Genomic DNA, 72,089 nt, shown 5'->3' with positions numbered 1-72,089 from the left:
TCCAGATAGAGATCGTGTTAAAATTTCAGCCCAATCGGAGTTACGGATCTTCAGGAATATAAGAAACGGTGAAAGGGTAGAATCTGAGAACGTAGAAACAGAGAGAGAGAGAGAGACAGATCCAATCTCGGAGGGGCTCTCGCCCCTCCCATGCCATGGAGGCCAAGGACCAGAGGGGAAACTCTTCTCCCATCTAGGGAGGAGGTCAAGGAATAAGAAGAAGAAGAAGGGGGGCCCTCTCCCCCTCGCTTCCGGTGGCACTGGAGTGCCACCGGGGGCCATCGTCATCACCGCAATCTTCACCAACAACTTCACCGCCATCATCACCAACTCTTCCCCCCTCTATGCAGCGGTGTAACCTCTCTCTTACCTGCTGTAATATCTACTTAAACATGGTGCTCAATGCTATATATTATTTCCCAATGATGTATGGCTATCCTATGATGTTTGAGTAGATCCGTTTTGTCCTATGGGTTATTTGATGATCGTGATTGGTTTGAGTTGCATGTTTTATTATTGGTGCTGTCCTATGGTGCTCTCCATGTCACGCAAGCGTGAGGGATTCCCGTTGTACGGTGTTGCAATACGTTTATGATTTTCTTATAGTGGGTTTGCGTGAGTGACTGAAACACAAACCCGAGTAAGGGGGTTGTTGCGTATGGGATAAAGAGGACTTGATACTTTAATGCTATGGTTGGGTTTTACCTTAAGGATCTTTAGTAGTTGCGGATGCTTGCTAGTGTTCCAATCATAAGTGCATATGATCCAAGTAGAGAAAGTATGTTAGCTTATGCCTCTCCCTCATATAAAATTGCAATAATGATTACCGGTCTAGTTATCGATTGCCTAGGGACAAATAACTTTCTCGTAACAAAAAGCTCTTTACTAAAACTAACTTAGTTGCGTCTTTATCTAAACAGCCCCCACTTTTCATTTACTTGCTCTTTATTACCTTGCAAACCTATCCAACAACCCCTACAAAGTACTTCTAGTTTCATACTTGTTCTAGGTAAAGCGAACGTCAAGCGTGCGTAGAGTTGTATCGGTGGTCGATAGAACTTGAGGGAATATTTGTTCCGCCTTTAGCTCCTCGTTGGGTTCGACACTCTTACTTATCGAAAACTATTGCGATCCCCTATACTTGTGGGTTATCACCTTGCTCTTCCCCCTTGTTGAGTCGACCCCCTCCTCGAAATCTTCCTCCGTTTCTGTCCATGTCCCTTTCTCCCCACTGCGGCGCACTAGGAAACCGTAAAATCGACTCCCCCTCTTCTCTGCTCTTTATATAGAGGTCTGGGCAGGAGTTTAGCAGGGTGAAGGAGTTTGAAAGCGTACTTTCTCTCCCTGTTTTCTCAATATCTGGGTCATGATGCCCTACAGTTGGGCTCAAATCCATGGCCCAGTTCTCCAGACTGTCACCAGTGTCAATTTTTTTCCACTATCTGCTTTTTTGTGAGTTTACTATCATCATCAGTATTGATCTCACAATTGGAAACTACCAGAATATCTACATCTAACCCAATCTTAGACCAAAAATTTGGTATATCAGGTTTTCCCCTCATTTTTTCTATAACCAATCTGCCATCCATAATACATCAATTATTCCCATCTAGATTATCTATCATTTAAGTAATTTCCCCCCATTTCCCTGAATCTCTTTCTTTGTATTTTTGATTATCCACATTTTTCCTGTCATCCTTTTTCCCAACTTCATTATTCGAAGCTTTTCTTATGCCTTTGATATGACTCATAGTCATTTCATTTTGGCATGAATTCAAAAGATATTTCTGAGCTATGTTGGTTTTACCTCGGGATTCTAATGAGTCGTTGTCTTCCTCATCAGACTCCTCCCCAGCCAGTAGCCAAAAGCGACTGCCGGCAGGGGAGAATCCTAGCCCTCCGACGCGAATCTAGTCATGCCCTGAAGACACGGCGATCTGCGGAGGAAGCGTGGGGATCTGCGCGGGGTGTGGATCTTCTCCTTCTTCTCCCTCCCCTGCTTCTCCATCCCCATCTGGCTCGAGCTCGCTCCCAGATCTCCTTGTGCTGCATCTGATTCCTCTTCATTGTCCTCGATCTGGACTGGCACCTAGCATGTTCCTGGGGTGGGGATGGCCATCACCGCACTACTGGGGAAAAGGCGAGCAACAGCACGGGTTCTAGGTATATCGGTAGCATGGGGACCGGCGCTACTAATAAGGCGCTACAGCTAACCCGTAGCAGTAGCGCGTGCACATCCGCGCTACTACTATACAAGTTTAGCAGCAGCGCGCTTCGTGGAAGCTCGTTACTGCTAATAGCTCTAGCGCGCTTTGCCTGGACGCACTACTGCTACTGTGGCGCTGCTGCTAATTTTCTCCACTCGCTACTTCTAATTTTAGTAGTTTTTTTCCATCATATTTGTTTTGTATTTGAATAGGTGTCGGTGTCAAAACCGGCGGATCTCGGGTAGGGGGTCCCAAACTGTGCGTCTAGGCCGGATGGTAACAGGAGGCAAGGGACACGAAGTTTTACCCAGGTTCGGGCCCTCTTGATGGAGGTAAAACCCTACGTCCTGTTTGATTAATATTGATGATATGGGTAGTACAAGAGTAGATCTACCGCGAGATCAGAGAGGCTAAACCCTAGAAGCTAGCCTATGGTATGATTGTTGATGTGTATGTTGTCCAACGGACTAAAACCCTCCGATTTATATAGACACCGGAGAGGGTTAGGGTTACATAGAGTTGGTTACAATGGTAGGAGATCTGAATCCGTATCACCAAGCTTGCCTTCCACGCCAAGGAAAGTCCCTTCCGGACACGGAACGGAGTCTTCAATCTTGTATCTTCATAGTCCAGGAGTCCGGCTGAAGGTATAGTCTGGCCATCCGGACACCCCCTAATCCAGGACTCCCTCAGTAGCCCCTGAACCAGGCTTCAATGACGACGAGTCCGGCGCGCAGATTATCTTCGGCATTGCAAGGCGGGTTCCTCCTCCACGTACTTTATAGAAAATTTTAAACACAAAGATAGTGTCCGGCTCTGCAAAATAAGTTTTCCACATATTGCCATAGAGGGAATAATATTTACACAAATCTAATCTGCTGACGTATTCCGTAGCGTGACACGCCACGGCTAAGCCTTTATCCGAGTCGTTTCATTATCCCACCTCTGCGCGTTATGCGAGGCGGTTTCCTTGGCACGTCTTGTCAAAGCAGAGATCGTGTCCCCTTATTCCGGGATTCTCATCAATACGGGCGTGGGTAACCCAACCGCTTCTAGGACTCCTAGATCATAGGCAAGTCCAAACGGACACGGAGAGGACGCTCGATATCCACCCTCTTTATAAAGGGACGAGGCCTTTTATTTTTCCCTCCCGTGCTCAATCGAATCCTTCCCCCACCTCAAGCTCAAACACCCAAAGTTCAGGTCAGGTGCTCCGAACCTTCAGTCATGTCCGGATCTAGCCTTCAAGGATGATGGGTGCCTTCTTCCGTCACGGAAGAAGATGTCAAAAAGTTGAGGGAGGCCAAATATCTGACCGCCGAGATTCTGCATCGGCTGCCTCCCCGGGGGCAGGCCGTCCCCTCCCCCGAACCCAACGAGAGCATCGTGTTCGTCTTCCATTTCCTCCGAGGTCTAGGCCTTGTACTGGATCCTTTTGTTAGGGGCTTGATGTTTTACTACGGGCTAGATTTCCATGATCTAGCTCCGGACTCCTTTCTTCATATGACGACGTTTATTGTTGTGTGCGAGGCCTTCCTCCGGGTTACCCTATGGCTCAATACTTTTGAAGTAAAGCCGAAGATGATCGAGGGGCAACATGCGGCGTGTGGAGGTGCCTCAATACGCAAGATGACGGGAGCTGCGTGGCCCAAAGGTTCCATTCCAGAGGTGTCTGAATTGTGGCAACAAGAGTGGTTCTACATCACGGCTCCTAGAAGTGCCAAGTGGGCGGCCGCCCCCGTTTTCCGCCTGGGACCTCCTCCACAACTGATGTCATGGATTAGCAGAGGATTGAGCTGGGGTCCGGCCAAGGACGTGCCTATACTGCAAAGCCGCATTCAAGATCTCTTTAATGGAGATTTCAGTTTGGTCGCGGTAACACAAGTTATGCTGGTTCGTCAAGTCCAGCCTTGCAAACGCCGGCCTCTTCGCTTGTGGGAGTTCAATCCCGAGGGACCACGCGCCATTCAAAATTTCCTCGGCCTGACGCATGAGGAGATGTACAAGTCGTTCTTCGGACCTCAAGTGGAGTGTCCAGAAATCATCGAGGATGCGGGCCTGAGTAGCAACCGCACCGCCGAGCAGGTAAGGCATCTTCCGACCGAGCGTACTACCTCTCCTTTGATGCTAAGTTATTTCTGAGAGTTTGCTTTTTGACCAGGACTGGCTAACGAAGGCGAAGTTGATTCGGTGCTCGGCCCCCCTCCCTGAGGGTTTGGAAAATCCGATATTGGAAAAGATGCTCCAGACCGCACCTTGCCCGGAGCCCTTGCAAGAAAATGCGAGCGGTTGCGGGCCCCCAACGCTGGCCGCTCTAGCCGAGGGAGCGAGCGTCTCCATGAAGGAAGATGATCAGAAGAGGAAAAGGATTGCGTCTGGGGATTCGGAAGCCGAAGCTTCCAAACGGGAGAAGAAGTCTCCCACAGATGGTCCTACCCCGGGGGGTGCGGTTGCCGCACAAAGTCCATGGGGGGATCAATTCTACCACGAGTCGTAAGTGACCCAAAATAACTTGATAGTACAGATATGTCGTCTTTTCTTCTGAGAAGGTAACCACTGCATGTATCTTTGCAGTTTGGGCCTTAGCCCCTCTCAAATGAGCTCGTCTTTGGGGGATCTTCTTCCAGAGATGATGGAGAGCGAAACGCCTCCTCCGGACTCCTCCGCTCCGGAAGCGGGCGACCCTGAAGTGTCATCGTGGAGGGCCTCTCCGAGTTCGGCGAGGCCAGAAGATAATCCCGTCGACCCCCGAAGTTCCCAGTGTCCGGCTCCCGAAGAGAGCAGACAAACGAGTCCGGCACCGTCTAGTGTGCGGTCGGATGTTCTGAGGGAGTTGGTGGGGCGAGCGGCCATCTCAGATGAACACCGTGTGCTGATGAATACGGTGACGGAGAGAATCTCGTCCGCCGAAAGTGGATTGCATAAAGCTTTTATGAGTCTACTGACAGGTTTTGAGGTACGTAAAATAATGTATGATAGTCCTGCACATGCTAAGTGTGCCCTGTGTAGATAATAGCCCCTGAGACTCTGGTTGTCGTTGAGAACGACAACGATCAGAGGATCATAATCCTAGGTAGTAACCATAGTGCTTTTATGAGCAGGTGATGGAGGCTCCGGTGGCTAGCCGGACTAGCGAGTTTTCCCATTTAAAATGGCAGTTGGATGCGGGAGATGCCGACATCGAGCTTGTTAACAAAAGGCTTGACGAGGCGCAGGGTAGGTGTTATTATCTGGTAAACGCCGCATAGTAAGAGCAGCATGAAGCCAGTATATTTAACATGTTATTACTGCAGATGGAGCTGCCACTGTTGAAGCCTTGCGGGCGGAACTTGCCAGATCCAAGGAACAAGCGAGATTGGGTAATGCGGCTGCTTTGAAGGCGGCCGAAGAGTTGCGAGCCGAGAAGGCCGCGCATGGCGAGAGCCGGGATAAGATGGCCAATATGGCCGTAGAATTGAAAGCCACCGTCGACCGTTGCCGGGCTCTTGAAAAGGAAAACCAGGCGAAGGCATCGGACCTTGAGAAGGCTGCTGCAACGGGAAAAGACCTCCGCTCTGCTATGAGGGCAAAGGAGGAGCTGCGGGAAGCCGGGGATATTGTAGCCGGGAAATCCTTTATGCTGCAGAGGAAGTTCGGAGATCCACGGTATGCCCCTCTGGATCGGCTGTGGAGTTCGGGGGATGTGTATATGGATTTGGCGGCGAGCGCTCCCGATGCGGCCAAATACTTCCAGAGTCAGACGGACTGTGAAGTAGACCAACTGTTTTAGAAACAATTCCTTTCCCCCGAGCGTCCGCTTTCATTGACGGACCAATTAGCCGAATGGGCCGAACTAAATAGGTTGTCCGGACTCTCCATGAGCTCTGTTGTGGATCAGCTATGGCCAAAACCGAGCAGCTATTTCGGCTTGGTGCAGCAGTTCCTTGACGTGGTGCCGCGCATAAATGCGATGAAGAGGTCGGCGTGCATAGAAGGCGCACGAATGGCCTTTGCCCGTGCTAAAGCATACTGGGCAGAGATGGATGCTACCACGGTTGCAGCGCAGGATTCGGCCATAGGTCGAAGGGCTGCTGAGCACTACTTTGAGGAAGTTCTTGAGGGTGCTCGTTTGATAGAGACCCAGTGCTCAAAAAATATTATGTTTGAGTGACATGTAATCTCATTGTAAGCGAAATGCTTTTATAAATTTTCATAAGGCTACTTTTATACTTTTTCCTGAAAGTAATGTGATGCCTCACGGGCGGCCGTTTATGTATACATGTGTATAACCTGAAAGATTACAGTCGTCGGCTTCAACCCCCATGCATATAATGCGGAGGTGTTCGCAGAAACACGCGTTCACACTTAACCCAACGTCTTGGTCCTATTAAGGAGGTGATAGCGGAGCGAGCGAGGCAACCGGACTATGATGCTTTAACACTTTCACTTAGCCATAGGAGTTTGACAGTGGGGCTACTAGATAGCCCCTGGTGGCTCCGCACTCTCCCGATCCCGGGGTGCGTATATGCCTGGCCGGAAAGCGGCCCTTCGTTAAGGCGGAGGAATTCTAACATTCCCATGGGTCATCGAGTGGTTGACCAGTCTCGCGCTAGATCATGACAGTCAGTTTTCGGCTTTCTCTACTGAGGTGCTCGTCCGGATGAACCAGGGCACAATCCCAGTAGTTCTCCTGGTGCTACCTTAGCCGGTAAAGCGGAACGTAAGGCATCAAAACACAGGAGCCGGGCAAACCCAACATTTGACCAAAGACAATGATTCGGAGCTGATGCATATAGGGCCAAACTCGCGACACCGAACACTCCCTAAGGTATTCGGTCTTTGTGGTATAAACCGGGCCTAAATAATGGCCTTCGTAAGAAGCCCCTTATGTCCAGGTACGTGCATTGGTATGGCGTGGCCACATGCCAAGACGTCAGCATCCTTCTCAACGGTGGATATGTATCAACAAGAGACAGTAAAAAAGGTTTACGCAGGGTCTTAATCTAAAAAGAATCCTTGGAGCGGGTCCCTGCTGCACGTCTGCGTCTGTGTCTCCGTTGTGCCGTATCCTGGACGGGTGTGGCACGATAATCGTCTGCAAAAGAGAGGAATTTAGGTGAAAAAGGTTGTCGTGCAAAAAGATAATTAAAAAACTATGCATAATTCAAGATGAGGAGGAATGGCCACATGTCTGCGCACGTTGAGACCCTTGTAATAGGGGTGTGACCATTTATTCGGTATAGGTAGCGGCGCCGGACTGGATTAGTTGTGTCTGAGGTCTTGACGACCTATAGGGCGCTTTGGCTAGTCCGGGCGCCTTTAGTGTGTGGCTGCCAAGGCAGCCTCACTCTCTTCGGCGCGCAGAGATCGCTTGATATCTCCGTGCACTGAGATGATGCCGCGTGGAACGGGCATCTTGAGTGTGAGGGAGGATTAGTGTGGTATTGCATTAAAGAGAGCGAAAGCTTTGCGCCCGAGGAGTGCTTGATAGCCACTTTGAAACAGAGCGATGTGGAAGGTTAAATGCTCGCTACGGAAGTTATCGGGGGAGCCGAATATAACTTGTAGTAGGAGGGAGCCCGTACAACGAGCCCCTGGGCCTGGCGTTACTCCTTTGAAGGTAGTATTGCTATGGCGAATTTGTGTTGGGTCTAACCCCATCCCGCGGATTGTATCCTGGTATATGAGGTTTAGGCTGCTGCCGCCGTCCATCAAGACTCGTGTGAAGTGATATCCGCCAATTACTGGGTCTAATACCAAGGAAACCCATCCTGCGTGTCGGATACTTGCTGAGTAATCGCGATGGTCGAAAATGATCGGTTGAGACGACCATTGGCAGGACTTCGCGGTGACAGGCACTTGGGTATATTTTCCTGGGGGTGCCGCATTGTTTTTTCCCTTGATCATGTGTAGTATGTTTACTATTTTGACTTCGGGGGGAATTTCTTTTGTTCCCCAGTGTCTTGCTTAGGAGGCTCGTCCTCGTCTTCAGTTGGTGTATCCTCCCCCTTGTGTATAGCGTTGAGCTTGCCGGACTGCTTGAAGACCCAACATACTCTGTGGGTATGATTAGCGGGCTTGCTAGGGGTACTATGTATCTAACATACCTGGTCCAGAATTCTGTTGAGGCTGGACAGTTCATCCCTGGTGCCTTTAATAGGCGGCTTTTGGCCTGGCCGGGAGCTTTTGAATCCGGCATTTACTGCCGTGCCCTTCGTGATGTCTCCTTTATTCCGGCGTTTGCTATTGCTGTTGCACCGTGATTTCCCGTTTCCATCTCTAATTTCAGATGTACTGGGGTCGCTGGTGCTGCATCTGGCTAGCCAGCTGTCCTCACCCGCGCAAAAGCGGGTCATGAGGTTTGTCAATGCGGTCATCATTCTCGGCTTATTTTGGCCAAGGTGTCTGGCGAGCCATTCGTCACGGACGCTATGCTTAAAAGCTGCCAAGGCTTCGGCGTTTGGACAGTCGACAATCTGGTTCTTTTTAGTGAGAAACCCGTTCCAAAGCTTTTGGGCTGACTCTCCGGGCTGTTGGGTTATATGACTCAAATCGTCCGCATCCGGAGGTCGGACATAAGTTCCTTGAAAATTTGCCCGAAAGGCGTCTTCGAGCTCTTCCCAACTTCCAATGGAGCTTTCGGGGAGGCCTTTGAGCCAGTGACGAGCTGGCCCTTTGAGCTTGAGGGGTAAGTATTTGATGGCGTGGAGATCATCTCCTCGAGCCATATGGATATGAAGGATATAGTCCTCAATCCAAACCCCATGGTCTGTTGTCCCATCGTATGCCTCTATGTTTACGGGCTTGAATCCCTCTGGAAATTCATGGTCCAGCACCTCATTGGTGAAACATAGGGGGTGTGCGGTACCCCTGTAACTGGGCGTACCGTGTTGTTCTGATGTTTGTTGTGTTGCATTGTATGCTGGGGCGCGCTTGCGTGGTCCATAGATGGATCTTGTTGCACCGTCCTTTGGGTGCGAGCCCTCGCGTGGATCGCGTGTTGTATTGTGAGCGGCATTGTATGCCGTTCTGTGTTGATAGAGGGGTCATCTATCCGACCAAGTGGTTGCTTTGATATTTGGTTGTGTGGGGCTGGAGGCCTCCTCATCGAATTCGGGTAGCAGCTTCCGCTTTGGGTAGCTCTTTGAGGGTTGATCGTCGCCGTACACTGCTGCTGTATTAAGTATTTTACTCCATCTGAATTGGAGTTTGTTTTGTGCGGCCTTGAGCGTTCGCTTTTGCTTTTTAAGGCTCTTTGCAGTGGCAACGAGCCTTTCGCGGGCATTCTAATGCTCCGGGTGCCTGTCCGGCGTTATGTCGTCCGGACCATTATCCCTGATAGGATTTGTTTGTTCGGTTTGAATATCCGGATTGCCGTTGTCCGGCAGCGGTTCGCCCTGCTCCAGTGCTGGGTCTGTGTGATCACTATTTCTATCGAGGCTGGATTTGGGGCGGCGCTTGCGTCGCCGTTTTGACTGCTTTTCGAGGGAACAGGCCTTCGGTGCGTCCTTCCGCTCCTCGTCATCATCTTTTGGTGCGTCCACTGTGTATACGTCATATGACAAGGTGGCGTTCCAGGGCCCAACAGGCGCTGGTTCTTCATTGTCTCCTTCATCGGCATCCATACCGTCGATGTCTTCAGAGTCAAAGTCGAGCATGTCTGTTAAATCGTTGACAGTGGCTACAAAGTGGGTGGTGGTTGGGCTTTGAATTTCTTCATTGTACGTACTCCAACCTTGCTGACCGTAGTCCGGCCAGGGCTCTCCTGATAAAGAGACACTTCAGTGACTTCAGGATATCGCCGAAAGGCGAGTGCTGAAAGATGTCTGCGGCAGTGAACTCCATGATCGGCGCCCAATTGGATTCGATCGGTAGGGGCGTGGAGGGTTCGGAGTCCAGAGAAGAATCTGGCTCCATGGAGTCACGAGTCTCGCAGAGTACGGGGCTGGTGTTCGGCTCAACCGCCGTTGGGATCACAGCCCCCGAGGTGGCGTCCAACCGCCCATCCTTGATCGGCGCGGTTGGCTCCGAACTAAGGGTCGGAGCCGATGTGGGTGCAGCCTCCAGGATAGTGCGGCGCGCTCGGCGGTGGTTCGAGTCCGTCGAAGATCAAGTCCCCGCGGATGTCAGCCGTGTAGTTTAAATTTCCGAATCTGACCTGACGGCCAGGGGCGTAGCTTTCGATCTGCTCTAGATGGCCAAGTGAATTGGCCCGCAGTGCGAAGCCGCCAAAGACGAAGATCTGTCCGGGGAGGAAGGTCTCGCCCTGGACTGCCCATTGATGATCGTAGGAGCCATCGGGCTTGACGGCGACGGCACAGATGAACTCTCAATGAAAGCACCGATGTCGGTGTCAAAACCGGCGGATCTCGGGTAGCGGGTCCCGAACTGTGCATCTAGGCCGGATGGTAACAGGAGGCAAGGGACATGAAGTTTTACCCAGGTTCAGGCCCTCTCGATGGAGGTAAAACCCTACGTCCTGCTTGATTAATATTGATGATATGGGTAGTACAAGAGTAGATCTACTACGAGATCAGAGAGGCTAAACCCTAGAAGCTAGCCTATGGTATGATTGTTTATGTGTATGTTGTCCTACGGACCAAAACCCTCCGGTTTATATAGACACCGGAGAGGGTTAGGGTTACATAGAGTCGGTTACAATGGTAGGAGATCTGAACATCCGTCTCGCCAAGCTTGCCTTCAACGCAAGGAAAGTCCCTTCCGGACACGGGACGAAGTCTTCAATCTTGTATCTTCATAGTCCAGGAGTCCGGCTGAAGGTATAGTCCGGCCATCCGGACACCCCCTAATCCAGGACTCCCTCAATAGGCTTTATACAATAATCTTTAGCATATGATACACATACAAATGTAATCATAGCATATACATACAAATAGTCTCATCAAATCATGTCATCATCATAATAATCATCCAACACAAAGTGGTCTCTCGTCATCATCTCGAAAATAGCGATACAAATCTCGATTACTTGCAACTACATCGTCATGCATCTAAACAATGATATATGCGAGAAGAGCTATCACTTTGCGTGAACCTAAACTAACTACTGGCTGTCGCTCGGAAACCGGAAACCGGTACACCTGGGCCTGGCATTCCGGCCACTCGTCGTATACTCCTGGCATAGCACTTCTTCGCCACCGATGATCTATACACCTGCATCATCACATGAGTCGATGATATGCAACATATATAGTTGAGCAACAGAAAGAGACAGACTTGGCAAAAATAGAAGCAACATATCATAAGCATAAATAACAAAGTTCATCATACCCAAAATGCCCTAACTAGAGTGATCTTTGCTAGTCGAGGAGGACGGTTTAATTACATCACAAATCAAGTTTCGTCATACAAATAGTATGGACTAAACGGACACATTGTCATATATCGACAATCACTCCATGTCGTGCCATCCATGCAAGTCAGGGAGATAGTCCCCGAGCTTAGTGAAAGGCTTCAGGTCGAGACGCTGAGCGGCTACGCGTGTTCGGACTCTTCCCGCGACATCTGTCCTTCTTCGTAGAACATCCCTATTTTTTTGACGACCTCCTTCATGATGATTTGGGCAAGTTCGTGCTGGATGTGATAGAACTCAGCTCGAAGTCGATGATCCTCGATATCTCATAAGTTCTTTGCCCATTGCAGAATATGTTCATCGCCGGATGTAGGTGACATGCGAAGGTTCTGGTGATCCCGTCTGTACTCCAGCATCTGGTGTAGGACATAGAATCCATCATTAAGAGAATCACTCGGTTGCTCGATGCAGCAGAAGTTGGTCTTATGGCTGAAGGCGGGCCTGTCGTCATTTTTCTTCTTGTCCTTGACCTCTCCACCCCGTGCGCTGTAGTAAAACATAGCACTGTCGAGAACAGACTTGATGTGGGTGTAATCCTTTTTGTTAATGTTCTTCGACGAGTCCAAGTAAAGAGCGTGGGAGTATCGGGGGTAGAGGATGATGAGGACGGCGCGCCCGCCGCTGCGCAAAATAAGTACACCTCAAATTAATTAGCCTCCACCGTGCAAATGAATGATTGAAATCAAAGGAAGGATATCCGCACGGATGACTTACATGGGATGATAAGGCACGAGAATCGTCTCCTTGTCCTTATTGGCGAGCATGAAATTGACGATGGATTCCCTCGCGTATTCAAAGTGCTTTGCACAGACTCCCAAGAAGGCCTCGTGCATGAAGTACGGGTCAGCGACATAGATATAATGTATCTGCTCAACCCCTATGAGGTAGTTCATGTGCAAAGCATAAAGACGAACAAACGCAAAATCCAGCTTCTTCAAGTGAAACATGTCGAAGATGTAATCGAATCGAAGGAAGAACTTCTCCGCGGGGAATGTATCGACGTACGACAATCCCCCGGCACGTTAACCACGTAGAGTGGGTATCCTGGATTTTTTTAAGGCGAGGAGGCCTTTCTCTATCCGCAACACATCATCATGAAGTCTCCTTAAATCGCCGAATCTGGTCCGCAGGGCTACTTCAGGTAGGATTGGTTGACCAGGGATATGCCATTTTGCCGCACCGGGGATATCTATACAGTCTTAACCCGAGGCTGCTGAGACGGCTGGATCACAGAAGCAGCTTTTTTGCCTTTCCTCGGTCTCTTCCTAGACTTCTTTACTACCGGAAGGTTGTCCATAATACGTTCAGACTCCGAAGGCGGCAATTCAGGCACCGACTCATGAGGCTCAAACACTAAGTAGGCGCCAGTATTGACATACTGTTGAGTATAATCGTCATCATCATCCTCATCTATGGCGACGTCACCAGCGACTAATGGAGTAGGCAAGGTGTTGATGTTCATACCTAACTGCGTGCTCGTGGATGTGCTCCCAGCCGCCTCCAGACGAAGCAGACTCTTTGGCCACAACAGGACCCACCCATTGCAACAATCACCAAGCCGCCGCGGGGTCTCGTCGTCATCCCCCACTAGTACCGGAGGAGCCAAATTCTCGTGGCCCAGTTTGACACTGGCCACGGAAACCTTGAAGACTTCTAGGGGGATCTTCCGGCTATGGAACAATGGTTCCTTCGGCTCCATTATCGTCGCCTTCCCCACGTCCACCTTCTGGTCGCCGATGGTGTACAATATGGTGCATGGGGTTTCGTCGGCCTTTAAAGAAAAGTCTGCGACGTGAGACATCCGAAAGGCAACGAAAACGGGAGATTATACATTTATTGAAGGGGACCGGTGTGACAGATACCATGAGGGCGTCGAGCTTAGCCAAAGATGAAGCACCGCCGAGCATGTCTAGTGTCGGAGCCAGTGCTGGAGCAGGTGCAGAAGCCGGTGCGGGAGCAGGCGCAGGAGCAGGTGCAGGAGCCAGTGCCGGAGCAGGTGCGGGAGCAGGTGCGGGAGCAGGTGCAAGTGCTGGTGCAACGATAGTCGAGCTGCTCCTGAGGAAGTCAGCAAGGGGAAAGTCCGCTGCATTTTTTTTCTGGATTTTGCCTGCTCCAATTGAAAATGGCCGGAACCAAGGTAGTAGACATATCTACAAGCACCTGTTTTGCGGCAGCTACCGCTGTTGCGACTGCCTCATATGATTTCTTTTCAACTGCAATCTCAACCTTCTTGTCGATGTTTTCTTCAGCTAACCTCCGTCTTTCCTTTCTCTCCTCCGTGGTCTCACGGTAGTACTTCTTCCACATGGCACCGTCTCCGACACCGTGCACGCATCCATACGACGGTTGAGTCTCCACCGGGAGTCCTCTCAATATGTTCAACGCCCGGTTGAATGGAGTGTCCCACTTGGGCCTCGCCAACGCCTTAGACGGCGAGTCGCTTTCGGCCGCAATCCTGTGCTGCTCTCTCTGCAAAAGGCACAAGGATCGTTTACAAATATGACTAACGTGCAGTCGAATTGATCAGAAACTAAAATTATCAGCAGTCTCATGAACTCCGTCGTGACCGTGTTCTTCTCGAAAACCTTGTTCACTCGGTCCCAACGGTGCCGGGCCTTGAGGACGTCACGCTCCTGCGGGACGGTGAACTCCGCCAAGGAGTCTGGGATGCGCAGACTCGCGGCTTTTGCGTCCTGCTTGGCCCATATGGACCTCTTCCCACCGTAACCACGGATTCCGAGGTGGTGGCACCAATGTTCTTCTGTTGAAGCCCCTTCATGTACTCTGACTTTTTTTGGCATCTTCGGCCTCGCAAGCCGCCTTGAATATTTCAAAGTGCTCTGCCGTGATTGTCAGATTATCCTTTACAATCTCGGAGTAGGGTTCCTTTTCGTTGAAGATCCGATATTTCACCCTTGCTTTCCAAGCGGCCAACGCGTCGCTAAACTTGCTCATGGCGTGTTTGTTTATCTTCTTCATTGCCGGGTCCTTATCTGGATCTTTATAATCCTTTTCATTCCGGCCTGGGAACAAGAATATCTGGTGCAACTTCTTTAGGAGGGCATGCCTCATATTATCTAACTTGTTTAGTTTCTCATCGTTGATGGTGGCGGTTGTCCATATGATGCAGCCAATTTGATTGTCGTAGCACGCGCACGCTTCCTCTGGCGCGTTTGGCTCAAAATTGCCGTCGTCCACCTCCGTGACCACCACTCTAGTAGTCTTGAGCTTGTTAGGAAGCCGTCACCTCTTTGCTTTCGGTTCTATACCGGCTCCGCTACCCGAGGCAGCGCCGGTCTCAGTCTCAGCGCCGGTCTCGATGCCGGTCTGAGTCTCAGCGCCGGTCTCAGTCTTGTCGGCAAGGATCAAAAATTCGTCTGCCGCCCGGTAGACATCATCGCAATCACCAGAACCCTGTCCTTCATCGTTGCTAGCCATGTTTCCTACGATTAAATCTAGACCTAATAAAATGAATAATGACATAAAAAGGCCTATTGTTTTGCATGAACGTTTACTCCTTCCCGGTGCGGCAAATCCCGGGCACTCGATATGTCCTAGTTTGTAGAACAAGTCATGCCGAAATTCACGGAAAATTTCGGCATGACCTTTGCTAAAAAGTGGACAAATCGAGAACCTGAATTTTGCTGGAATGGAAATGAATCAACATTCCGGCAAAACATAGGCCACTTGGCTTCATTCCCTGGAAACAACAAAATGCCACTTGGGCACAATCGAACCACTTCAATGTTGATTATAATGAGAAAACATAATTGAGGATTTTTCATATATCATGACCACTTCAAATTTGCATCTCCTAGTGTTTGACACTTCAAGAAAACCTACACAAATATCATGCTCTCTGAAACTCAATTCAAAAACCAAATATAGATGGATGAACCCTAGAACTCAAATTATGAACGTAGAACTCAAATTATGTCCTAAATTTTTGTCCTAATAAAAATTCACTAAAAATTAAGAACCTACTAGACTTGCAACACTAATAGAAATTTATATTTTTATATTGATTTTTTCTCTAAACTAAATCCTACCACCCTAGTTAACATCTAGTTAAACCTTACTTTCCTATCATTTGTAATTAAACACTACAACCCTAACCCTACTGCCCTAGTTAAGCATATACAATTTTTGAAGGAAATATGCCCTAGAGGCAATAATAAAAGTTATTATTTATTTCCTTATATCATGATAAATGTTTATTATTCATGCTAGAATTGTATTAATCGGAAACATAATACATGTGTGAATACATAGACAAACAAAGTGTCACTAGTATGCCTCTACTAGACTAGCTCGTTGATCAAAGATGGTTATGTTTCCTAACCATAGACATGAGTTGTCATTTGATTAACGGGATCACATCATTAGGAGAATGATGTGATTGACTTGACCCATTCCGTTAGCTTAGCACTTGATCGTTTAGTTTGTTGCTATTGCTTTCTTCATAACTTATACATGTTCCTATGACTGTGAGATTATGCAACTCCCGTTTACCAGAGGAACACTTTGTGTGCTACCAAACGTCACAATGTAACTGGGTGATTATAAAGGTGCTCTACAGGTGTCTCCGAAGGTATTTGTTGGGTTGGCATATTTCGAGATTAGGATTTGTCACTCCGATTGTCGGAGAGGTATCTCTGGGCCCTCCCGGTAATGCACATCACTCAAGCCTTGCAAGCATTGCAACTAATAAGTTAGTTGCGGGATGATGTATTACGGAACGAGTAAAGGGACTTGCCAGTAACGAGATTGAACTAGGTATTAAGATACCGACGATCGAATCTCGGGCAAGTAACATACCGATGACAAAGGGAACAATGTATGTTGTTATGCGGGCTGACCGATAAAGATCTTCGTAGAATATGTAGGAGCCAATATGAGCATCTAGGTTCTGCTATTGGTTATTGATTGGAGACGTGTCTCGGTCATGTCTACATAGTTCTCGAACCCGTAGGGTCCGCACGCTTAAAGTTCAGTGATGATCGTAATTAGGGTTTTTGTGTTTTGATGTACCGAAGGTTGTTTGGTGTCCCGGATATGATCACGGACATGACGAGGAGTCTCGAAATGGTCGAGACATAAAGATTGATATATTGGAAGCCTATATTTGGATATCGGAAACGTTCCGGGTGAAATCGGGATTTTACCGGAGTACCGGGGGGTTACCGGAACCCCCCGGGGGGTTAATGGGCCTAAATGGGCCCTAAGGGAGAAGAGGAGGGCCGTCCAGGGTAGGCTGTGCGCCCCTCCCCCCTAGTCCGAATAGGACAAGGAAGGGGGGGGGGGCGGTGCCCCCCTTTCCTCTTTTCCCCGTCCCCTTTCCTTCTCCAACAAGGCAAGAAAGGGGAGCACCGGGAGTAGGACTCCTCCAGGCGCACCCCTAGGGCCGGCCGCACCTCCCCCTCTCCCTCCTTTATATACGGGGGCAAGGGGGCACCCCATGACACACAAGTTGATCTTCGTGATCGTTCCTTAGCCGTGTGCGGTGCCCCCTTCCACCATATTCCACCTCGGTCATATCGTAGTGGTGCTTAGGCAAAGCCCTGCGTCGGTAGAACATCATCACCGTCATCACGCCGTCGTGCTGACGAAACTCTCCCTCAACACTCGGCTGGATCGGAGCTCGAGGGACGTCACCGAGTTGAAAGTGTGCAGAACTCGGAGGTGTCGTACGTTCGATACTTGGATCGGTCGAATCGGGAAGACGTACGACTACTTCCTCTACGTTGTGTCAACACTTCCGTTGCCGGTCTACGAGGGTTCGTAGACAACACTCTCCCCTCTCGTTGCTATGCATCACCATGATCTTGCGTGTGCGTAGGAATTTTTTTGAAATTACTACGTTACTCATCAGTGGCATCTGAGCCTAGTTTTATGCGTTGATGTTATGCACGAGTAGAACACAAGAGAGTTGTGGGCGATATAAGTCATACTGCTTACCAGCATGTCATACTTTGGTTCGGGGGTATTGTTGGATGAAGTGGCCCGGACCGACATTACGCGTACGCTTACGCGAGACTGGTTCTGCCGACGTGCTTTGCACACAGGTGGCTGGCGGGTGTCAGTTTCTCCATCTTTAGTTGAACCAAGTGTGGCTATGCCCGGTCCTTGCGAAGGTTAAAACAACACCAACTTGACAAACTATCATTGTGGTTTTGATGCGTAGGTAAGAACAGTTCTTGCTAAGCCCATAGCAGCCACGTAAAACTTGCAACAACAAAGTAGAGGACGTCTAACTTGTTTTTGCAGGGCATGTTGTGATGTGATATGGTCAAGACATGATGCTAAATTTTATTGTATGAGATGATCATGTTTTGTAACCGAGTTATCGGCAACTGGCAGGAGCCATATGGTTGTCGCTTTATTGTATGCAATGCAATCGCGTTGTAATGCTTTACTTTATCACTAAGCGGTAGCAATAGTCATGGAAGCATAAGATTGGCGAGACGAAAACGATGCTACGATGAAGATCAAGGTGTCGCGCCGGTGACGATGGTGATCATGACGGTACTTCGGAGATGGAGTTCACAAGTACAAGATGATGATGGCCATATCATATCACTTATATTGATTGCATGTGATGTTTACCTTTTATGCATCTTATCTTGCTTTGATTTACGGTATCATTATAAGATGATCCCTCACTAAATTATCAAAGTATAAGTGTTCTCCCTGAGTATGCACCGTTGTGAAAGTTCTTCGTGCTGAGACACCACGTGATGATCGGGTGTGATAGGCTCTACGTTCAAATACAACGGGTGCAAAACAGTTGCACACGTGGAATACTCAGGTTAAACTTGACGAGCCTAGCATATAACAGATATGGCCTCGGAACACGGAGACCGAAAGGTCGAGCGTGAATCATATAGTAGATATGATCAACATAGTGATGTTCACCATTGATACTACTCCATCTCACGTGATGATCGGACATGGTTTAGCTGATTTGGATCACGTGATCACTTAGAGGATTAGAGGGATATCTTTCTAAGTGGGAGTTCTTAAGTAATATGATTAATTGAACTTAAATTTATCATGAACTTAGTACCTGATAGTATCTTGCTTGTCTATGTTTGATTGCAGATAGATGGCTCGTGCTGTTATTCCGTTCAATTTTAATGCGTTTCTTGAGAAAGCAAGGTTGAAAGATGATGGTAGCAATTACACGGACTGGGTCCGTAACTTGAGGATTATCCTCATTGCTGCACAGAAGAATTACGTCCTGGAAGCACCGCTAAGTGCCAAGCCTGCCGCAGGAGCAACACCAGATGTTATGAACGTCTGGCAGAGCAAAGCTGATGACTACTCGATAGTTTAGTGTGCCATGCTTTACGACTTAGAACCGGGTCTTCAATGACGTTTTGAACGTCATGGAGCATATGAGATGTTCCAGGAGTTGAAGTTGATATTTCAAGCAAATGCCCGGATTGAGAGATATGAAGTCTGCAATAAGTTCTATAGCTGCAAGATGGAGGAGAATAGTTCTGTCAGTGAACATATACTCAAAATGTCTGGGTATCATAATCACTTGACTCAACTGGGGGTTAATCTTCCTGTTGATAGTGTCATTGACAGAGTTCTTCAATCACTTCCACCAAGCTACAAAAGCTTCGTGTTGAACTATAATATGCAAGGGATGAATAAGACTATTCCCGAGCTCTTCGCGATGCTAAAAGCTACGGAGGTAGAAATCAAGAAGGAGCATCAAGTGTTGATGGTCAATAAGACCACGAGTTTCAAGAAAAAGGGCAAAGGGAAGAAGAAGGGGAACTTCAAGAAGAACAGCAAACAAGTTGCTGCTCAGGAGAAGAAACCCAAGTCTGGACCTAAGCCTGAGACTAAGTGCTTCTACTGCAAGCAGACTGGTCACCGGAAGCGGAACTACCCCAAGTATTTGGCGGATAAGAAGGATGGCAAAGTGAACAAAGGTATATGTGATATACATGTTATTGATGTGTACCTTACTAATGCTCGCAGTAGCACCTAGGTATTTAATACTGGTTTTGTTGCTAACATTTGCAACTCGAAACAGGGGCTACGGATTAAGCGAAGATTGGCTAAGGACGAGGTGACGATGCGCGTGGGAAATGGTTCCAAAGTCGATGTGATCGCGGTCGGCGCGCTACCTCTACATCTACCTTCGGGATTAGTATTAGACCTAAATAATTGTTATTTGGTGCCAGCGTTGAGCATGAACATTATATCTGGATCTTGTTTGATGCGAGACGGTTATTCATTTAAATCAGAGAATAATGGTTGTTCTATTTATATGAGTAATATCTTTTATGGTCATGCACCCTTGAAGAGTGGTCTATTTTTGATGAATCTCGATAGTAGTGATACACATATTCATAATGTTGAAATCAAAAGATGCATAGTTGATAATGATAGTGCAACTTATTTGTGGCACTGCCGTTTAGGTCATATCGGTGTAAAGCGCATGAAGAAACTCCATACTAATGGACTTTTGGAACCACTTGATTATGAATCACTTGGTACTTGCGAACCGTGCCTCATGGGTAAGATGACTAAAACGCCGTTCTCCGATACTATGGAGAGAGCAACGGATTTGTTGGAAATCATACATACAGATGTATGTGGTCCAATGAATGTTGAGGCTCGTGGCGGATATCATTATTTTCTCACCTTCACAGATGATTTAAGCAGATATGGGTATATCTACTTAATGAAGCATAAGTCTGAAACATTTGAAAAGTTCAAAGAATTTCAGAGTGAAGTTGAAAATCATCGTAACACAAAAATAAAGTTTCTACGATCTGATCGTGGAGGAGAATATTTGAGTTACGAGTTTGGTCTACATTTGAAACAATGCGGAATAGTTTCGCAACTCACGCCATCCGGAACACCACAGCGGAATGGCTTGTCCGAACGTCGTAATCGTACTTTACTAGATATGGTGCGATCTATGATGTCTCTTACAGATTTATCGCTATCATTTTGGGGTTATGCTTTAGAGACGGTTGCATTCACGTTAAATAAGGGAACCATCGAAATCAGTTGAGACGGTGCCTTATGAACTGTGGTTTGGCAAGAAACCAAAGTTGTCGTTTCTGAAAGTTTGGGGCTGCGATGCTTATGTGAAAAAGCTTCAACCTGATAAGCTCGAACCCAAATCGGAGAAATGTGTCTTCATAGGATACCCAAAGGAGACTGTTGGGTACACCTTCTATCACAGATCCGAAGGCAAGACTTTTGTTGCTAAATTCGGAGTTTTTCTAGAGAAGGAGTTTCTCTCGAAAGAAGTGAGTGGGAGGAAAGTAGAACTTGATGAGGTAATTGTACCTGCTCCCTTATTGGAAAGTGGTTCATCACAGAAAATGGTTTCTGCGACACCCACACCAATTAGTGAGGAAGCTAATGATAATGATCATGAAACTTCAGATCAAGTTACTACCGAACCTCGTAGATCAATCAGAGTAAGATCCGCACCAGAGTGGTACGGTAATCCTGTTCTGGAAGTCATGCTACTAGATCATGATGAACCTATGAACTATGAAGAAGTGATGGTGAGCCCAGATTCCGCAAAATGGCTAGAAGCCATGAAATCTGAGATGGGATCCATGTATGAGAACAAAGTGTGGACTTTGGTTGACTTGCCCGTTGATCAGCAAGCAATTGAGAATAATTGGATCTTCAAGAAAAAGAATGACGCTGACGGTAATGTTACTATCTACAAAGCTCGACTTGTTGCGAAAGGTTTTCGACAAGTTCAAGGGATTTACTACGATGAGACCTTCTCACCCGTACCGATGCTTAAGTCTGTCCGAATCATGTTAGCAATTGCCACATTTTATGATTATGAAATTTGGCAGATGGATGTCAAAACTGCATTCCTGAATGGATTTCTGGAAGAAGAGTTGTATATGATGCAACCAGAAGGTTTTGTCGATCCAAAGGGAGCTAACAAAGTGTGCAAGCTCCAGCAATCCATTTATGGACTGGTGCAAGCCTCTCGGAGTTGGAATAAGCGCTTTGATAGTGTGATCAAAGCATTTGGTTTTGTACAGACTTTTGGAAAAGCCTGTATTTACAAGAAAGTGAGTGGGAGCTCTGTAGCATTTCTGATATTATATGTGGATGACATATTATTGATTGGAAATGATATAGAACTTCTGGATAGCATAAAGGGATACTTGAATAAGAGTTTTCAATGAAAGACCTCGGTGAAGCTGCTTACATATTGGGCATTAAGATCTATAGAGATAGATCAAGACGTTTAATTGGACTTTCACAAAGCACATACCTTGACAAAATTTTGAAGAAGTTCAAAATGGATCAAGCAAAGAAAGGGTTCTTGCCTGTGTTACAAGGTGTGAAATTGAGTAAGACTCAATGTCCGACCACCGCAGAAGATAGAGAGAAAATGAAAGATGTTCCCTATGCTTCAGCCATAGGCTCTATCATGTATGCAATGCTGTGTACCAGACCTGATGTGTGCCTTGCTATAAGTCTAGTAGGGAGGTACCAAAGTAATCCAGGAGTGGATCACTGGACAGCGGTCAAGAACATCCTGAAGTACCTAAAAAGTACTAAGGATATGTTTCTCGTATATGGAGGTGACAAAGAGCTCATCGTAAATGGTTACGTTGATGCAAGCTTTGACACTGATCCGGACGATTCTAAATCGCAAACCGGATACATGTTTACAATGAACGGTGTACGTGGAGCTGTCAGTTGGTGCAGTTCTAAACAAAGCGCCGTGGCGGGATCTACATGTGAAGCGGAGTACATAGCTGCTTCGGAAGTAGCAAATGAAGGAGTCTGGATGGAGGAGTTCATATCCGACCTAGGTGTCATACCTAGTGCATCGGGTCCAATGAAAATCTTTTATGACAATACTGGTGCAATTGCCTTGGCAAAGGAATCCAGATTTCACAAGAGAACCAAGCACATCAAGAGACGCTTCAATTCCATTCGGGATTTAGTCCAAGTGGGAGACATAGAAATTTGCAAGATACATACAGATCTGAATGTTGCAGACCCGCTGACTAAGCCTCTTCCACGAGCAAAACATGATCAGCACCAAGGCTCCATGGGTGTTAGAATCATTACTGTGTAATCTAGATTATTGACTCTAGTGCAAGTGGGAGACTGAAGGAAATATGCCCTAGAGGCAATAATAAAAGTTATTATTTATTTCCTTATATCATGATAAATGTTTATTATTCATGCTAGAATTGTATTAACCGGAAACATAATACATGTGTGAATACATAGACAAACATAGTGTCACTAGTATGCCTCTACTAGACTAGCTCGTTGATCAAAGATGGTTATGTTTCCTAACCATAGACATGAGTTGTCATTTGATTAACGGGATCACATCATTAGGAGAATGATGTGATGGACTTGACCCATTCCGTTAGCTTAGCACTTGATCATTTAGTTTATTGCTATTGCTTTCTTCGTAACTTATACATGTTCCTATGACTATGAGATTATGCAACTCCCGTTTACCGGAGGAACACTTTGTGTGCTACCAAACGTCACAACGTAACTGGGTTATTATAAAGGTGCTCTACAGGTGTCTCCGAAGGTATTTGTTGGGTTGGCGTATTTCGAGATTAGGATTTGTCACCCCGATTGTCGGAGAGGTATCTCTGGGCCCTCTCGGTAATGCACATCACTCAAGCCTTGCAAGCATTGCAACTAATAAGTTAGTTGCGGGATGATTTATTATGGAATGAGTGAAGAGACTTGCCAGTAACGAGAATGAACTAGGTATTAAGATACCGACGATCGACTCTCGGGCAAGTAACATACCGATGACAAAGGGAACAACATATGTTGTTATGCGGTCTGACCGATAAAGATCTTCGTAGAATATCTAGGAGCCAATATGAGCATCCAGGTTCCGCTATTGGTTATTGACCGGAGACGTGTCTCGGTCATGTCTACATAGTTCTCGAACCCGTAGGGTCCGCACGCTTAAAGTTCGGTGACGATTATAATTAGGTTTTTTGTGTTTTGATGTACCGAAGGTTGTTCAGTGTCCCGGATGTGATCCCGGACATGACGAGGAGTCTCGAAATGGTCGAGACATAAAGATTGATATATTGGAAGCCTATATTTGGATATCGAAAACGTTCCGGGTGAAATCGGGATTTTACCGGAGTACCGGGGGGTTACTGGAACCCCCCCGGGGGTTAATGGGCCTACATGGTCCCTAAGGGAGAAGAGGAGGGCCGACCAGGGCAGGCCGCGTGCCCCCTCCCCCTGGTCCGAATAGGACAAGGAAGGGGGGCGGCGCCCCCCTTTCCTCTTTTCCCCTTCCCTTTCCTTCTCCAACAAGGCAAGAGGGGGGAGTCCTACTCCCGGTGGGAGTAGGACTCCTCCAAGCGCACCCCTAGGGCCGACCGCACCTCCCCCTCTCCCTCCTTTATATACGGGGGAAAGGGGGCACCCCATGACACACACGTTGATTTTCGTGGTCGTTCCTTAGCCGTGTGCGGTGCCCCCTTCCACCATATTCAACCTCGGTCATATCGTAGTGGTGCTTAGGCGAAGCCCTGCGTCGGTAGAACATCATCACCGTCATGACGCCGTCGTGCTGACGAAACTCTCCCTCAACACTCGGCTGGATCGGAGCCGAGGGACATCACCGAGTTGAACGTGTGCAGAACTCGGAGGTGTCGTACGTTCGGTACTTGGATCGGTCGGATCGGGAAGACGTACGACTACTTCCTCTACGTTGTGTTAACACTTCCGTTGCCGGTCTACGAGGGTACGTAGACAACACTCTCCCCTCTCGTTGCTATGCATCACCATGATCTTGCGTGTGTGTAGGAATTTTTTTTAAATTACTATGTTACCCATCATTTTTTCCTACGGCGAGGGAGGCAGGGGCGTCTCTGTCAAATTAACCTAACTAAATTCTTTTTCTAACTGAATTAAACTAACTAATTTATAGAGAGAGAGAGAGAGAGGAGGGGTGGGGGCTTACAGAGGATGGCTCCGGTGGTGGCGCGGGAGGCAGTGGTGGCGAGGGAGGCAGGGGCATCTCTGGTGACGGCGAGGGAGGATCCGGTGGCGTCGACTGTGTGGCTCCGGTGGCGTTGATGAGGCCGCGCAGCTCCGGTGGCGTTGGGGGGGGCTCCGGTGGCGTCGACGGCGCGCGGCTCTGGTGGCTCCGGGGGCGTCGACGTCGGCAGGAGACAGCGACGAAGTGGGACGACGACGAATCGGGCAGACGGCGGCGGGGTGGGTCGAGGGATTTGGGGGAGAAGTGGTGGCCGGGGGGAAACGGTTTTTTGGTTAAGTCAAACTTAGCGGTAGCGCTTTTCGCGAAATGTGCTATAGCTAAGTTAGCTATAGCGATTTTCACAAAACGCGCTACTGCTATATCTATGTAATTTCCTTCATCTTTCTTATTTCCTTTTCTGTTTCTACAGCAGATGTCTAGGAAACGCGTTGCAGCTACGTTAGCTATAGCGCCTCTTACGAACAAACGCTACTGCTACGCCTTTCTCCTTTTTTTTCGCTTTCTCATTTATTTTCTCTACATTTTATTTTTTTCATTTTTCTATTTCTTTCTTTTTCATTTACTTTTCCATTTGTTTTTCATTTTATTTTATTTCCGTTAGTAGTAGTGCTCTCCGCGCGAAACACGCTCCTACTTATGTCCTAGCGGTAGCGCGCTTCCCTCAAGACCGCTACTTCTATGCGTAGCCTATCGTTTTAGCAATGGGAATATTAGTGGTAGCATTTTTTTCATGCGCACGCGCTACTGCTACTATTGTATCTGTAGCGCGGTCTACGAACGCGCGCTACTGCTATTTAGCACCAGCGCCCATTTTTGACACGCGCTACTGCTAAATTTCTGTGTATAAGGTTTTCTCTAGTAGTGCCGCTCCCACCACGAACTCTTCTGGTCCGGTCGGGAAGCGGCGACGGGAACGGAACACCCACCACTTCTGCTTCTGCGCGAGGTCTTCTCCCTCCGTTTCCTCCATGGCCCAGATCAGAGCAGCCAGGGAGCTCACCGGCGCACCAGACGGGGTGGTCATCCTATTCGGAGTGAGCCGCTCGTCCTCCTCCACTGTCAGGTTTCTGAAGACGGATTTTGCCGCCCTCCGCATCTCCTTCCTGTCCGAGAACCAGGAGACGATCTCGTGCGCTCTCTCCATCTTCGCATCGTCTTCACTCGCGAGCTCCACCATGGCGCGCTCCATCTTCATCCTCGAATCGGCCATCTCCACCGGAATCTCTTCTCTCTCTCTCTCTCATGGTGTGGTTGTGGCGAGGTGTGGTGGTTGGGGATTTCTGGCTCCGAATGCAATCGACTCGCCTTCGAGGGTGGGGGATTTATTTCCCACCTTCCCCTTGCATTCATGGCGGTCGCTCGCCTCGAAATCCGCCCCGCCGCCACCAATTCCACAGGGCACCGCATCCTCAACCAGAGCAACGTGACAGGGCAGCCAAACTACTAATCGTCATGAAATCCTCTCGCGAGCACACAAACCCCGGCTGTCAACTACCCTATCCTCTCCATCGAGCAGCAGGATCCTCTGAATCTCACCTTGGACTAGGAGAGAGCCCTTCTGGTAGCAGAGTAACCCCGCCGCCAAGAGGTTCAGGATGTACAGGACCGGCCATCTTTCCTCGCTCTGCACGCCGGCGTCCTGGGGCTCGCCGTTCAGTGAGCTCGCACCCCCCCGGAGCTCGTTGTCCGCGTCGTCGCCTCTCTGGTTGCGTGTCATGTTCCTCTAGCTAGATTCTCCATATTCCCCTTGTTAACTGAACCTCCCTAATCCTACTTAGTTCAAACTAATGAATTAAAAATTCCGTGGATTAGTTCATATTGATAATTTAATAACTTATCACGGTCCGGTGTGTGTGATGGTGGCTGCAATCCTGCATGGCAATGGCAAAGACGATAGTTGTGACCCTTCTCGATCGTGCCTCGTGTGATTGGACACATGCGAATGTGATGTGAGCCACGTACGCTAGCTCCATTAGCATTACCTAGTCACTAATCTCTAGAGCAAGTGAGCTGCTCCACTTCTCCTCGTGAGTCGTGACCGCGTGTGGCACGGCCGGGCGCCCGAAGAACTTCCCGGTGCTGGGACGCAGCGGTGGTGATACCCTCTGGATGGAGTTAGAGCCGGCCAGCGAGGCCGCTCATCCCCGTCGCGTCGCAGAGCTGGTGCTGCTCCGGCGTCGTTGCTGAAACGGGAGGTACCGGACGCCACCGAGTGGCCCTCCACTCGGGCTTCCGGCAAGCATCGTCGCCGGCTTCTTGGCACAGTTCTGACGTGGCCGGCTTAGAATACTTCTGGTGCCGCGTCGTGACGGCGTGCGTGAGCGCTCCCGGCGCGCATCCTCACCGGCGTCTCGGCGCTGTGTGACGACGCCGTCGTCGAGAGGGCCGCATCAGAAAGTAGTTCTGGTGGGAACGGGGGGCTGGTGGTGCCCCGTCGTGGCGCGAACGGGAGGCAGAGGGCGCCGGTCGCGAGTGGCTGCGCCGTCCCGTGCGTGCTTCAGGCCAGCTATGCTACTCCGGCCGTCCGGCATCGTTGCTGAAGCGGGAGGGTGTCCCGTTGGCGTCCCCGCGGGTTTCAGGGGTGCATCGTCGCCGGCCTCTAGGCGGAGTGCGGGCGTGGCCGGTGTAGCTCTGGGTCCGCGTGGTGGTCTTGCGTGACCATCACGGTCCGCACGGTGTCGGACTGCACAAACTCATCTCATCAATCTAATTGCTCTCACCGGTTCCGATCATACGCCGTGCTTACTTCCTACGATTTTCCCTCCGAAAACAACTCTGCCCTGCGTCGAGGTAGATTAGATATAAGGTGACCCAGCGCTTGGATCTTTGTTAGTTCCTCCTCCACAACCTCTCATCAAGAATCCTTCTTCCGTTTCTCCACAACCACGATGGCGGCTCTCATGGCGCAGCGATCGCCGGGCCTCAACAAAATCCGCCGTGAGCTCCAGCGCCGCAGGAAGGCCGTCAACATGACCAAGGGCAGAGTTGAGAAGACATCCTCCTCGTCCTCGCCGCTGCGCCGATCCGACGACTGGAGCAAGCAGGTCCGACGCGTGCCCATCCCGCTCTCAATAGTCAAGGCTGCCACCAAGGGGATCTCCTACGTGCCGATGGGGGAGGTGAAGGAGAGGTGCACGGCCCCGCCGCGCCTTCATCCGCTCACCTTTCTGGCGCACAGCAGCAGCATGAAGGTTTCCGCCGTCGCGAGCGCCGGAGCTCCCAGGAAATCCACCGCCCCGTCACCACCACGCCCGATCGCGTTTATTCCTCCGGGTTCAGCTGACGCCGCCACCGTGAAGGTATCTGCGACGAATCCGCACGCGACGGCAAGAGCAGCGACCACCAGCACCAAGACGACAACCGGACAAGAGCGCATCAAGACGATCCCGGGCATGACCGTGAGGGTGCGCACGCGCGCAGGGACCCTGCGGCCGACGGGCAGGAGGCTCGTCCTCTGGCGCAGCGCCGTCGTCTTCTCCGACGCAGATGAAGCTGGCTTCATTGAAGTGATCTACCACGGACAGTTCCCTCGAACTGTGCGCGTTGCCGTGGACGACGTCAAGAACATGCCGACCGTCGCCGAGAGCTAGGCTAGAGTCGTCGGAAAATGTTGGAGTGAATCACGGCCGGCCATGTACCATGTAGATTTGATTAGTACATGCATGCATGGCTCCCTGTTGTAATCATGAGATCAATTGATCAAAAGCAATGGAAATCGCACCTGTTTGCTGTTGCCATTAATCGTGTCCGTGTGTGTTACCACTCAGTAATCTTCTTTCTTGCCGGATTGATTCGATCATGTTAGCTAGTGTACGTGCGTACGAAGGGCATCACAATATACGCAGTAGAGAAGCGGCCAACTAATTAACACGGTGGAGATAATTGTTAGCCTGAAAGATCTTGGAAAATATTTTGATGGCAGCTTGAAATAAGCCGCAAAGAATTCAGGACGTAACTTAGTTTTTGCTTAGTTCAAAATGACGTTGTTCTGGCGACGAAAGGCATAGTACTGGTCTTGATTTCTCTCCTTGGCCATTTGCATGGACACAAACTGCGACGAAAGGCATATTGTCTTTCTAGTTTCTACCATGCGTCCCGCTGCGTCCTACATGGAAAAGAATATCCAAGCAGCATGACATTAATATTGCCCATCAAGGAACATAGAGAAAGTTCAAGCACTCCATAAGATTTCTTGATCAAAATTAATTTACAGGGCATAGCTTTGACAGTGAATGAACATTATTCTTTTTGCAAAATTTGCTCAAGCCTCCGAACGAATTGATGGAAATGCACCAGATAATATGAGGGCTTAATCAAAATAAGCTGGCCAGAAATAGATATCTCAAGGACAAGAATATCTCTCAAAACTAAATAAATGATTTGAACAACACTTCGATTCTGTGCCTCGTCGATCATCTTAGCTCTCGCATCAAATCAATAGCATGCTAACAAAACAGGGACATGTAGAAGAAGTGAAAAGAGCTGAATCTTCATGACGTGCCTTCCACCTGAGTATAAGAACTGAAAAGGTACCACATTTCCGCATATCAGTGTTGCGCAATAGTTGAAAGGGGCAAAGGGCTTTCAGAGAAATAAACAACTTGTTTGTTCTCCAATCTCTTTCTAAAGCAACAAGATATAAGTAAAAACATGAAAACATGAAAGAAGATAAAGAAACAACACAAACAATGATGTCTATATCTCACAACGAGTTAAATACAATGGATGTACCTTAACTTGTCCATGACCGTGCCACGACGTACGTCCAGCCCGTGTGGCATGCAAGCGTGGAAGTGGCCCACCTGTCAGTGCTGAGAGCTGGGAAGGCGCTTGGTGGCACACGGGTGAGGAATTTCTTGTGGACCCCCCCTCTCATATTTCATTTACTCATGTAGGAAAGCCCCACAAATTAACAAAAAAGAAAGAAATTGTGTGATGCAAGATCGATCTTGAGACCTCGTGATCGTGGATTGCATTACACGCACTGGTTGTCAATCGGGACATACTTTGCTGAGTAGATATTGAAGAGGTCGAACTTTATATATTGCATTGCTATGCAAAAAGTAATTTCGGAGCACAGTGTCCTTTTTTTAAAGTTCAAAGAAACAGATTTTACAGCAATTTTTTTCTGTTTTTTTCTTTTTGTAAATGCACACACAGAAGTGTAATATATCCGTGGGGATTTTCATCAAAATATGTGTTTGTATGTGAGAGATAAAAAAAATACGTGGAAAATTCAGGTTTTTTTTTCTGTCCGGATTTTTGTATTTTTGTGCAGGGTATAATATAACATAATTTTGAACAAAATTTGAAAGTCACTTAGAGCACATGCATATGCTTATGTGTGAAAACAATCAACTCTTTTTGATACTTTAAAGTGCCCGTTTATAGCCTTCCAAAAAACATGCTCAGTGGCGACCGTGCTCCAAAAATCCTCTTTGGTTGGTATGTACCTCTTCAAGAGATTTTTATTATATATGTCACTTCTGTGGGCCTGCACAATTTTTCTTTTATTATTTCAAGTTCTTTATTTTATTTTACATATTATTTTTACCTTTCAAAAAATAAATGTAAGAAAAAATTACAACTGCCATAAACTTAAAGAAGGTGTTAGTGCATTTGAAAAATGTTTCACATGTAATAAAAAATTATAAACTGTTTTTGAAAAATGTCCGTCTTGCATTAAAAAATGGCAATGTGTATTTTAAGAAAAGTTCAACGTGTATTAAAAAATTATTTGTAACATTTTGAAGAATTATATTGAAAAGTTCAACACAATACTTGTTAATACATGTTGAATAGTTTACAAAATATAGTGTTGTCAATTTGTTAATAATTGGGTATTTTAGAAATACAATGAATATAAACACTAATTTCAAATATAGGTTAAACTATTTCAATCCCCATAATTTTTTTGGAAAAGTTCATGTCTACCCTCTTCAAAGTAGTACGCAATAAAGAAAACAGAAAAAATATTTGAAATAAAATAAAATAAAAACAATTAATATTATAGGATATCATAATACGACTACCCATCGTCATAGTGAAAACCAAAATCGTCATGAAAATGCGTTTGGAGCAATTTGCTTTGCGGCTATAAGGACATCTCCAACCTTAGTCAGCAAATGGACGCCCCAAATATTCACAGAAAAATTCAGACGTGTGTGCATACATCCAGCTGGGCGTTGACCATCGAGCCATATATTCCCAAGATTTCCTACTTGTCCATCCCTTGTTAAATGGAGAGAGTAGAGATAAGGAGGGAAGTGAAAAGGTGTGTTTATGTGGGATCTGAAGCTGAGTTTGTGGTGTATGTGGAATGCTCGAACGCCCCCATACCTCACCTTGATTTGGTTTGAGTTTGTGGGATTTCAGATAGTTCCGACTGCCTGGACAAATTTGATGAGCCACAATGGATGTCTTTTTTTGTTCGGCGGACATACAGAGGAAATCTGGTGAATCAACAAATAGACGTCAACAAATTTTCGCGGATACATCCGGTGTGTAAGCGGACATCCAACAGGGTCCCTCAAATGTCCTCCCATTTCAAACGAAGCAAGCACGAAATAGAAACGAGGTTTAACAAAGTATCATATTTTACATGCAACCTAACAAAATTTAAGAAGTTTGACACAAACTTAACGTAAACCAAACTAAAACAAGAATAAACTATACTAGGTAGCAGATGGTGACCATGTAGGCATGGCCTCCGAGTTCATTGTCACTGTCATCCGGGCTGTCGTCATCGGCCAACCCGGCTCAGACGAGCTACTTGTTGAGCTGACGGTGGGTGTATGACTCCTTTGTGGTCTTGTATTGATCAAGCGCCCAAACCTCCGTGAGTGTGGGATCCACGAGCACCCAGGGCAACACCTTGGTCTTGGCGAGCACCGCCAAGCGTTGCGCTCAATGCCGCTCCTGCCCTCATCCACCTCAGAGAGGCATTTGTCCCCCCCACCAACAACAAGGACGAGGAGGCATTGCCATCTCCAGATAGTTAACCAAGCTAATACCACCAAAACATCTAGGAGGTAGTGTTGGAAATATGCCCTAGTGGCAATAATAAAGTGGTTATTATTATATTTTCTTAATCATGATAAAGGTTTATTATTCATGCTAGAATTGTATTGACCGAAAACTTAAATACATGTGTGGATACATAAACAAATACTGTGTCCCTAGTGAGCTTCTACTAGACTAGCTCGTTGATCAAAAAATGGTTAAGGTTTCCTAACCATAGACATGTGTTGTCACTTGATAACGGGATCACATCATTAGGAAAATGATGTGATGGACAAGACCCATCCGTTAGCATAGCATATGATCATTCAGTTTATTGCTACTGCTTTCTTAATGTCAAATACATATTCCTTCAACCATGAGATCATGCAACTCCCGGATACCGGAGGAATACCCTGTGTGCTACCAAAGGTCACAACGTAACTGGGTGATCACACAGATGCTCTACAGGTATCTCCGAAGGTGTCTGTTGAGTTTGTGTGAATCGAGATTGGGATTTGTCACTCCGTATGACGGAGAGGTATCTCTAGGCCCTCTTGCTAATACAACATCACAAGAAGCTTGCAAGTAAAGTGACTAAGGAGTTAGTTACAAGATGATGTATTACGAAACGAGTAAAGAGACTTGCTGGTAACGAGATTGAACTAGGTATAGAGATACTGATGATCGAATTTCAGGCAAGTAACATACCGACAGACAAAGGGAACTACGTATGTTGTCATAAAGGTTCGATCGATAAAGATCTTCGTAGAATATGTAGGAACCAATATGGGCATCCAGGTCCCGCTATTGGTTATTGACCGGAGAAGCGTCTCGGTCATGTCTACATCATTCTCAAACCCGTAGGGTCCACAGGGTTAACGTTCATTGACGATATAGTATTATATGAGTTATGTGAGTTGGTGACCGAATGTTGTTTGGAGTGATGAATGAGATCACGGATATGACTAGGAGCTCCGAAATGGTCCGAAGATAAAGATTGATATATAGAATGATAGTATTTGGTCTCTTAAAAGGTTTCGAAATGCACCAGGTATTTATCAGATCACCGGAAGGGGTTCCGGGAGACCTACGGGGAGGTATTGGGCCAAACGGGCAAGAGAGGGAGCACACCATCCCACAAGGGGCTGGCGTGCCCACCTCCTGGCCGCCGGCCCTCTAGGGAAGGAAAGGGGGGCGCCTAAGGCAGGGAGCCCCTCCTCCGGCCATCTCCTCCATCCCAGGGCAGCCGCCAGCCCCCTTTGGGGCGCGCCCTAGTGCAGCCCCTCCTCCTCCACCTATATATATGAGAGGAGAGAGAGGGGCAACACACACCATGTCGTGGAATTGTCACGGCAGATGTCCTTAGTGTCAGGACTTAGTCGCGAGGCCAACGCATCTATGTGGTAGCTTGAGAGGGGTTGAGCGGGACAAGAGACGCGATGTTTTTACCCAGGTTCGGCCCCTCACGGTGGAGGTAAAAGCCTACATCCTACTTCATTGATATTGATAATGATGACCATGGTTATAAGATTGCTCTATCTCAAGAGCTGTTGTCTAAACCTAAGTTGTCCAACTCGTGGAACTTGTGAATCTTGTCCCCTTTTGGGGAGCCCTCCCCCTCCTTATATATGTTGGAGGGGCGGGTTACATGTAGAGTCCTATTAGGATTAGGACTAGTCCATCTCTAATACAAACCGGATACAAGTCCAGGTCTTAACTCCTTGTAAGATAAACGTTCCTCATGCCTTTCCTCTTAAACCGACCCACCATTAAACGTGAACCGGCCTTCTGGGCCTTGGGCCTTGTCATCCGTCTGTCCCACATGCCGGATCACTAGTGAGTCATAATGACCAGGTGGGTTGCTTGTAAACCGCCAGGTCAGGGCGGGTCGCCAGTAACTCGCCAAGTGTCAGCGGGGTCTTCAGATAAACCGCCATGTCCTGGCCGGGTTAACTTCCGGCCGGTTTATGCCGCGGGGTATATCCCCGACATTAGCCCCCAAATTTAGCTTGGATTTATTCATGGTAAACTTATGCTGCAAAATAAACACAAGAACAAATTTGACAGGTTATGCTCCGGGTTAAGAATTTTTGTAAACCGACCAGCTTCTGAGATATCCGGGTCAACAGACCAGCTTCATAATCAATTTGCCGACCTTGGTTTGTCACCGAGAAATATCGTGAAGAATAACTCCTTTGACTTAGCTCCCAAAGCGCCGGTTTAAGAAACATGGGTCTGAAAATACTTATCTAATATTCAACCGGTTTGAAGATGTAAAACTTGCCGGTTTAATATTACCAAAATAGCCGGTTTATAAATATTGATGGCGCCGGGTCATAATTGTTGTCGACACCGGGTCATGTAATTGATCTTCCTGATTTGCTCAAAACTGATAAAATGAAGATGTTCCTCCTTTATATGCATAATACCTGTAGCCCCCAAGTCTTAAGAGGAGAACATAGTGATAACTTAAGACTTGCTCCAATAAGTGTTTCAACCTTGAAGAAATCCGGTTTGTTCATCTCAATTATATAAACTGAATACTCCATATATGTAGCCCCCAAGTGCCAGGTTGTCCTGCTTGCAGCAACCTGGGACTTGTAATTGCTTATAAAAACTTCAATCAGTGTAGCCCCCAAGGGCCGGTTTAGTAAGACAATATTGAGCTGGGACTTTATATATACTTCATTGAAAATAACATCATATGATGTAACTCCCATCACGGGGCTTGAACCCACATCCACAAGGTTAAGAGCTTTGTGCTTTACCAACTGAGGAGTGGACCCTTCAATATAATGGATTAAAACTTGTGTACCTTGAATTGTTGACAGGAGCAATTGGTAGCCCCAAGGGCTGGCTCATTATAATATGATGAGTCGGGTCTTCAATAAGACTAAAAATGACTTGGCATTAGCCCCCAAGTGTCATGATGCATGCTTGCAGCGACATGAGACTTGCATGTAATCTTGATTTGAATAATGTAGCCCCCAAGTGCTGGGTTGTAAGCCTGCAGTGACTCGAGACTATTCCTTCCATTGTAGAATAAATCATATCCTTTGATAAAATAGTAGACATTGCGCTATAGCGACTTTGAAAACTCAATAATACCGGTTATTAATAACCATAAAAATCCAGCCATGTTGGCTATTCAAGATAATATAATTCGGCGAAAACCTTATTCATTCAATATCATAATGAAAATTTCAGCCAAGTTTGGCTATTTGAATAATATAACCCAATGATTTATAAGCGCATAATTTCGATGGCGCAATCCAAATATATATATACTGGCGACTTATAGTCCAAAAACCAGGCCGGTTTAACAAACACCGGATAATTTCTCATCATACTGGCGACTTATAGTCAAAAGCCAAGCCGGTTTAACAAACCTGTTTTTGCATACAACAAGTTTAAAGTATCCTGGCGGTTTACCGCCGGATGGGTCATAATGCCCAACATATAACCCGGGTTTATAACCAAGGCTGCACTTAAAAACATGAAATATATCATACCTGTGACATTGAATCACATTGTTGGTTTACCAACTTTTTGTAGTAAGAGTGATAACCCCAATCTTGAGTAATGATAACTCCTTTCATATTGTGCCGGTTTATGATAAAACCGTACCGGGTTGTGATAAACACTGGTTTAACCATATATAATACTAGCGACTCGTAGTCAAACCAGACCGGGCTGATAGTCTCCGGATTATAATTTGATCGTGTACTGACAACTTGTAGTTGAAAGCCGAGCCGGGTTGATAAACACCGGTTTACTCCATAATAGGATGGTAACATAAAATCAAACCGGGCAGATAGTCTCCGGATTAAGATTTGACCGTGTTCCGTCAATTTGTAATTGACAGTTTGGGCCGGTTTCAAACTTTGTCGGTTTAAAAACGCAACAAAAATAAAAGAAATAGTTATCAAGGAAAATATTAAAGCAAAGGCAATGATAAAACCATTTGCAAAAAGAGGCTTATTTGAGCTGATCAGATGGCGTTACCATGGTCGGACACGACCAAGCTCCCGATAGGTGTAGCTATGATTCAAGTCAGCCAGGTCCCCAAATGAAACCATGGCATTTATGCCGATCAAGTGGCATGGCAATGGTTCGGGTTCGACCAAGCCCCCAAGTGATTCTGTGGCCTTAGGCCGATCAAGAGGCATGACTGGTTCAGACGTGACCAAGTCCCCAAGTGATCTGGTGGCTCTCGCCTATCAAGAGGTATTGCATTGGTTCAGAAAGGACCAAGCCCCCAAGTGATATAACATGATACTTTTGAAAAGCTAACTCAAGGGGTAAACCGAAGGCCGCTTTAGAACAACTCCGTGTAACCACACATGATGTAAAAGAACAGAGACACCGCTTTATGAAGCAGAAGCCCCCATGTGATCAATAATATGTCAGGCCAGTAAGGCGGGATACCCATGTTCGAACCGCACATCGTGGCAGCAGGTCCTCTTCGGCAATTTTTAACTTTTTGCAAGAGATAAATTCTTCTTGAACCGGATATTGAGATCTTCAAAGCTTTGTGGGAGACATCTTTCCCTTGAACCGGATTTTAAACCGGAATCTTCATTTTTAGCCAGAAATTTTCTGACGGCCTTTAAACTCGAACTTGCGAGAAGTTAATTCCTTCTTGAACCGGACATCGTTAAACCGGATTTGAGCGCTTCAGAGCTTTGTGGGAGAACAAATTTCCCTTGAACCGGACTGTAAACCGGATATTTGAGAGCTTCAGTCAGACTGACTTCCCTTGAGCCGGATTTTAAACCGGAATCTTTTCTGATGACCCGGATTTTCTTCATTGAGCCGGGATTTTGTAACTGTCATATACTTTCTAAACCGGAAATTTTCTGACAGTCTTTAAGTTTTCATCAATATAACAGTAGCCTCCAGGACTGGGTTATCTTTCCCTCCATCGTCCCGGGGTTCTTAAATTTGCTGAAACTGGCAAGATCGCCGAGTCATGTCATCGTAGCCCCCGAGTCTCAAAGGTGACTCGAGGAGTTGGCTTGAGACTCCCCATATTTGACCGTGATATAAACCGGCATAACTTGTATATCATTGGCGTTGATAGCACGTTGTGAATCCATAGAAGGTTGAGGTGACTGCGGCGGGTTGTAAATGATCCCATATGAGCCGTGTCAGCAACTCGGCCAATGGTTCCTTTCAAATGGCGATTTGAAGTTAATCAAAACTGTAGTGGCGGCGACTTGTGCGCCCAATAAACAGCTCATGCAGACAGGTGCGGCCCGGTATGTTGATGTAGACCATGCCGCGAGAGACGGATGACAAAGACGGCCGCAGCTTCAGAGATGGCACAACCAGATGAGTCGGCCGCGACATAGTAAGCCGGCGCGGACGGGAGAGTCGGTCGCGGGAGTTGTAAACCGGCGCGGACGAAGAGTCGCCTGCGGGCATTGTAAGCCGGCGTAGATGGAGAACCGGCCGCGTGTTGATGTAAACCGGACCACAGGCGATTTGCGCGCGTCCGTTGAGCAGTGCGGAATGGTCAAAAGCCAGTATACAATGATGCCAGTGCGCGCTCCATATGCATGGTGTAACACCAATGTTGTGGCGAATAATTGTCCTGCATATAAAAATATGCAAAACCAACGTAATTGTTCTTTTTACAAAAGCAATATATGTCAAAAGTAGACTTAGATAGATGTCACCTGATTTGTTCGGACAACTGATGATCCGTTTATCGCGACCGAGGCGGCTGAGCATGCCCCCGACGGCTCAAGACCGCAGGGGCGGCTCTGATTTGTTGATATACATATCAGAGTCAACCGTGATATTTAAATGACAGAGTGGACGCGTGAGTCGGTCGTGGCATTGTAAGCCTCACGGACAGACGGGCCGGCCGTGGGCGTGGACGGTTGAACCGGCGCGGGTATGGTCGAATGAACCGGCTACAGGCGCGGCCCGGTGAGCTGATGTAGACCGGACCGTTGAGGCGGCGATTTGCGCACATCTGATAAGCCATTTGATATAGTGTGGATATAGACTCGACCTCCAATGACAGCGCGCGGGGACCGGATCATACTTTAATCATGGGGTAATTGACCTGTGTATACAATAGCATACCTCGAGAAAATCTTTTGACATTATGTAACTACACCAGAAAAAGGGTTTTAGAAAAATAGCACCTGATTGTTACGGTCGCGGTGGTTTTCAGTAGCAGCTCAAGGTCAGTCGGCGCCGGTCGGCTCTCTGCAAGGGTGAAACGGCGGCGGAGGCAGCACGTGGCTCCACAGGGTGGCTCGAGGCAGTGGCGAGGTTGCAGTCGTAACCCCAGGCATGGCGACTCACAGCCGGTCAGGTATACGCATGACGTTACGTCTGTATGCCTAGGAATCAAAAGCTCCGCCAGCGAGGCTACAGCTTAGATCAGTCGGTGGGTCGACAGCTGAGGCAAACCGGGCGGCTCGGGGCGCAGTCACGGCTGCCCATGGAGGCAGAGACAACGGTCGCGATTAATTCAAGTCCCCGTCCTTCTCCGGGTCGTAGTTGCTTGGACCAATCCTCTTCCTAGACTCGGTCAAACCTGTAGAAACTATGGACGGATAATCTTGTGTGAAGTTTCGGATCACCAAACCCATCAGAAGTCAAAAGCTGATCTGTTGCTTGTAACCGCAATTCTCTTCACACGTAGCTTCACACATAGCTTTCCTATGACTGGATTAATGACTTGAAGCTGATCCAGCTCCTTCCAAACCGGTTCTTCTTCATCCAGAAATTTTGCGGATTTCTCGAAACCCTAGAAGCGATCCCTCCAAGAACTCAACACCACCGTGCGCAGGCCCCACAGTGGGCGCCAACTGTCGTGGAATTGTCACGGCAGATGTCCTTAGTGTCAGGACTTAGTCGCGAGGCCAACGCATCTATGTGGTAGCTTGAGAGGGGTTGAGCGGGACGAGAGACTCGATGTTTTTACCCAGGTTCGGCCCCTCACGGTGGAGGTAAAAGTCTACATCCTGCTTCATTGATATTGATAATGATGACCATGGTTACAAGATTGCTCTATCTCAAGAGCTGTTGTCTAAACCTAAGTTGTCCAACTCGTGAAACTTGTGAATCTTGTCCCCTTTTGGGGAGCCCTGCCCCTCCTTATATATGTTGGAGGGGCGGGTTACATGTAGAGTCCTATTAGGATTAGGACAAGTCCATCTCTAATACAATCCGGATACAAGTCCAGGTCTTAACTCCTTGTAAGATAAACGTTCCTCATGCCTTTCCTCTTAAACCGGCCCACCATTAAACGTGAACCGGCCTTCTGGGCCTTGGGCCTTGTCATCCTTCTGTCCCGCATGCCGGATCACCAGTGAGTCATAATGACCAGGTGGGTTGCTTGTAAACCTCCAGGTCAGGGCGGGTCGCCAGTAACTCGCCAAGTGTCAGCGGGGTCTTCAGATAAACCGCCATGTCCTGGCCGGGTTAACTTCCGGCTGGTTTATGCCGCGGGGTATATCCCCGACATTAGCCCCCAAGTTTAGCTTGGATTTATTCATGGTAAACTTATGCTGCAAAATAAACACAAGAACAAATTTGACAGGTTATGCTCCGGGTTAAGAATTTTTGTAAACCGGTACCTGATCATCCTTAAGTCCTTGTTATTTCCTCCTTCTGAGAAATCCGGGTCAACAGACCAGCTTCATAATCAATTTGCCGACCTTGGTTTGTCACCGAGAAATATCGTGAAGAATAACTCCCTTGACTCAGCTCCCAAAGCGCCGGTTTAAGAAACATGGGTCTGAAAATACTTATCTGATATTCAACCGGTTTGAAGATGTAAAACTTGCCGGTTTAATATTACCAAAATAGCCGGTTTATAAATATTGATGGCGCCAGGTCATAATTGTTGTCGACACTGGGTCATGTAATTGATCTTCCTGATTTGCTCAAAACTGATAAAATGAAGATGTTCCTCCTTTATATGCATAATACCTGTAGCCCCCAAGTCTTAAGAGGAGAACATTGTGATAACTTAAGACTTGCTCCAATAAGTGTTTCAACCTTGAAGAAATCCGGTTTGTTCATCTCAATTATATAAACTGAATACTCCATATATGTAGCCCCCAAGTGCCGGGTTGTCCTGCTTGCAGCAACCTGGGACTTGTAATTGCTTATAAAAACTTCAATCAGTGTAGCCCCCAAGGGCCGGTTCAGTAAGATAATATTGAGCTGGGACTTTATATATACTTCATTGAAAATAACATCATATGATGTAACTCCCATCACGGGGCTTGAACCCACGTCCACAAGGTTAAGAGCTTTGTGCTTTACCAACTGAGGAGTGGACCCTTCAATATAATGGATAAAAACTTGTGTACCTTGAATTGTTGACAGGAGCAATTGGTAGCCCCCAAGGGCCGGCTCATTATAATATGATGAGTCGGGTCTTCAATAAGACTAAAAATGACTTGGCATTAGCCCCCAAGTGTCATGATGCATGCTTGCAGCGACATGAGACTTGCATGTAATCTTGATTTGAATAATGTAGCCCCCAAGTGCCGGGTTGTAAGCCTGCAGCGACTCGGGACTATTCCTTCCATTGTAGAATAAATCATATCCCTTGATAAAATAGTAGACATTGCGCTATAGCGACTTTGAAAACTCAATAATACCGGTTACTAATAACCATAAAAATCCAGCCATGTTGGCTATTCAAGATAATATAATTCGGCGAAAACCTTATTCATTCAATATCATAATGAAAATTTCAGCCAAGTTTGGCTATTTGAATAATATAACCCAATGATTTATAAGCGCATAATTCCGATGGCGAAATCCAAATATATATATATATATATATATATATATATATATATATATATATATATATATATATACTGGCGACTTATAGTCCAAAAACCAGGCCGGTTTAACAAACACCGGATAATTTCTCATCATACTGGCGACTTATAGTCAAAAGCCAGGCCGGTTTAACAAACCTGTTTCTGCATACAACAAGTTTAAAGTATCCTGGCGGTTTACCGCCGGACGGGTCATAATGCCCAACATATAACCCGGGTTTATAACCAAGGCTGCACTTAAAAACATGAAATATATCATACCTGTGACATTGAATCACATTGTTGGTTTACCAACTTTTTGTAGTAAGAGTGATAACCCCAATCTTGAGTAATGATAACTTCTTTCATATTGTGCCGGTTTATGATAAAACCGTACCGGGTTGTGATAAACACCGGTTTAACCATATATAATACTGGCGACTCGTAGTCAAACCAGACCGGGCTGATAGTCTCCGGATTATAATTTGATCGTGTACTGACAACTTGTAGTTGAAAGCCGAGCCGGGTTGATAAACACCGGTTTACTCCATAATAGGATGGTAACAGAAAATCAAACTGGGCAGATAGTCTCCGGATTAAGATTTGACCGTGTTCCGTCAATTTGTAATTGACAGTTTGGGCTGGTTTAAAACTTTGTCGGTTTAAAATTGCAATAAAAATAAAAGAAATAGTTATCAAGGAAAATGTTGAAGCAAAGGCAATGATAAAACCATTTGCAAAAATAGGCTTATTTGAGCTGATCAGATGGCGTTACCATGGTCAGACACGACCAAGCTCCCGATAGGTGTAGCTATGATTCAAGTCAACCAGGTCCCCAAATGAAACCGTGGCATTTATGCCGATCAAGTGGCATGGCAATGGTTCGGGTTCGACCAAGCCCCCAAGTGATTCTGTGGCCTTAGGCCGATCAAGAGGCATGACTGGTTCAGACGTGACCAAGTCCCCAAGTGATCTGGTGGCTCTCGCCTATCAAGAGGTATTGCATTGGTTCAGACACGACCAAGCCCCCAAGTGATATAACATGATGCTTTTGAAAAGCTAACTCAAGGGGTAAACCGGAGGCCGCTTTAGAACAACTCCGTGTAACCACACATGATGTAAAAGAATAGAGACCCCGCTTTATGAAGCAGAAGCCTCCATGTGATCAATAATATGTCAGGCCAGTAAGGCGGGATACCCATGTTCGAACCGCGCATCGTGGCAGTAGGTCCTCTTCGGCAATTTTTAGCTTTTTGCAAGAGATAAATTCTTCTTGAACCGGATATTGAGATCTTCAAAGCTTTGTGGGAGACATCTTTCCCTTGAACCGGATTTTAAACTGGAATCTTCATTTTTAGCCGGAAATTTTCTGACGGCCTTTAAACTCGAACTTGCAAGAAGTTAATTCCTTCTTGAACCGGACATCGTTAAACCGGATTTGAGCGCTTCAGAGCTTTGTGGGAGAACAAATTTCCCTTGAACCGGACTGTAAACCGGATATTTGAGAGCTTTAGTCAGACTGACTTCCCTTGAGTCGGATTTTAAACCGGAATCTTTTCTGATGACCCGGATTTTCTTCATTGAGCCGGGATTTTGTAACTGTCATATAATTTCTAAACCGGAAATTTTCTGACGGCCTTTAAATTTTCATCAATATAACAGTAGCCTCCGGGACTGGGTTATCTTTCCCTCCATCGTCCTGGGGTTCTTAAATTTGCTGAAACTGGCAAGATCGCTGAGTCATGTCATCGTAGCCCCCGAGTCTCAAAGGTGACTCGAGGAGTTGGCTTGAGACTCCCCATATTTGACCGTGATATAAACCGGCATAACTTGTATATCATTGGGTTGATAGCATGATGTGAATCCATAGAAGGTTGAGGTGACTGCGGCGGGTTGTAAATGATCCCATATGAGCCGTGTCAGCAACTCGGCCAATGGTTCCTTCCAAATGGCGATTTGAAGTTAATCAAAACTGTAGTGGCGGTGACTTGTGCACCCAATAAACAGCTCATGCAGACATGTGCGGCCCGGTATGTTGATGTAGACCAGGCCGCGAGAGACGGATGACAAAGACGGCCGCAGCTTCAGAGACGGCACAACCAGATGAGTCGGCCGCGGCGTAGTAAGCCGGCGCGGACGGGAGAGTCGGCCACGGGAGTTGTAAACCGGCGCGGACGGAGAGTCGCCTGTGGGCATTGTAAGCCGGCGTAGATGGAGAACCGGCCGCGTGTTGATGTAAACCGGACCACAGGAGGTTTGCGCGCGTCCTTGAGCAGTGCGGAATGGTCAAAAGCCAGTATATAATGACGCCAGTGCGCGCTCCATATGCATGGTGTAACACCAATGTTGTGGCGAATAATTGTCCTGCATATAAAAATATGCAAAACCAACGTAATTGTTCTTTTTACAAAAACAATATATGTCAAAAATAGACTTAGATAGATGTCACCTGATTTGTTCGGACGACGGATGATCCGTTTATCGCGACCGAGGCGGCTGAACATGCCCCCGACGGCTCAAGACCGCAGGGGCGGCTCTGATTTGTTGATATACATATCAGAGTCAGCCGTGATATTTAAATGACAGAGTGGACGCGTGAGTCGGCCGTGGCATTGTAAGCCGCGCGGACAGACGGGCCTGCCGTGGGCGCGGACGGTTGAACCGGCGCGGGTATGGTCGAACGAACCGGCTACAGGCGCGGCCCGGTGAGTTGATGTAGACCGGACCGTTGAGGCGGCGATTTGTGCACATCTGATAAGCCATTTGATATAGTGTGGATATAGACGCGACCTCCAATGACAGCGCGCGGGGACCGGATCATACTTTAATCATGAGGTAATTGACCTGTGTATACAATAGCATACCTCGAGAAAATCTTTTGACATTATGTAACTACACCAAAAAAAGAGTTTTAGAAAAATAGCACCTGATTGTTACGGCCGCGGCGGTTTTCAGTAGCAGCTCAAGGTCGGTCGGCGCCGGTCGGCTCTCTGCAAGGGTGAAACGGCGGCGGAGGCACCACGTGGCTCCACAGGGTGGCTCGGGGCAGTGGCGAGGTTGCAGTCGTAACCCCAGGCGTGGCGACTCACTACCGGTCAGGTATACGCGTGACGTTATGTCCGTATGCCTAGGAATCAAAAGCTCCGCCAGCGAGGCTACAGCTTAGATCAGTCGGCGGGTCAACAGCTGAGGCAAACCGGGCGGCTCGGGGCGCAGTCACGGCTGCCCACGGAGGCAGAGACAACGGTCGCGATTAATTCAAGTCCCCGTCCTTCTCCGGGTCGTAGTTGCTTGGACTAATCCTCTTCCTAGACTCGGTCAAACCTGTAGAAACTGTGGACGGATAATCTTGTGTGAAGTTTCGGATCACCAAACCCATCAGAAGTCAAAAGCTGATCCGTTGCTTGTAACTGCAATTTTCTTCACACGTAGCTTCACACATAGCTTTCCTATGACTGGATTAATGACTTGAAGCTGATCCAGCTCCTTCCAAACCAGTTCTTCTTCATCCAGAAATTTTGCGGATTTCTCGAAACCCTAGAAGCGATCCCTCCAAGAACACAACACCACCGTGCGTAGGCCCCACGATGGGCGCCAACTGTCGTGGAATTTTCACGGCAGATGTCCTTAGTGTCAGGACTTAGTCGCGAAGCCAACACATCTATGTGGTAGCTTGAGAGAGGTTGAGCGGGACGAGAGACGCGATGTTTTTACCCAGATTCGGCCCCTCACGGTGAAGGTAAAAGCCTACATCCTGCTTCATTGATATTGATGATGATGACCATGGTTACAAGATTGCTCTATCTCAAGAGCTGTTGTCTAAACCTAACTTGTCCAACTCGTGGAACTTGTGAATCTTGTCCCCTTTTGGGGAGCCCTGCCCGTCCTTATATATGTTGGAGGGGCGGGTTACATGTAGAGTCCTATTAGGATTAGGACTAGTCCATCTCTAATACAAACCGGATACAAGTCCAGGTCTTAACTCCTTCTAAGATAAACGTTCCTCATGCCTTTTCTCTTAAACCGTCCCACCATTAAACGTGAACTGGCCTTCTGGGCCTTGGGCCTTGTCATCCGTCTGTCCCGCACGCCGGATCACCAGTGAGTCATAATGACCAGGTGGGTTGCTTGTAAACCGCCAGGTCTGGGCAGGTCGCCAGTAACTCGCCAAGTGTCAGCAGGGTCTTCAGATAAACCGCCAAGTCCTGGCCGGGTTAACTTCCAGCCGGTTTATGCCGCGGGGTATATCCCCGACACACCACGGCCCCCAAGCCGTGCGCTGCGCCCTCTCTCCCTCTAGTTTTAGTTCCTCCTTCGTCCACGTCATTATGCTTGGCGAAGCCCTGCAGATAGTTTCACTACCACTGTCACCACGCCGTCGTGCTGCCAGAACTCATCTACTACTTTGCCTTGACTAGTCCTTGTCTCCTCTTTTCCTTTTTTCTTGCCGTTAGCCCGCTCTCCCTCATCGCCCCCCTCTTGCAGCTGGATCTTGCCTCAACTATTGTCTGTCTTGAGATCTCCAATTCTCTCACTCTCTCGAGTAAGATCTCCCCTCTCCTCCCAGGGTATCTGATTCTTGTGATAATCATCTCCCTCCTCTTTTCTCCTATACTGCCATCAATCTCTTCCCCCTTGTTGAATCTACCCCCTCCTCAAAATCTTCCTCCGTTTCTGTCCATGTCTCTTTCTCCCCATTGCGGCGCACTAGGAAACCGTAAAATCGTCTCCCCCTCTTCTCTGCTCTTTATATAGAGCTCTGGGCAGGAGTTTAGCAGGGTGATGGAGTTTGAAAGCGTACTTTCTCTCCCCGTTTTCTCAATATCTGGGCCAGGATGCCCTACAGTTGGGCTCAAATCCATGGCCCAGTTCTCCAGACTGTCATCAGTGTCAATTTTTTCCACTATCTGCTTTTTTGTGAGTTTACTGTCATCGTCAGTACTGATGTCACAATTGGAACTACCAGAATATCTACATCTAACCCAATCTCTGACCAAAAATCTGGTATATCAGGTTTTCCCCTCATTTTTTCTATAACCAATCTACCATCCATAATACATCTATTATTCCCATCTAGATTATCTATCTTTTGAGTAACCCCCCCATTTCCCTGAATCTCTTTCTTTGTATTTTTGATTATCCACATTTTTCCTATCATCCTTTTTCCCAACATCATTAGTCGAAGCTTTTCTTATGCCTTTGATATGACTCATAGTCATTACATTTTGGCATGAATTCAAAAGATATTTCTGAGCTCTGTTGGTTTTACCTCGGGATTCTGATGAGTCGCCGTCTTCCTCATCAGACTCCTCCCCAGCCAGCAGCCAAAAGCGACTGCCGGCAGGGGAGAAGCCTAGCCCTCCGCCGCGAATCTAGTCGCGCCGTGAAGACACGGCGATCTGCAGAGGAAGTGTGGGTATCTGCGCGGTATGTGGATCGTCTCCTTCGCCTTCTTCTCCCTCCCCTGCTTCTCCATCCCCATCTGGCTCGAGCTCGCTCCCAGATCTCCTTGTGCCGCATCTAATTCCTCTTCGCTGTCCTCGATCTGGACTAGCACCCAACATGTTCCTGGGGTGGGGATGGCCATCACTGCTCCCACCACGAACTCTTCTGGTCCGGTTGGGAAGCGGCGACAGGAACGGAACGCCCACCACTTCTGCTTCTGCACGAGGTATTCTCCCTCCGTTTCCTCCATGGCCCAGACCAGAGCAGTCAGGGAGCTCACCGACGCACTAGACGGGGTGGTCATCCCATTTGGAGTGAGCCGCTCGTCCTCCTCCACCGTCAGGTTTCTGAAGACGGATTTTGCCGCCCTCTGCATCTCCTTCCTAGCCGAGAACCAGGAGATGATCTCGCGTGCCCTCTCCATCTTTGCATCGTCTCCGCTCGCGAGCTCCACCATGGCGCGCTTCATCTTCATCCTGCAATCGGCCATCTCCGCCGGAATCTCTTCTCTCTCTCTCTCTCTCTCTCTCTCTCTCTCTCTCTCTCTCTCTCTCTCTCTCTCTCTCTCTCTCTCTCTTTCAGGGTGTGGTTGTGGCGAGGTGTGGTGGTTGGGGATTTCTGGCTCCGAATGGGTCGATTCGCCTTCGAGGGTGGGGGATTTCTTTCCCACCTTCTCCTAACATTCATGGCGGTCGCTCGCCTGGAAATCCGCCCCGCCGCCACCAATTCCACATGCCACCGCATCCCCAACCTGAGCAACATGACAGGGCAGCCAAACTACTGATCGCCATGAAATCCTCTCGCGAGCACGTAAACCCCGGCTGTCAACTACCCTATCCTCTCCATCGAGCAGCAGGATCCTATGGATCTCACCTTGGACTAGGAGAGAGCCCTTCTGGTAGCAGAGTAACCCCGCCGCCAAGAGGTTCGGGATGTACATGACCGGCCATCTTTCCTCGCTCTTCTCGCCGGCGTCCCGGGGCTCGCCGGCAAGCGAGCTCGCACCCCCGCGGAGGTCGTCGTCCGCGTCGTCGCCTCTCTGTTTGCGTGTCATGTTCTTCTAGCTAGATTCTTCAGATTCCCCTTGTTAACTGAAGCTCCCCTAATCCTACTTAGTTCAAACTAATGAATTAAAAATTCCGTGGATTAGTTCATATTGATAATTTAATCACTTATCATGTGGAAAAATATATACTATTATTAAGTGCTAAGGGTGTGGTGTGTGTGATGGTGGCTGCAATCCTGCATGGCAATGGCAAAGACGATAGTTGTGACCGTTCTCGATTGTGGTTGGTGTGATTGGACACATGCGAATGTGATGTGAACCACGTACACTAGCTCCATTAGAGTATCTCCAACAACCGCGGTAAAAAGTGCACGCGCGGTAAACCGAGTCTTTTGGGCGCGCGGAATGTTTCGGCGCGCTCCAGCGATTCGCGCGCGCGGTAAAGGTTTGCGCACGCGGGAAAAAGCGGCAGGTCGTGCTTTTTTTTGCCGCACCGCTTCCGGCGCGCCTATAAAATGCGGCACGCGCCACACGCCTATTGCACACGCTTCTCTTCCTCTTCCACTGCCACATGCCCCTCCACCGCTTCCTCGGTTGCTTCCGCTGCCAACCGCGCCACCGCTCCAGCGCCCCGCCACCATGCCGCCGCGCCGCCGAGGAGTGTCGGGCTACCGCGGCGTCCGCCAGCGTCCGCCGCGCCGCCGAGGAGTGTCGGGCTACCGCGGCGTCCGCCAGCATCCGCCGCGCCGCCGAGGAGTATCGTTTTTTCTATCTTTGAATTTTATTAAAAAAAATATACGCACTGTTTAGCGCGCGCTGCATTTTAGCGCAGCCGCTGGAGCTACACGCGCGCGCTCAATTTTGACGCGTCTACTGGAGCCACCGTTGCCGGCCATGCCAAACCAGGCGAACGGCGCACGGCAAATGCCTTTTTTGCGCGCGGCGCGTTGCGCGGCTGTTGGAGATGCTCTTAGCATTACCCGGTCACTAATCACTAGAGCAAGTGAGCTGCTCCGCTTCTCCTCGGGACAGCGTGTGGCACGGGCGCGCGCCCGAAGAACTTCCCGGTGCTGGGACGCAGCGGTAGTGATACCCTCTGGATGGAGTTAGAGCCGGCCGGCGAGGCCGCTCATCCCCGTCGCGTCGCAGAGCTGGTGCTGCTCCGGCGTCGTTGCTGAAACGGGAGGTAGCGGACGCCACCGAGTGGCCCTCCACCCGGGCTTCCGGCAAGCATCGTCGCCGGCTTCTTGGCACAGTTCTGGCGTGGCCGGCTTAGAATATTTCTGGTGCCGCGTCGTGACGGCGTGCGCGAGCGCTCCCGGCGCGCATCCTCACCGGCGTCTCGGCGCTGTGTGACGACGCCGTCGTCGAGAGGGCCGCATCAGAAAGTAGTTCTGGTGGGAACGGGGGGCTGGTGGTGCCCCGTCGTGGCGCGAACGGGAGGCAGAGGGCGCCGGTCGCGAGTGGCTGCGCCGTCCCGTGCGTGCTTCAGGCCAGCTATGCTACTCCGGCCGTCCGGCATCGTTGCTGAAGCGGGAGGGTGTCCCGTTGGCGTCCCCGCGGGTTTCAGGGGTGCATCGTCGCCGGCCTCTAGGCGGAGTGCGGGCGTGGCCGGTGTAGCTCTGGGTCCGCGTGGTGGTCTTGCGTGACCATCACGGTCCGCATGGTGTCGGACTGCACAAACTCATCTCATCAATCTAATTGCTCTCACCGGTTCCGATCATACGCCGTGCTTACTTCCTACGATTTTTCCTCCGAAAACAACTCTGCCCTGCGTCGAGGTAGATTAGATATAAGGTGACCCAGCGCTTGGATCTTTGTTGTTAGTTCCTCCTCCACAACCTCTCATCAAGAATCCTTCTTCCGTTTCTCCACAACCACGATGGCGGCTCTCATGGCGCAGCGATCGCCGGGCCTCAACAAAATCCGCCGTGAGCTCCAGCGCCGCAGGAAGGCCGTCAACATGACCAAGGGCAGAGTTGAGAAGACATCCTCCTCGCCGCTGCGCCGATCCGACGACTGGAGCAAGCAGGTCCGACGCGTGCCCATCCCGCTCTCAATAGTCAAGGCTGCCACCAAGGGGATCTCCTACGTGCCGATGGGGGAGGTGAAGGAGAGGTGCACGGCCCCGCCGCGCCTTCATCCGCTCACCTTTCTGGCGTCCAGCAGCAGCATGAAGGTTTCCGCCGTCGCGAGCGCCGGAGCTCCCAGGAAATCCACCGCCCCGTCACCACCACGCTCGATCGCGTTTATTCCTCCGGGTTCAGCTGCCGCCGCCACCGTGAAGGTATCTGCGACGAATCCGCACGCGACGGCAAGAGCAGCCACCACCAGCACCAAGACGACAACCGGACAAGAGCGCATCAAGACGATCCCGGGCATGACCGTGAGGGTGCGCACGCGCGTAGGGACCCTGCGGCCGACGGGCAGGAGGCTCGTCCTCTGGCGCAGCGCCGTCGTCTTCTCCGACGCAGATGAAGCTGGCTTCATTCAAGTGATCTACCACGGGCAGTTCCCTCGAACTGTGAGCGTTGCCGTGGACGACGTCAAGCACATGCCGACCGTCGCCGAGAGCTAGGCTAGAGTCGTCGGAATGTTGGAGTGAATCACGGCCGGCCATGTACCATGTAGATTTGATTAGTACATGCATGCATGGCTCCCTGTTGTAATCATGAGATCAATTGATCAAAAGCAATGGAAATCGCACCTGTTTGCTGTTGCCATTAATCGTGTTCGTGTGTGTTACCAAGTAATCTTCTTTCTTGCCGGATTGATTCGATCATGCTAGCTAGTGTACGTGCGTACGAAGGGCATCACAATACACGCAGTAGAGAAGCGGCCAACTAATTAAGACGGCGGAGATAATTGTTAGCCTGAAAGATCTTGGGAAATATTTTGATGGCAGCTTGAAATAAGCCACAAAGAATTCAGGACGTAACTTAGTTTTTGCTTAGTCCAAAATGACGTTGTTCTGGCGACTGGTCTTGATTTCTCTCTTGGCCATTTGCATGGACACAAACTGCGACGAAAGGCATATTGTCTTTCAGTTTCTACCATGCGTCCCGCTGCGCCCTATATGGAAAAGAATATCCAAGCAGCATGACATTAATATTGCCCATCAAGGAACATAGAGAAAGTTCAAGCACTCCATAAGATTTCTTGATCAAAATTAATTTACAGGGCATAGCTTTGACAGTGAATGGACATTATTCTTTTTGCAAAATTTGCTCAAGCCTCCGAACGAAAATGATGGAAATGCACCAGATAAATGAGGGCTTAATCAAAATAAGCTGGTCAGAAATAGATATCTCAAGGACAACAATATCTCTCAAAACTAAATAAATGATTTGAACAACACTTCGAGTATGTGCCACGTCGACCATCTTAGCTCTCGCATCAAATCAATAGCATCCTAACAAAACAGTGACATGGAGAAGTAGTGAAAAGAGCTGAATCTTCATGACGTGCCTTCCACCTGAGTATAAGAACTGAAAAGGTACCACATTTCTGCATACAGTGTTGCGCAATAGTTGAAAGGGGCAAAGGGCTTTCAGAGAAATAAACAACTTGTTTGTTCTCCAATCTCTTTCTAAAGCAACAAGATATAAGTAAAAACATGAAAACATGAAAGACGATAAAGAAACAACACAAACAATGATGTTTATATCTCACAATGAGTTAAATACACTGGATGTGCCTTAACTTGTCCATGACCGTGTCAGGACGTACGTCTAGCCCGTGTGGCATGCAAGCGTGGAAGTGGCCCACCTGTCAGTGCTGAGAGCTGGGAAGGCGCTTGGTGGCACACGGGTGAGGAATTTCTTGTGGACCCCCCCCCCCCTCATATTTCATTTACTCACGTAGGAAAGCCCCACAAATTAACAAAAAAGAAAGAAATTGTGTGATGCAGGATCGATCTTGAGACCTCGTGATCGTGGATTGCATTACGCACACTGGTTGTCAATGGGGCCATACTTTGCTGAAGAGGTCGAACTTTATATATTGCATCGCTATGCAAAAAGTAATTTAGGAGCACAGTCACATTGTGTCCTTTTTTAAAAGTTCAAAGAAACAAATTTTACAGCAAATTTTTTCTGTTTTTTTTCATTTTGTAAATGCACACACAGAAGTGTAATATATCCGTGGGGATTTTCATCAAAATATGTGTTTGTATGTGAGAGATAAAAAAAATACATGGAGAATTCAGCTTGTTTTTTTCCTGGCCGGATTTTTTTATTTTTGTGCAGGGTATAATATAACATAATTTTGAAAGTCACTTAGAGCACATGCATATATTTATGTGTGAAAACAATCAACTCTTTTTGACACTTTAAAGTGCCCATTTATAGCCTTCCAAAAAACATGCTCAGTGGCGACCGTGCTCCAAAAATCCTCTTTGGTTGGTATGTACCCCTTCAAGAGATTCTTATTCTATAGGAGTATGTCACTTCTGTGGGCCTGCAAAATTTTTCTTTTATTATTTCAAGTTCTTTATATTTATTTTACATATTATTTTTACCATTCAAAAAATAAATGTAAGAAGAAATTACAACTGCCATAAACTTAAAGAAGGTGTTAGCGCATTTGAAAAATGTTCAACATGTTTTTGGAAAATGTTTCACATGTAATAAAAAATTATAACCTGTTTTTGAGAAAATGTCTGTCTTGCACTAAAAAATGGCAACGTGTATTTTAAGAAAAGTTCAACATGTATTAAAAATTGTTTGTAACATTTTGAAGAATTATATTGAAAAGTTCAACACAATACTTGTTAATACATGTTGAATAGTTTACAAAATACAGTGTTGTCAATTTGTTGATAACTGGGTATTTTAGAATTACAATGAATATAAACACTAATTTCAAATATAGGTTAAACTATTTCAATCCCCATAATTTTTTGGAAAAGTTCATCTCTACCCTCTTCAAAGTAGCACGAAATAAAGAAAACAGAATTTTTTTTGAAATAAAATAAAATAAAATAAAATAAAAAACAATTAATATTATAGGATATCATAATACGACTACCATCGTCATAGTGAAAACCAAAATCATCATGAAAATGCGTTTGGAGCAATTTGCTTTGCGGCTAGAAGGGCATCTCCAACCTTAGTCAGCAAATGGACGCCCCAAATGTTCACAGACATATTCAGACGTGTGTGCATACATCCGGCTAGGCGTTGACCATCGAGCGATATATCCCCAAAATTTCCTATTTGTCCATCCCTTGTTAAATGGAGAGAGTAGAGATAAGGAGGGAAGTGAAAAGGTGTGTTTATGGTGGGATCTGAAGCTGAGTTTGCGGTGTATGTGGAATGCTCGAACGCCCCCATACCTCACCTTGATTTGGTTTGAGTTTGTGGGATTTCAGATAGTTCTGACTGCCTGGACAAATTTGGTGAGCCACAATGGATGTCTTTTTTTGTTCGGCGGACATACGGAGGAAATCTGGAGAATCAACAAATAGACGTCAACAAATTTTTGCGGATACATCCTCTGTGTAAGCGGGCATCCGGCTGAGCGCGGACCATCCAACAGGGTCCCTCAAATGTCCTCCCATTTCAAATGAAGCAAGCACGAAATACAAACGAAGTTTAACGAAGTATCATATTTTACATGCAACCTAACAAAATTTAAGAAGTTTGACACAAACTTAACGTAAACCAAACTAAAACAAGAATAAACTATACTAGGTAGAAGATGGTGACCATGTAGGCATGGCCTCCGAGTTCATCGTCACTGTCATCCGGGCTGTCGCCATCGGCCAACCCGGCGTATAGGAGCTACTTGCTGAGCCGATGGTGGGTGTATGACTCCTTTGTGGTCTTGTACTGATCAAGCGGCCAAACCTTTGGAGCGTCTTTTGCATTTAGTTTTCATTTTTCTTTTATGCACCATGCTGATATGAGATAGTCCTTGGTTGATTTATAGAATGCTCTATGCACTCCACTTATATCTTTTGAGTATGGCTTTATAGAATGCTTCATGTGCTTAACTTATATCATTTGAAGTTTGGATTGCCTGTTTCTCTTTACATAGGAAACCGCCATTTGTAGAATGCTCTTTTGCTTCACTTATATTTGTTAGAGCGTGGGCATATCTTTTGTAGAAAGAACTAAACTCTCTTGCTTTACTTATATCTATTTAGAGAGATGACATGAATTGGTCATTCACATGGTTAGTCATAAAACCCTACCTAAAACTTGTAGATCACTGAATATGGTATGTTTGATTCCTTGCAATAGTTTTGTGATATAAAGATGGTGGTATTAGAGTCATGCTAGTGGGTAGTTGTGGAGTAGAAATACTTGTGTTGAGGTGAACCGTTATGTAGCGAAGTCGGAGCATGATTTATTTATTGATTGTCTTCCTTATGAGTGGCGGTCGGGGACGAGCGATGGTCTTTTCCTACCAATCTATCCCCCTAGGAGCATGCGCGTAGTACTTTGTTTCGATGACTAATAGATTGTTGCAATAAGTATGTGAGTTCATTATGACTAATGTTGAGTCCATGGATTATAACCACCCTCACCCTTCCATCATTGCTAACCTCTCTAGTATCACGCAACTTTCGCCGGTACCATAAACCCACCATATACCTTCCTCAAAACATCCACCATACCTACCTATCATGGCATTTTCATAGCCACTCCGAGATATATTGCCATGCAACTTCCATCATCATCATATACATGACTTGATCATTCATTGCCATATTACTTCGCATGATCGTAAGATAGCTAGCATGATGTTTTCATGGCTTGCCCGTTTTTTGATGTCACTGCTACGCTAGATCATTGCACATCCCGGTACATAGCCGGAGGCATTCATATAGAGTCATATCTTTGTGGTAGTATCGAGTTGTAATATCAAGTTGTAAGTAAATAAAAGTGTGATGATAATCATTATTAGAGCATTGCCCCAGTGAGGAAAGGATGATGGAGACTATGATTCCCCCACAAGTTGGGATGAGACTCCGGATGAAAAAAGAAAAAAAAGAAAGGCCAAAAAAATATTAAAAAATGAGAGAAAAAGAGAGAAGGGGCAATGTTACTATCCTTTTACCACACTTGTGCTTCAGAGTATCACCATATTCTTCATATAGAGAGTCTCTTGAGTTATCACTTTCATATACTAGTGAGAATTTTCATTATAGAACTTGGCTTGTATATTCCGATGATGGGCTTCCTCAAATGCCCTAGGTCTTCATGAGCAAGCAAGTTGGATGTACACCCACTTAGTTTCAGTTTGAGCTTTCATATACTTATAGCTCTTAGTGCATCCGTTGCATGACAATCCCTACTCACTCACATTGATATCTATTGATGGGCATCTCCATAGCCCGTTGATACGCCTAGTTGATGTGAGACTATCTTCTCCTTTTTGTCCTCTCCACAACCGCCATTCTATTCCACCTATAGTGCTATGTCCATGGCCCAGGCTCATGTATTGTGTGAAAGTTTAAAAGGTTTGAGAACATCAAAAGTATGAAACAATTTCTTGGCTTGTCATCAGGGTTGTGCATGATTTGAATATTTTATGTGGTGAAGATGGAGCATAGCCAGACTATATGATTTTGTAGGGATAACTTTCTTTGGCCATGTTATTTCGAAAAGACATGATTGCTTTATTAGTAGGCTTGAAATATTATTGTTTTTATGTCAAATGATAGACTATTGCTTTGAATCACTCGTATCTTAATATTCATGCCATGATTAGATATGTGATCAAGATTATGCTAGGTAGCATTCCATATCAAAAATTATCTTTTTTATCATTTACCTACTCAAGGACGAGCAGGAATTAAGCTTGGGGATGCTGATACGTCTCCGTCATATCTATAATTTTTGATTGTTCCATGCCAATATTCTACAACTTTCATATACTTTTGGCAACTTTTTATACTATTTTTTGGGACTAACATATTGATCCAGTGACTAGTGCCAGTTCCTGTTTGTTGCATGCTGTTTGTTTCACAGAATATCCATATCAAACGGAGTCCAGACGGGATAAAAACTGACGGAGATTTTTTGGAATATATATGATTTTTGGGAAGAAAAATACACGTGAGACGATGTCCGAGGGGGCCACAAGGCAGGGGGCGCGCCCCTGACCCTCGTGGCCACCCTGTAAGGCGGTTGATGCCCTTCTTTCGCCGCAAGAAAGCTAATATCCGAATAGAGATCGTGTTAAAATTTAAGCCTAATTGTAGTTACGGATCTCCAGGAATATAAGAAACGGTGAAAGGGTAGAATCTGAGAACGCAAAAACAGAGAGAGACAGAGAGACAGATCCAATCTCGGAGGGGCTCTCGCCCCTCCCATGCCATGGAGGCCAAGGACCAGAGGGGAAACCCTTCTCCTATCTAGGGAGGAGATCAAGGAATAAGAAGAAGAAGAAGGGGGGCCCTCTCCCCCTCGCCTCCGGTGCCACCGGAGTGCCACCGGGGGCCATCATCATCACCGCAATCTTCACCAACAACATCACCGCCATCATCACCAACTCTTCCCCCCTCTATGCAGCGGTGTAACCTCTCTCTTACCCGCTGTAATCTCTACTTAAACATGGTGCTCAACGCTATATATTATTTCCCAATGATGTATGGCTATCCTATGATGTTTGAGCAGATCAATTTTGTCCTATGGGTTATTTGATGATCGTGATTGGTTTGAGTTGCATGTTTTATTATTGGTGCTGTCCTATGGTGCTCTCCGTGTCGCGCAAGCATGAGGGATTCCCGCTGTACGGTGTTGCAATACGTTTATGATTCGCTTATAGTGGGTTTGCGTGAGTGACTGAAACACAAACCCGAGTAAGGGGGTTGTTGCGTATGGGATAAAGAGGATTGATACTTTAATGCTATGGTTGGGTTTTACCTTAATGATCTTTAGTAGTTGCAGATGCTTGCTAGAGTTCCAATCATAAGTGCATATGATCCAAGTAAAGAAAGTATGTTAGCTTATGCCTCTCCCTCATATAAAATTGCAATAATGATTGTCGGTCTAGTTATCGATTGCCTAGGGACAAATAACTTTCTCGTAACAAAAAGCTCTTTACTAAAACTAACTTAGTTGTGTCTTTACCTAAACAGCCCCTACTTTTTATTTACTTGCTCTTTATTACCTTGCAAACCTATCCAGCAACTCCTACAAAGTACTTCTAGTTTCATACTTGTTCTAGGTAAAGCGAATGTCAAGCGTGCGTAGAGTTGTATCAGTGGTCGATAGAACTTGAGGGAATATTTGTTCTGCCTTTAGCTCCTCGTTGGGTTCGACACTCTTACTTATCGAAAACTATTGCGATCCCCTATACTTGTGGGTTATCACCTTGCTCTTCCCCCTTGTTGAATCGACCCCCTCCTCGAAATCTTCCTCCGTTTCTGTCCATGTCTCTTTCTCCCCACTGCGGCGCACTAGGAAACTGTAAAATCGACTCCCCCTCTTCTCTGCTCTTTATATAGAGGTCTGGGCAGGAGTTTAGCAGGGTGAAGGAGTTTGAAAGCGTACTTTCTCTCCCCGTTTTCTCCATATCTGGGTCATGATGCCCTACAGTTGGGCTCAAATCCATGGCCCAGTTCTCCAGACTGTCGCCAGTGTCAATTTTTTCCACTATCTGCTTTTTTGTGAGTTTACTGTCATCGTCAGTATTGATGTCACAATTGGAAACTACCAGAATATCTACATCTAACCCAATTTTAGACCAAAAATCTGGTATATCAGGTTTTTCCCTCATTTTTTCTATAACCAATCTACCATCCATAATACATCTATTATTCCCATCTAGATTATCTATCTTTTAAGTAATTTTCCCCCTATTTCCCTGAATCTCTTTCTTTGTATTTTTGAATATCCACATTTTTCCTATCATCCTTTTTCCCAACTTCATTATTGGAAGCTTTTCTTATGCCTTTGATATGACTCATAGTCATTTCATTTTGGCATGAATTCAAAAGATATTTCTGAGCTATGTTAGTTTTACCTCGGGATTCTGATGAGTCGCAGTCTTCCTCATCAGACTCCTCCCTAGCCAGCAGCCAAAAGCGACTGTCGGCAGGGGAGAAGCCTAGCCCTCCGACGCGAATCTAGTCGCGCCCTGAAGACACGGTGATCTGTGGAGGAAGCGTGGGGATCTGCGCGGGGTGTGGATCTTCTCCTTCTTCTCCCTCCCCTACTTCTCCATCCCCATCTGGCTTGAGCTCGCTCCCAGATCTCCTTGTGCCGCATCTGATTCCTCTTCGCTGTCCTCGATCTGGACTGGCACCCAGCATGTTCCTGGGGTGGGGATGGCCATCACCGCACTACTAGGGAAAAGGCTAGCAGCAACGCGGGTTCTAGGTATATCAGTAGCGCGGGGACCGGCGCTACTAATAAGGCGCTATAGCTAACCCGTAGCAGTAGCGCGTGCACACCCGCTCTACTGCTATACAAGTTTAGCAGTAGCGCGCTTCGTGGAAGCTTGCTACTGCTAATAGCTCTAGCGCGCTTTGCCTGGACGCACTACTGCTACTGTGGCGCTGCTGCTAACTTTTCTCCACTCGCTACTGATAATTTTAGTAGTTTTTTTCCTGCATATTTTTTTTGTATTTGAATAGGCTTTATACAATAATATTTAGCATATGATACACAGACAAATGTAATCATAACATATACATACAAATAGTGTCATCAAATCATGTCATCATCATAATCATCATCCAACACAACATGGTCTCTCATCATCATCTCGAAAATAGTGATACAAATCTCGATTACTTGCAACTACATCGTCATCCATCTAAACAATGATATAAGCGAGAAGAGCTATCACTTTGCGTGAACCTAAACTAACTACTGGCTGTCGCTCAGAAACTGGAAACCGGTACACCTGGGCCTGACATTCCGGCCACTCGTCGTATACTCCTGGCATAGCACTTCTTCGCCATCGATGATCTATAAACCTGCATCATCACATGAGTCGATGATATGCAACATATATAGTTGAGCAACAGAAAGAGACAGACTTGGCAAAAATAGAAGCAACATATCATAAGCATAAATAACAAAGTTCATCATACCCAAAATGCCCTAACTAGAGTGATCTTCGCTAGTCGAGGAGGACAGTTTAATTACATCACAAATAAAGTTTCATCATGCATAATTCAAAGTTTCGTCATACAGATAGTATGGACTAAACGGACACATTATCATATATCGACAATCACTCCATGTCGTGCCATCCATCCAAGTTAGGGAGATAGTCCCCGAGCTTAGTGAAAGGCTTCAGGTCGAGACGCTGAGCGGCTACGCGTGTTCGGCCGTCTTCCCGCAACATTTGTCCTTCTTCGTAGAACATCCCTGTTTTTTTAACGACCTCCTTCATGATGATTTGGGCAAGTTCGTGCTGGATGTGATAGAACTCAGCTCGAAGTCGATGATCCTCGATATCTCATAAGTTCTTTGCCCATTGCAGAATATGGTCATCGCCGGATGTAGGTGACATGCGAAGGTTCTGGTGATCCTGTCTGTACTCCAGCATCTGGTGTAGGACATAGAATCCATCATTAAGAGAATCACTCGGTTGCTGGATGCAGCAGAAGTCGGTCTTATGGCCGAAGGCGGGCCTGTCGTCCTTTTTCTTCTTGTCCTTGACCTCTCCACCCCGTGCGTCGTAGTAAAACATAGTACTATCGAGAACAGACTTGATGTGGGTGTAATCCTTTTTGTTAATGTTCTTCGATGAGTCCAAGTAAAGAGCATGGGAGTATCGGGGGTAGAAGATGATGAGGACGGCGCGCCTGCCGCTGCGCAAAATAAGTACACCTAAAATTAATTAGCCTCCACCGTGCAAATGAATGATTGAAATCAAAGGAAGGATATCCGCACGGATGACTTACATGGGATGATAAGGCACGAGAATCATCTCCTTGTCCTTATTGGCGAGCATGAAATTGACAATGTATTCCCTCGCGTATTCACAGTGCTTTGCACAGACTCCCAAGAAGGCCTCGTGCATGAAGTACGGGTCAGCGACATAGATATAATGTATCTGCTCAACCCCGATGAGGTAGTTCATGTGCAAAGCATAAAGACGGACAAACGCAAAATCCAGCTTCTTCAAGTGAAACATGTCAAAGATGTAATCGAATCGAAGGAAGAACTTCTCCGCGGGGAATGTGTCGATGTACGACAATCCCCGCGGCACGTTAACCACGTAGAGTGGGTATCCTAGATTTTTTGAGGCGATGAGGCCTTTCTCTATCCGCAACACATCGTCTTGAAGACTCCTTAAATCGCCGAATCTGTCCTGCAGCGCTGCTTCAGGTAGGATTGGTTGACCAGGGATATGCCATTTTGCCGCACCGGGGATATCTATACGGTCTTGAACCCGAGGCTGCTAAGGTGGATGGATCACAGAAGCAACTTTTTTGCCTTTCCTCGGTCTCTTCCTAGACTTCTTTACTACCGGAAGGTTGTCCATAATACGTTCAGACTCCGGAGGCGGCTGAGGGAGTCCTGGATTAGGGGGTGTTCGGATAGCCGGACTATACCTTCGGCCGGACTCCTGGACTATGAAGATACAAGATTGAACACTTCGTCCTGTGTCCGGAAGGGACTTTCCTTGGCGTGGAAGGCAAGCTTGGCGATACGGATATGTAGATCTCCTACCATTGTAACCGACTTTGTGTAACCCTAACCCTCTCCGGTGTCTATATAAACCGGAGGGTTTTAGTCCGTAGGACAACATACACAACAACAATCATACCATAGGCTAGCTTCTAGGGTTTAGCCTCTCCGATCTCATGGTAGATCTACTCTTGTACTACCCATATCATCAATATTAATCAAGCAGGACGTAGGGTTTTACCTCCATAGAGAGGGCCCGAACCTGGGTAAAACTTCGTGTCCCTTGCCTCCTGGTACCATCTGGCCTAGACGCACAGTTCGGGACCCCCTACCCGCGCCGGTTTTGACACCGACAGCGGCAATTCAGGCACCGACTCATGAGGCTCAAACCCTAAGTAGGCGCCAGTATTGACATCCTGTTGAGTGTCATCGTCATCGTCATCCTCATCTATGGCGATGTCACCAGCGACTAATGGAGTAGGCGAGGTGTTGATGTTCATACCTAACTGCGTGCTCGTGGGTGTGCTCCCGGCTGCCTCCAGACGAAGCAGACTCTTTGGCCACAACAGGACCCACCCACTGCAACAATCACCAAGCCACCGCGGGGTCTCGTCGTCATCCCCCACTAGTACCGGAGGAGCCAAATTCTCGTGGTCTGGTTTGACACTGGCCATGGAAACCTTGAAGACTTCTGGGGGGATCGTCCGGCTATGGAACAATGGTTCCTTCGGCTCCATTATCGTCGCCTCCCCCACGTCCACCTTCTGGTCGCTGATGGTGTACAACATGGTGCACGGGGTTTCATCGGCCTGCAAAGAAAAGTTTGCGATGTGAGACATCCGAAAGGCAATGAAAACGAGAGATTATACATTTATTGAAGGGGACCGGTGTGACAGATACCGTGAGGGCGTTGAGCTCAGCCAAAGATGAAGCACCGCCGAGCATGTCTGGTGTCGGAGCCAGTGCCGGAGCAGGTGCGGAAGCCGGTGCGGGAGCAGGTGCAGGAGTAGGTGCAGGAGCAGGTGTAGGAGCCAGTACCGGAGCAGGTGCGGGAGCAGGTGCGGGACCAAGTGCAGGTGCTGGTGCAACGGTAGTCGAGCTGCTCCTGAGGAAGTCAGCAAGGGGAAAGTACGCTGCATTTTTTTCTGGATTTTGCCTACTCCAATTGAAAACGGCCGGAACCAAGGTAGTAGACATATCTACAAGCACCTGTTTTGCGGCAGCTACCAATGTTGCGACTATCTTAGATAATTTCTTTTCAACTGCAATCTCAACCTTCTTGTCGATGTTTTCTTCAGTTAACCTCCGTCTTTCCTTTCTCTCCTCTGTGGTCTCACGGTAGTACTTCTTCCACGTGGCGCCGTCTCCGACACCGTACACGCGTCCATACGATGGTCGAGTCTCCACCGGGAGTCCTTTCAATATGTTCAACGCCCGGTTGAATGGAGTGTCCCACTTGGGCCTCGCCAACGCCTTAGACGGCGAGTCGCTTTCGGCTGCAATCCTGTGCTGTTCTCTCTGCAAAAGGCACAAGGATCGTTTACAAATATGACTAACATGCAGTCGAGTTGATCAGAAACGAAAATTATCAGCAGTCTCATGAACTACGTCGTGACCGCGTTCTTCTCGAAAACTTTCTTCACTCGGTCCCAACGGTGCCGGGCCCTGAGGACGTCACGCTCCTGCGGGACGGTGAACTCCGCCAAGGAGTCTGGGATGCCTAGACTCGCGGCTTTCGTGTCCTGCTTGGCCCATATGGACCTCTTCCCGCCGTAACCACGACTTCTGAGGTGGTGGCACCCAATGTTCTTCTGTTGAAGCCCCTTCATGTACTCTGACTTTTTTTGGCATCTTCGGCCTCGCAAGCCGCCTTGAATATTTCAAAGTGCTCTGCCGTGATTGTCGGATTATCATTTACAATCTCGGAGTAGGGTTCCTTTTCGTTGAAGATCCGATATTTCACCCTTGCTTTCCAGCCGGCCAACGCGTCGCTAAACTTGCTCATGGCGTGTTTGTTTATCTTCTTCATTGCCGGGTCCTTATCTGGATCTTTATAATCCTTTTCATTCCGGCCCGGGAACAAGAATATCTGGTGCAGCTTCTTTGGGAGGGCGGGCCTCATATTATCTAACTTGTTTAGTTTCTCATCGTTGATGGTGGCAGTTGTCTGTATGATGCAGCCAATTTGATTGCGGTAGCACGTGCACGCTTCCTCGGGAGCGTTTGGCTCAAAATTGCCATCGTCCACCTCCGTGACCAGCACTCTAGTAGTCCTGAGCTTGTTAGGAAGCCATCGCCTCTTTGCTTTCGGTTCTATACCGGCTCCGCTCCCCGAGGTAGCGCCGGTCTTGATGCCGGTCTGAGTCTCAGCACCGGTCTCAGTCTCAGCGCCGGTCTCAGTCTCATCGGCAAGGCTCAAAAATTCGTCTACCGCCCGGTAGACGTCGTCGCAATCACCAGAACCCTGTCCTTCATCGTTGCTAGCCATGTTTCCTATGATTAAATCTAGTCAATTAATTCTAGACCTAATAAAATGAATAATGACATAAAAAAGGCCTATTGTTTTGCACGAACGTTTACTCCTTCCCGGTGCGGCAAATCCCGGGCACTCGATATGTCCTAGTTTGTAGCACAAGTCATGCCGAAATTCACGAAAAATTTCGGCATGACCTTTGCTAAAAAGTGGACAAATCGAGAACCTGAATTTTGCCGGAACGAAAATGAATCAACATTCCGGCAAAACATAGGCCACTTGGCTTCATTCCCTGGAAACAACAAAATGCCACTTGGGCACAATCGAACCACTTCAATGTCGATTATAATGAGATAACACAATTCAGGATTTTTCATATATCATGACCACTTCAAATTTGCATCTCCTAGTGTTTAACACTTCAAGAAAATCTACACAAATCTCATGCTCTCCGAAACTCAATTCAAAAACCAAATATAGATGGATGAACCCTAGAACTCAAATTATGAACGTAGAACTCAAGTTATGTCCTAAATTTTTGTCCTAATAAAAATTCACTAAAAATTAAGAACCTACTAGACTTGCAACACTAATAGAAATTTTTATTTTTATTTTTTTCTCTAAACTAAATCCTACCACCCTAGTTAACATCTAGTTAAACCTTACTTTCCTAGCATTTGTAATTAAACACTACAACCCTAACCCTACTGCCCTAGTTAAGCATATACAATTTTTTGAAGGAAATATGCCCTAGAGGCAATAATAAAAGTTATTATTTATTTCCTTATATCATGATAAATGTTTATTATTCATGCTAGAATTGTATTAACCGGAAACATAATACATGTGTGAATACATAGACAAACAAACTGTCACTAGTATGCCTCTACTAGACTAGCTCGTTGGTCAAAGATGGTTATGTTTCCTAACCATAGACATGAGTTGTCATTTCATTAACGGGATCACATCATTAGGAGAATGATGTGATTGACTTGACCCATTCCGTTAGCTTAGCACTTGATCGTTTAGTTTGTTGCTATTGCTTTCTTCATAACTTATACATGTTCCTATGACTATGAGATTATGCAACTCCCGTTTACCGGAGGAACACTTTGTGTGCTACCAAACGTCACAACGTAAATGGGTGATTATAAATGTGCTCTACAGGTGTCTCCGAAGGTATTTGTAGGGTTGGCGTATTTCGAGATTAGGATTTGTCACTCCGATTGTCGGAGAGGTATCTCTGGGCCCTCTCGGTAATGCACATCACTCAAGCCTTGCAAGCATTGCAACTAATAAGTTAGTTTCGGGATGATGTATTACAGAACGAGTAAAGAGACTTGCCAGTGATGAGATTGAACTAGGTATTAAGATACCGACGATCGAATCTCGGGCAAGTAACATGCCGATGACAAAGGGAACAACGTATGTTGTTATGCGGTCTGACCGATAATGATCTTCGTAGAATATGTAGGAGGCAATATGAGCATCTAGGTTCCGCTATTGGTTATTGACCGGAGACGTGTCTCGGTCATGTATACATAGTTCTCGAACCCGTAGGGTCCGCACGCTTAAAGTTCGGTGACGATCGTAATTAGGGTTTTTGTGTTTTGATGTACCGAAGGTTGTTCGGTGTCCCGGATGTGATCACGGACATGACGATGAGTCTCGAAATGGTCGAGACATAAAGATTGATATATTGGAAGCCTATATTTGGATATCGGAAACGTTCCGGGTGAAATCGGGATTATACCGGAGTACCGGGGGGTTACCGGAACCCCCCCAGGGGTTAATGGGCCTACATGGGCCCTAAGGGAGAAGAGGAGGGCCGGCCAGGGCAGGCCATGTGCCCCCTCCCCCTAGTCCTAATAGGACAATGAAGGGGGGCGGCGCCCCCTATCCTCTTTTCCCCTTCAACTTTTCTTCTCCAACAAGGCAAGAGGGGGAGTCCTACTCCCGGTGGGAGTAGGACTCCTCCAGGCACACCCCTAGGGCCGGCCGCACCTTTCCCTCTCTCTCCTTTATATATGGGGCCAAGGGGGCACCCCATGACACACAAGTTGATCTTCGTGATCGTTCCTTAGCCGTGTGCGGTGCCCTCTTCCACCATATTCCACCTCAGTCATATCGTAGCGGTGCTTAGGCGAAGCCCTGCGTCGGTTGAACATCATCACCGTCATCACGCCGTCATGCTGAAGAAACTCTCCCTCAACACTCGGCTGGATCGGAGCTTGAGGGACGTCACCGAGTTGAACGTGTGCAGAACTCGGAGGTGCCGTACGTTCGGTACTTGGATCGGTCGGATCGGGAAGACGTACGACTGCTTCCTCTATGTTGTGTCAACACTTCCATTGCCGGTCTACGAGGGTACATAGACAACACTCCCCCCTCTCGTTGCTATGCATCACCATGATCTTGCGTGTGCGTAGGAATTTTTTTGAAATTACTACGTTACCCATCAGTGGCATCCGAGCCTGGTTTTATGCGTTGATGTTATGCACGAGTAGAAAACAAGTGAGTTGTGGGCGATATAAGTCATACTGCTTACCATCATGTCATACTTTGGTTCGGCGGTATTGTTGGATGAAGTGGCCCAGACCGACATTACGCGTATGCTTACGCGAGACTGGTTCTACCGACGTGCTTTGCACACAGGTGGCTGGTGGGTGTCAGTTTCTCCAACTTTAGTTGAACCAAGTGTGGCTACGCGCGGTCCTTGCGAAGGTTAAAAAAGCACCAACTTGACAAACTATCGTTGTGTTTTTGATGCGTAGGTAAGAACGGTTCTTGCTATGCCCATAGCAGCCACGTAAAACTTGCAACAACAAAGTAGAGGACGTCTAACTTGTTTTTGCAGGGCATGTTGTGATGTGATATGGTCAAGACATGATGCTAAATTTTATTGTATGAGATGATCATGTTTTGTAACCGAGTTATCGGCAACTGGCAGGAGCCATATGGTTGTCGCTTTATTGTATGCAATGCAATCGCGCTGTAATGCTTTACTTTATCACTAAGCGGTAGCGATAGTCGTGGAAGCATAAGATTGGCAAGGCGACAACGATGCTACGATGAAGATCAACGTGTCGCGCCGATGACGATGGTGATCATGACGGTACTTCGAAGATGGAGATCATAAGTACAAGATGATGATGGCCACATCATATCACTTATATTGATTGCATGTGATGTTTATCTTTTATGCATCTTATCTTGCTTTGATTGACGGTAGCATTATAAGATGATCCCTCACTAAATTATCCCTGAGTATGCACCGTTGCGAAAGTTCTTCGTGCTGAGACACCACGTGATGATCGGGTGTGATAGGCTCTATGTTCAAATACAACGGGTGCAAAACAGTTGCATACGCAGAATACTAAGGTTAAACTTGACGAGCCTAGCATATAACAGATATGTCCTCGGAACATGGAGACCGAAAGGTCGAGCGTGAATCATATAGTAGATATGATCAACATAGTGATGTTCACCATTGATACTACTCCATCTCACGTGATGATCGGACATGGTTTAGTTGATTTGGATCACGTGATCACTTAGAGGATTAGAGGGATATCTTTCTAAGTGGGAGTTCTTAAGTAATATGATTAATTGAACTTAAATTTATCATGAACTTAGTACCTGATAGTATCTTGCTTGTCTATGTTTGATTGTACATAGATGGCTCGTGCTGTTGTTCCGTTGAATTTTAATGCGTTCCTTGAGAAAGCAAAGTTGAAAGATGATGGTAGCAATTACACGGACTGGGTCCATAACTTGAGGATTATCCTCATTGCTGCACAGAAGAATTACATCCTGGAAGCACCGCTAAGTGCCAAGCTGTCAGGACCCCGACTCAATGCCACATCGATCTAGCATGTAACACCTCATATCACTTTGCGGCCTCACGCACAGTATTCCCACGGGTGTCGCCCTACCTTTACCCGGGACCGTTTGCGCCTTTTGGCACACGTATATGACGGTGTCACTAGCATCTATATGATAAGGAGCCCGGGCTGACATGGCTAGTCGTAAACCCAAAGTGGCACAAACTTACAGGGACAGGCATCCATGACCCAGCATCGAACGTGTCGGTCATCAGCGAGTGAATCCAGGCTGTAGCACTGGGCTAGCAGGACTCCGGTGAACCGGGCTGTAGCGGGCTAACAGGACTCCGGTATTCATCGCGTGACATTTCCCCGAAGGGACAGACACAGGAACGAAGAAGGACACATGCCGGCCAGCCTAAGTGTTCCGGAGCAGTAGCAAGCTACCATGGCTCAGTGGAAACACTAGGAGACATTTCCCGGTAAGAGAGGCTACTAAAGATAAACAACTAGATGGTCAGATCCCACACATACCAAGCATTTCAATAACATACACACAATATGCTCGATATGTGCAAATACAACATGGCATCACAACATGACTCTACGACTCAAGTAATTTATTCAATAGGCTCCGAGGAGCGAGATATTACAAACAGGGGTCTCACGACCCAACATTCAGAGCATACAAATCAAAGCACAAGCGGAAGCTATCATGTCTGAGTACAGACATCTATAAATGAAAAAGGCTTGAAAGCCTGACCATCTACCAAATCCTGCCGAGGCACAAGATCGTAGCTGAGGTAACAAGCTAAACGTCGAAGTCCACGCGGAACTACTAGCGAGACCGAAGTCTCTCTGCAAAAACATAAAATAGGCAAACGTGGGTACAAATGTACCCAGCAAGACTTACATCAGAACTAACTACATATGCTTCATTATCAACAAGGGGATGGTGGGGTTTAACTGCAGCAAGCCAGCTTTGACTCGGTGGCTATCCTAACTACGACTGCAAGCAACTCTTTTGAGGTGGCGCACACGAGTCCACATATTCACCATATCAATACACCACTATGGATCCGCTCCCGTCTCCCTACGAGAACGCCATCCATAGCACTCACGCTTATCTTGCGCATTTTAAAGTATCCACTTTCACTTGTCTATGAACTGATATAGGCAACCCAGAAGTCCTTTTCCGCGGACACGGCTATTCGAATAGATGATGTTAACCCTGCAGGGGTGTACTTCTTCACACACGCTCTCACCACTTACCGCCGTTTACACGACATGTACTCGGCAACCTTCAAGCGGAAGCCCAACGTGGGTGTCGGCCACGGCCTGCCTAAACACTCAAGTCTCTAGTCCAGGTTTATCGCCTATTCGGGTTCCATCCATGAGGAGATCCGGCCGGAGTTTCGCTCACAGCCCCAAACGATGTGAACAGGGTTCCGTGACACCAAACGAGCGCCCGGTATACCCGGCCACGTGCCTACCGCATCACAGCCCACCCCTACGGTCAGCGCTGCGCACGGCCTCCAGCATACTACAAACACCAGAAACTACTTGCAACTCTTGGACAGAGGACAAGGGTGATCAAGAAGCCGAGAGGGTCCATTGGTTTCGGGCCCAATGTGTGGTAGTAGCTGAATCATGGATCACAAACACAGAACTCAGTTCCTGAGGACGGCTGCAATGAGACAACCCACCATGTACTCCTACATGGCCTCTCACCGCTACCTTTACCAAATCGTGTTCACACACTTAGCTCACACACAGTAGGACATGTTCACACGCCTCTGATTTATCCCCGATGAATCAGACCTGACTCAACTCTAAGCAGTAGCAGGCATGACAAACAAGCATGAATGAGTAGGCACAACAGGGCTCAAACAACTCCTACTCATGCTAGTGGGTTTCATCTATTTACTGTGGCAATGACAGGTCATGCAAAGGATAAAGGGGTTCAGCTACCGCAGCAAGTAACAGATGAATCGGTGTTGTCCTAATGCAGTAAAAGAGAGCAGGAGCGAGAGAGTGGGATTTTATCGGAATGAACAAGGGGGTTTTGCTTGCCTGGCACTTCTGAAGATAACATTGAGTCTTCATCAGTGTCAACGATCACATCATCGGTATCACGTCTATCGAGAGGGGACAAATACCGGCAACACAGAAGGGAACACAATCAATGCAATGCACAATATGATGCATGATCATGACATGGCAAAATGAATGTGTTTTGGGCTAATGCAACTAGCAACAGATTAAATGAAGTTGGTTTGAATACAAGATTCAAATTCAAACTCCATATGTGATTATTCAAATGCCATTTAATTGATTTGTGCTAAACAGCAGCTATAAGTTGTTCTAACATGCATGAAAATGGTACAGATGGATTCCTTGAATTTTTCTGATAATTTTTCATATATAAATTATCTAATTTGGAGTTACGGTTGAATTTCTATGATTTTTAGAAGTTTTTACAAATTTCTGGAATTTCCTGAATATTTATAAAATGAACTAAATTCCAGAAAAGGAATATTGCGTCAGCATGGCGTAAGGCTGAGGTCAGCAGGTCAACTGGGTCGCCCAGAGTCAAACCTGACGTGTGGGGGCCACACGTCAGTGACACAGGTTAGACAGGGGGGGTTAGTTTAGTTTAATTAAAGATTAGGGGCACTAGGGCCCACATGTCAGTGTCAGGGGGTTAGCTTAGGTGGTGATTAGCTTAAACTAATCACCTGATGGCGGGGGCCCACCTGTCATAGACCCAGGGGAGGTCAAACCCCTGGTCAAACGACTCAATCCCGCCGGCGTTGAGTCGCCGGCGAGGCCGAGGCGGCGGAGGCCTTCGGGCTTCTTGCTCCGGCGACCAAATGGCCGGCGGAGGGCATCTACGGAATGCCCAGGCTCGCGCGCATCTAACAGGGCAAACGGGAGAAGCTAGGGCGGCCGTAATCCTCGTCGGCGTCGAGCTCAGCGGCTGCCGGACCTCGGGCGTTGGCGGGAACGGCGCTACGGTGCACAAGAGGGGAAACGGAAGGGCGCTGCGGCCTCCTGGGGTTGCGGTGAGCACGACGGTGGGCTCGGGAGCGAGCTGCGGTGGCTGTGGCCACGGCCACGCCATGGCCGGCGGCAAGAAGCTCTCGGCCGCGATGGATAACCTAGCTACGGCGCGCGAACGACGAAACAGAGAGGGGGAAACGGACGGAGAGCTCACGTAGACCCTGTAGAGGTGGACGGCGAGCTTGAGGGAGGCCGGACGGGGGCGGATTTGACGGCAGCGATCCGCGGTGGCCGAGATGGGGAACAGCGAAGCTGGCAGCATCTAGGGCTTCCGGAGGGCCGTGGATCGGTGGGGAGGAAGAGGGGGTCGAGGCGGAGCCTTTGAGCGCATCGGCGAGGCTAGGAGGTGGCGGTGGCCGCGAGGGAGCTCGTCGGTGGCGGCGGCTCCGTTCGGGCGAGTGAGGGAGAGAGGAAGCAGAGGAGGGGGGGGGGAGAGTTCGGGAGAGTGAGGGAGTTCCAGGGGGTGGCGTGGCACGCATGGAGGCGTCTGGGGTGTCGAGGTGGAGCGGCAAGCAGGAGGTGGCCGGGGCGTGCGCCGGCGTGCGTCGGCCATGCGCCTGTGCCTACTGGCGCGAGGAGGAAGGCGACAGGGGGGGGGAAGTGGAGATGGGCTGGGCCGTGCTGCTGGGCTAGGTGGGCTACCAGGTGAGCGCCAGGTAGTCCTTCTCTCTCTTTCTATTTCTGTTTTTATTTATCTATTTGTTCTGTGTTGTTTTAGTTTAGTAAAATACTAAACCATTTTATAAAATCCTGAAAATAGTTATGTGGCTAGAGTTAAAGTATACCAAACCACATAAAATGTTCCAGTAATTATTGGACATATATTATTTATATATCAAATATATATCCAATGCAAATAGCTATTTATTTAATTCAAAGGCCCAAAATAATTAACTCTGAGATACCAAAAATATTGTTTTGAGTTTTACCTCTTTGCAATATTTTCAGAGACTAAGAGGAACATTTTCTTGGACTTCTTTGAGGAGATTTTAATGTTGATCATTTTTAGAAGGTTTCTGAGGCTTTGAAAATTCCTCAATTCAAATTTCATTTGAATTAAAACATGATGCTCACATGAGGTCTAGCCTAGTGCATAACAGGACCAGGGTTGTGACACAAGCCTGCCGCAGGAGCTACACCAGATGTTATGAACATCTGGCAGAGCAAAGCTGATGACTACTCGATAGTTCAGTGTGCCATGCTTTACGGCTTAGAACCGGGTCTTCAATGACGTTTTGAACGTCATGGAGCATATGAGATGTTCCAGGAGTTGAAGTTAATATTTCAAGCAAATGCCCGGATTGAGAGATATGAAGTCTCCAATAAGTTCTATAGCTGCAAGATGGAGGATAATAGTTCTGTCAGTGAACATATACTCAAAATGTCTGGGTATCATAATCACTTGACTCAACTGGGGGGTTAATCTTCCTGTTTATAGTGTCATTGACAGAGTTCTTCAATCACTGCCACCAAGCTACAAAAGCTTCGTGTTGAACTATAATATGCAAGGGATGAATAAGACTATTCCCGATCTCTTCGCGATGCTAAAAGCCGCAGAGGTAGAAATCAAGAAGGAGCATCAAGTGTTGATGGTTAATAAGACCACCAGTTTCAAGAAAAAGGGCAAAGGGAAGAAGAAGGGGAACTTCAAGAAGAACAACAAACAAGTTGCTTCTCAGGAGAAGAAACCCAAGTCTGGACCTAAGCCTGAGACTAAGTGCTTCTACTACAAGCAGACTGGTCATTGGAAGCGGAACTACCCCAATTATTTGGCGGATAAGAAGGATGGCAAAGTGAACAAAGGTATATGTGATATACATGTTATTGATGTGTACCTTACTAATGCTCGCAGTAGCACCTAGGTATTTGATACTTGTTCTGTTGCTAACATTTGCAACTCGAAACAGGGGCTACGGATTAAGCGAAGATTGGCTAAGGACGAGGTGACGATGCGTGTGGGAAATAGTTCCAAAGTCAATGTGATCGCGGTCGGCACGCTACCTCTACATCTACCTTCGGGATTAGTATTAGACCTAAATAATTGTTATTTGGTGCCAGCGTTGAGCATGAACATTATATCTGGATCTTGTTTGATGCGAGACGGTTATGCATTTAAATCAGAGAATAATGGTTGTTCTATTTATATGAGTAATATCTTTTATGGTCATGCACCCTTGAAGAGTGGTCTATTTTTGATGAATCTCGATAGTAGTGATACACATATTCATAATGTTGAAATCAAAAGATGCAGAGTTGATAATGATAGTGCAACTTATTTGTGGCACTGCCGCTTAGGTCATATCGGTGTAAAGCGCATGAAGAAACTCCATACTGATGGACTTTTGGAACCACTTGATTATGAATCACTTGGTACTTGCGAACCGTGCCTCATGGGTAAGATGACTAAAATGCCGTTCTCCGGTACTATGGAGAGAGCAACGGATTTGTTGGAAATCATACATACAGATGTATGTGGTCCAATGAATGTTGAGGCTCGTGGCGGATATCGTTATTTTCTCAACTTCACAGATGATTTAAGCATATATGGGTATATCTACTTAATGAAGCATAAGTCTGAAACATTTGAAAAGTTCAAATAATTTCAGAGTGAAGTTGAAAATCATCGTAACAAGAAAATAAAGTTTCTACGATCTGATCGTGGAGGAGAATATTTGAGTTACGAGTTTGGTGTACATTTGAAACAATGCGGAATAGTTTCGCAACTCACGCCACCCGGAACACCACAGCGCAATGGTGTCTCTTACAGATTTACCGCTATCATTTTGGGGTTATGCTTTAGATACGGCTGCATTCACGTTAAATAAGGGCACCATCGAAATCCGTTGAGACGATGCCTTATGAACTGTGGTTTGGCAAGAAACCAAAGTTGTCGTTTCTGAGAGTTTGGGGCTACGATGCTTATGTGAAAAAGCTTCAACCTGATAAGCTCGAACCCAAATTGGAGAAATGTGTCTTCGTAGGATACCCAAAGGAGACTGTTGGGTACACCTTCTATCACAGATCCGAAGGCAAGACTTTTGTTGCTAAATTCGGAGTTTTTCTAGAGAAGGAGTTTCTCTCGAAAGAAGTGAATGGGAGGAAAGTAGAACTTGATGAGGTAATTGTACCTGCTCCCTTATTGGAAAGTGGTTCATCACAGAAAATGGTTTCTGCGACACCCACACCAATTAGTGAGGAAGCTAATGATAATGATCATGAAACTTCAGATCAAGTTACTACAGAACCTCGTAGATCAACCAGAGTAAGATCCGCACTAGAGTGGTACTGTA

Source organism: Triticum aestivum, chromosome 2A, assembly GCF_018294505.1.
Source record: "Triticum aestivum cultivar Chinese Spring chromosome 2A, IWGSC CS RefSeq v2.1, whole genome shotgun sequence".
NCBI classification, from domain to species: Eukaryota; Viridiplantae; Streptophyta; class Magnoliopsida; order Poales; family Poaceae; genus Triticum; species Triticum aestivum.
Note: the sequence above shows the minus strand (reverse complement) of the source record.